At 42.3% G+C, this 65,981-nt stretch overlaps 1 protein-coding gene and 1 long non-coding RNA gene across 2 annotated transcripts; both read left to right on the top strand.

Annotated features, from left to right (window-relative positions):
• The first annotated feature begins 22,230 nt into the window (after positions 1-22,230).
• Positions 22,231-38,922, top strand: LOC127665624 (protein S100-A11-like). Its single transcript, XM_052158125.1, has 2 exons — positions 22,231-22,324; positions 38,576-38,922. The coding sequence occupies exons 1-2, from the start codon at positions 22,231-22,233 to the stop codon at positions 38,920-38,922; spliced, it is 441 nt and encodes a 146-aa protein (XP_052014085.1).
• Positions 38,923-48,210: 9,288 nt separating this feature from the next.
• On the top strand, positions 48,211-52,687 carry LOC127666086 (uncharacterized). Its single transcript, XR_007973538.1, has 4 exons — positions 48,211-48,312; positions 48,527-48,725; positions 51,724-51,784; positions 52,278-52,687. It is a non-coding gene; the product is annotated as an uncharacterized LOC127666086 (long non-coding RNA).
• The last annotated feature ends 13,294 nt before the right edge of the window (positions 52,688-65,981 follow it).

Here is a 65,981-nt window from a genome sequence, read left to right as displayed (position 1 = left end):
AGAAAAAATGTTCTAATGGTAAGCACCTGCAGAGTGACATGTGACAGATGCCCAACGTGGATGAATGAACGATGGGAGAGCAACTGAAAATCCAAGTACCCACCATTGTCCCTCTGAGTCCTTATAAGTGTTCCATAGCTGATGCCTTTACAGCCTGTCTACTTGCAGGCTTTCAGGCCGTGCAACTACATCACCTTCACTTGCTCCTGACTCACTAGGAACTGTCCATCACTAGGGGCTTTCCTATTGCCTTCCACCGACGTCCACACCACTTCGGCTCATTGCGACGTTCTATTCCGTGGATTAGTTTGGACTTTCTCATCTGCCTCCTAACTCTCCTCTTGCCCACACTCTATCTACACTTTTGTAAATCCCTAAAATTCCAACACAGTGACCTTTCTTCCTTATCTAATCGAATAACACCAGGAATACTGTATCTACATGCCTGGGTAAAACACAGACAGAAATACTGCAAGTACAGGGGAGTAATACCATTTAAAAAACTATCTGTCTATACAAGAATGAAGAATATACCATCATTTTAGGAAGTGAAATATAATATAGCCACAGGCAAGAATTAGACATTCATGATCTGACATGGTCTATGATTGGCTTTACTGCTATACCCTGGAAGGTCTGCATCTCCAGTCCATGTTTCTGACATCATGGTTTACACATTAGAATAGCAGCAGAGAACTAGAAATGGAGGAGTGTTCGCATCATCCCCACTAGACAGAGTGGCACATTATGCCTGCTTCTATGAATAATACGGGATTTTATGTTGACCATCTGCTTTCCTTCTGGGAGTCTAAAATTTTGATTTGTACCAGTCATAGCGAGATTGTCCATGACATCAACTCCCAATTGAGATACTGAACACTGAGTCTCCAAAGTGTTCCCCTCATGGATGACATTCCCCAGGTGGTCTTGGAGAGTTAAGATACAGCAGTACCACTGGAAGCTCTACTTAGCTTCTTTCAGGATTTGTGCCATGAGCCTTTTGTCTTGGTGGATCTTGCTCTATCTTTTCATTATAATAAATTTGAACTGTGAATAATACTAAATATGGAAGTCCTTCTAGAAATCTGTAGAACCCTGGGAGTGTACACATAAGGTATGTTTACACATGTTTGTATGACTTTTAATTCTTACAAGCAGGTTAATCTTATCATTTTCTCTATTATTGTGTTACTCGATAATAGTCATGGGTTTATGACTGAGTTTTAATTATGTGTATATTTGGTGAGCTACCTTAGAAAATGATTGCTTATATGAATGGCCCCATATCATAAGAAGTCCCTTACAAGAAATGTTCTGTTTATTTCCCTAAACATCTCCAGTGAGATGTTTAGCATTGGGCCTAGCATACCATAGGTCACAGGATTCATGATGCTCATTGAATTTGAAAGGAGGCAAGAGGATATACATAGAAGCGACTCAGAAATAACCTCAAAGATGTTCTTTACATCCAGATTCTTTCTAGTTTCAAACTTTCAATACCCTTGATTTCTTAGTTTATTTTAATCCTTTTCAATTTTCAACCCTCCTCCCTGCATTTGCAAGAGAAAAAGAGAAGGCAATAGGGAAGGGGAGAGGTAGATGCCCATAGATAAATGGCTACAGTTGAAATTTCCTCTCTCAGCTCAACTAGAGGCAAGCAGCTGGCCCTTTCGTTTGACATGAAGAGTATGTCTTCCTTCTCAAAGAAACCTCTGCTGGCAGCCTGACTGCTGGCAAAGACGGTCCTAAGCGTGTACTAGAGAGGGCATGAAGCAAGTGTGGAAACCTTAACAATTCACTTCTTTATTAACAATGCCATTCTGGAAGAGAGAGTAAATATACGGCTAGCTGTACGATGAGACTATGTAGAGATAAACACGGGCTAGTGTTTATTCCTCAGCTCAGGCGTTGGGTAATATAGAGCTGTGAGCTGTTAAAAGTTAGCTGGTACATACATTTAAATTCCAGCAGCAAATTTTGAGAGTTGTTAGCATGTAGCTTTTGAGGGGATCTAAGTAATTAAGGAAATATGCTGGTAGAGTCACCTAATGGGTCTAGAGGCTGGGGAGCTTGGGGTCCTGTGAATGGTAAATGCTGCCTTAACTTCTAGTCTACCATTCAAGCTGGCATCAAGCCAAAGCTCCTAAATGTCTTTTATGCTGAATCCTAGATAAACATATACTCTATAAACAGCAATGAGATGGCACCAAAACACAGGCTTCACACATGCCCATGTCTCAGTCAATCTGTGAAATATTCCCACTAGAAAAGGAGCACATTCAAGCGGTCAGGCTGGCCCTGCTCAGGTCCTAGGAATAATTTACAGACATCTAGAGCCGTAATTTAAATAGCAGCACAGTTCCTTTCTGGGCTACTGCTATGTGGGCTTCCAGCCACGGTCTTCAAATAGGTTTTAATCCTGGGGAAAAGGCAGAGCCTCTTCTCTTTGAGCGCTGCAGCCCGGCAAAAAAAGGTGAATCTATCGACTCCCGTTACAGAATGTCAGTGTCTGCTTGACATTTTCATTACTAATAGTCATTTTTCAAAGTAAATTCACACTTCAGTTGCTTCTTAGTGGTCATAAATGGTTGTCAGACCTTGCCCAGGGTTCATCTAGATATCCCTTTGAGATATTCTTATTAGCAAGTGGACAGATTTCTTCCACTTACTATAATCTATAACCTGCCTGAGCCAAATAAAAAAGGGGAGCTTCCCATGATGATTTCTTCTAGGGTTGTCCTCAGGGATCTTCCACATGGTTTTTAGCTGATTTGTGAGAAAACAAGGACTTAAAGTGATAAATCTGGATCTGGAAATCAATGCAAAATAACTGAGCACTTATTTGAATAATAGTTTGGGGAACATCGTTAGCAGAGAAAGACTGCGGATGCCCTATAGCTGAAGCAGAGCGAGCTAGAGAAAGCAGGAGAAGAATTCAAAAAGTTGCCCCAATGACTAGATTTTATTTCATGCCAGGCGATACGGAAATGGTAGGAGGTACTGAACAGTAGGAAAAAATTGTATGATTTAACTTTGGTTAAGAGCAACAAAAGAGAAGGATTGGAGTTGATTGAAGCAATGATGATGTTTGGGCCAGGGAGGGAGAGCTGAGATAGGAGGCATGGTCTTACTCCCAGGGAACTCTAAAGGCTGGACCATCAGGGTTAGCTGCCTTGTGGAAAGTGACGTAGGCATGAAGGAAAGATGCCAAGGTTGATGCCAAGGTTGTAATCATAAGAAACTGCAAGTAAGCAGCTGGCATACTTAGCCTCCTTTAGCTAAACATCTCTTCTAGTGTGCTTTTCTACATCATTGATTCTGGAGGTCGGAGACGCTGCAGACAGATAGCCTTTGCAGCCCCGGTCCATTTGAAAGCTGTGTCTACAGCATACCTCCACCAAAGTCACCTGCCATGGGGCACCCAGGAACACACAGGGACATGAAGAACTGAGTCAATTCCAAAGCGAAGGAAGAAAGAGTCTGCGTACCGATCATGCCAGTCATCAGTAAGCTTGAGTGTAAGCATCTGTTGGTCCTGCACTCGGGTCTCTACTGACCTCAGAGTCCCAGGAAGAAAGATAAGAGGAGGATCAGAAAGAGAGTGGTTTCCATTAAAATCATGCAGAGAACATAGCGGGGAAAGGAGGAGAGAATACAAACGGAATGAAGGAGGGCTGTTGAAATGCTGTTTTCTGGGAAGGATATAGCCAGTGCAATATTTATTTAGATATTTTCTTTATTTACATTTCAAATGTTATCCCTTTTCCATGTTTCTTCTCCAAAAAATCCCCTATCCCATTCCCTCTCCCTCTGCTCACCTACCCACCCACTCCCACTTCCCTGTCTTGGCATTCCCCTACACTGGGGCATCGAGCTTTCACAGGACCAAGTGCCTCTCTTTCCATTTATGTCCAACAAAATCCTCTGCTACATATGTATCTGGAGCCATGGGTTCCTCCATGTGTACTCTTTGATTGGTGGTTTTGTCCCTGGGAGCTCTGGGGGTATTGAATAGTTTGTATTGTTGTTCCTCCAATGGGGCTGCAAACCCCTTCAGCTCCCTGGGTCCTTTCTCTAGCTCCTCCATTGGGGACCCTGTGCTCAGTCCATTGGTTGGCTGAGAGAATCCACCTCTGTATTTGTTGGGCACTGGCAAAGCCTCTCAGGAGACATCTATTTCAAGGTCTTGTCAGCAAGCACTTGTTGGCATACACAATAGTGTCTGGGTTTGGTGACTATACATGGGATGGATTCCCAGGTGGGGCAGTCCCTGGATGGCCTTTCCTTAAGTCTCTGCATCCACTCTGGAAATCAGTTTGTTGGTTCCTCAGAAAATTGGACATAGTACTACCTGAAGACCCAGCTATACCACTTCTGGGCATATACCCAGAAGATGCTCCAACATGTAATAAGGACACATGCTCCAATACATTTATAGCAGCCTTATTTACAATAGCCAGAAGCTGGAAAGAACCCAGATGTCCCTCAACAGAGGAATGGATACAGAAAATGTGGTACATTTACACAATGAAGTACTACTCATCTATTAAAAACAATGAATTCATAACATTCTTAGGCAAATGGATGGAACTAGAAAATATCATCCTGAGTGAGGTAACCCAATCACAACAGAACACACATATGTACTCACTGATAAGCAGATATTAGACCAGAAGCTCAGAATACCCAAGATACAATTCACAGACTACATGAAACTCAAGAAGAAGGAAGACCAAAATGTGGATACTTAGGTCCTTAGAAAGGGGAACAAAATACCCATGGGAGGAGATACAGAGACAAAGTGTGGAGTAGCCAGTGTAAAAAAAATCACAAAAGCTACCTCCACTGGACCTGCTGGAGGCTGGTCCTGCCAATAATTGGTCACAGACAGGGAAGAAGCTTCCTCATGGCACGGTACTCCATCCCTGCTGGAGTCTTGGCTACAGAACCGTTCTTGGAGACGGGAGTCATTGTCTTGCGTTGCGGAAGCATCAGATGAGACCACTGAACTCCTATGGAGAGTTACACGCCCATGATCACCCAGACCGTCTTGGTTAAACTCAGTGAGTCACAAAACAAAAGAGACATGAGTGAGGAGAGAGGATTTGTAGGTAAAGTGGGGTGTGGATGGGGAGGGTGGGGAGAATAATTGCTGCACATTTTGTATGTATGTGAAAATGTCAAAAAATTTAAAGATTTACTTTTATTATTTTTAAATTATGTATAGGTGTGTGTTTGTATGTATATATGGGCCCATAAGTACAGGTGTCCATGGGGCCAGGGTCTCAGATTCCTCTGGAGTGGGGGTCACCTATGGTTGTGAGCTACCAGTGTGGGTGCTAGGGACTAAACAAGTCCACTGTGTGGTCTTCCCAGCCTCAAATGAATATATTTAATTAATAATTTACGTAACTTTGTGGGTCCTCCACCCCGAGTAGTACCCAGCTGCAACCTTCCCCACTGCCCAGGAAGAAGGATAGAGTTAGGAAAATTCCAAAATTATAAAGTCTCGGACAGAGCTTCTCCTGCATTGGCTGCAGGACGTTCCCTGAGCTCCAGGAAATGCTTAAGGATAGGAACTACATGCCTGCACCTAGGCTGGGGATTACAGCCAAGAAAGCCAAGGAAGCATGGACAGCAGGAGCTCTTCAGGAAAATGTGGTTTTTCAATGAGAAACAGGCTTTGTGCTCTAAGGAAAACTACAAAGAACCTAACTTGCACACTCAGGGGTCCAAACACAGTAGAGACAGCCTCCAGGTAGGGCCGGAGGAAGAAGTGGCAGGGACAAATTTAGGATGAGTGGGCTAGCAGAGAGCTACACTAAGGAGACGAATCTCAAAAAGGTTAAAATACTGAGATAAGAGGTTTCTTTTTTCTTTAAAAATTTTAACTGTGGTATTTCCCTTTGAATGAGGATTAAGTTGCAAAATGAGAGCAGCTATGCTAATCAGGATGAGATGAGCAGGAGGCTAGCATTTCGCCCTGGGTTTCTGCACACACAGTCTCTGCTGTAGTCCTGTCAGCCCCAAGACACCCTTAGGATTTATGACCTTGGTGTCAAGCATAAACGCAGCTAAGGCAACGAAGCCAGCAGGGCCCTGGTTCCTGCTAACCTCCAAAACGCTCCCACCAGCCTCAAGGGACCTGGAAATGCTTCTCGTAGAGTGTTAGTGGCTTTCTTTCTACAAATAGGAAAGGGGGATTTAAAATGCTACCCAACGCACCCGTGTGAGGGTATAAATAATGAATGGCCTCCCAAGGGCGCCAGATGGATGGTGAGAGGGTTAGGCATAGCAGGAACCAGCAAACCAGGTCTAGGCAGTTCCCGCCTCACTCTCTGATTCCTGCAGATTGCAGGCTCACCATTCAACCCACTGCTGCAGGCTTTAGCCTTTCCTGTTCCTTTAACCCATCTTTGGAGCAGTGTGTGCTGTAGATAAGAAGTAATGTAAGAAGTTGCCAACACTTGGGCCTCAACCAAGACTTGTCAAATCAAGGTCAGTGAGAGTGGAGGGAGGGGGCAACTGTAAGCTTTTACAGGGTAGCGCCCCTTAGGAACCCAGAGTTGTTAGGCTCTGCGGCTGGGCACCTCAAAACTGGGCAATTATATGTCGCAATTATATGATTCACAGACTCTCATTAGTAGGGAGATGATTGGGCCTGACTTGGGGTGTTGTTAGAATTCAATGAAATAATATATGCAGCACTGTGCTATACACACTAGTAAATGTTTAATAAATAGAGGGTCTCTTTTAAAATGATCATCATTGTTGCTATTGTACGATGACCAGCATTATGGGAAGGTCATATTGAAAGCCATCAACATCTTGCAGGCAGGACAAATTGTAACTCAAAGGTTTTGTGGTTGGGTTGGTATCCAATCCCTGCACTGGAAGCATTGCCTGATTACAGAAGATGGCTGGCTCAGACTCCATCCATGCCCCCCACTACACGGAATCTCAGCCAGGGTTACCCTTATAGATTCTAGGGAGTGCTCATTGTACTAGGTTTCTACCTCACCTCTGAAGTAATCCAGTTCCAGTCATCTGGAACTGTAGCACTCTCTCCTCCCACCTGATCCCTTCTGTTCCCATCCCTACCTGACCCCAGACTATCTGCAAAATCTATTCTATTTCCCCTTCCCGAGGAGATCCACGCATCTCTGCCTTGAGCTGTCCCTGTTACTTAGCATCTCTGGGTCTGTATTGTGTCAGGGTTAGCTCTTACTTTACAGCTAATATCCATTTACAAGTGAGTAAGTGGCCATGTTTGTCTTTCTGGGTCTGAGTTTCACCCTTAGCTCTGGAAGAGGAAGTCCAAGAAGGGAATGTCCTTTCTGAGTGGGATTCTCAGAAGCAAAAGGGGGAACTTTGAAAAGAAACAGTCAACCAAACTACTCATTATTCAGCTTTGCAAATGTGCTGCTGCTCTGGCTGCTGCTGGCACGGCACTGGAATTAAATTAGAGGAGACAGTTCATTTATAAACCACCCGTGATGGGCAGGCTCTGCATAGTCCTATAAAGCGGCTGCTGAAATGGTTAGACAAAAGCACAAGAGGACACAGGCCATAGGGGAGTTCCCAGGTCTACGGGGGGAACCCCTGTCCTTCACTAAGGGAAGGCAGAGCCTACAGCTGTGGACTTGACCTTCCTGTCTCTCTCATTGGCATGCTGTTTTTACTAAACCAGTCTTCTCTGTGATCTAGGACAGACCTACCACATACCGGCCATTATCTGTTTGGACAACAGCACACAGCACCTCTCTGACCCTCAGGAAGCTCTTTCTCAAACCTGGACCAACATTAAGACCTTTGAAGTCTGCTTCTTCAATGAGGGGCTCATTTGATGTTTGAATTAAAGTCAATAAAATGAGACCAAAGTCCTATGGCAGCCCCCACGCCCTCCGCTTAATAAGAACTCCCAAAACACTAGCCTCCAACTGGGACCAGACTTAGAGTCTCTGTTTCCGTGTCAGAGGGATCTGTCCGTGGCGACAACAGTACAGGTGGCTTCGTTCCATGAAGCTGTGAAGGAAGACTCTGCTGGGTTTCACCTGCTGGTGAAAGCCTGTGTGCATGTTCATATGTGTAGAAGTTTATCTACATGTATACTTGTGTGTGCTGAGGCCCAAGGACAACTTGGTTCCTTCAATACCAACAATCTTGGCTCTCTCTCTCTCTCTCTCTCTCTCTCTCTCTCTCTCTCTCTCTCTCTCTCTCTCTCTCTCTCTCTCTCTGTGTGTGTGTGTGTGTGTATACCTGTGCATTTGTCTGTGGAGGCCAGAGACCGATTTCAGAATTTCTCCTTTGCTCATTATGCACCTTTTGTTTTGGAACAGGATCTCTTAGAACTCATGGACTAGACTGGCTAGAGGGACTTGTCTAGCTCCCCATTCCCTGCCTTGGGGGTTATACCTGCTCATAGTCTCCTAGTCATGCTTAGTGGGTGCTGGCGATGTGAAGTCAGCTCCTCATGCGTGTATGACAAGTGCATTAACAACTGAAGCATCACCCCAGGCTCAGCTTCCTCCCTTGCTTTTGAGATGGGGTACCTCACTGTCCTGGACCACTGCATAGGCTAGGCTGGCTGTCTAGCCAGGGCCAGGAGTTACCCTGAACTCCCAAGTACTGGGGTCACAATTAGGTGACACCATACCCAGCTGTTTTCCTCATAGCGTCTAGAGGATGGAACTCAGATTCTCATGATTGCAAGGCAAACACTTTATTAACAGAGCTTTTGTCTCGGCTATATGAGAGCCTAGAACTCCTCAGTTCCCTTAGGACAGTTCAAATAATAGGAGGGAAGGTGTTTGGCATTACTTTTCTGTTGCTATGATATAATACCGTATGTCTTAATCAGGGTTTCTATTCCTGCATAAACATCATGACCAAGAAGCAAGTTGGGGAGGAAAGGATTTATTGAGCTTACACTTCCACGCTACTGTTCATCACTAAAGGAAGTCAGGAGTGGAATCCAAGCAGGTCAGGAAGCAGAAGCTGATGCAGAGGCCATGGAGAGATGTTCCTTACTGGGTTGCTTCCCCTGGCTTGCTCAGCCTGCTCTCTTATAGAACCCAAGACTACCAGCCCAGGGATGGCACCACCCACAAGGGGCCCTACTCTCTTGATCACTAATTGAGAAAATGCCCCACAGTTGGATCTCATGGAGGCACTTCCCCAACTGAAGCTCCTTTCTCTGTGATAACTCCAGCCTGTGTCAAGTTGACACACAAGGCTAGCCAGCACACCATAAGCAAGGCAACTTATAAAACACAGCTTTATTTGGAGGCTTACATTTTCTGAGGATGAATTCATGATCATTGAGATGGACAGCATGCTAGCAGACAGACATAGCGCTTGAGCAGTAGCTGAGAACTTACTTCTGGAAAGAAAAAACATTAAACAGAAAGTGGGCCAAATGGGCCTGACACCAGCTTTTGAAACCTTAAGGACTACCTCTAGTAACCTGCATTGTTCAATAAGACTTTGTCTCCCAATCCTTCACAAACAGTTCCACCAACTGGGCACTAAGCATTAACTGTTATGAACCCATGAATGCCAAATCACCAAAGACCCGGAAGCTGCTGTTATTTGAGAAGCCCATCTTATCCCTTCAACCCAACCCTGAGCACATAGGAAGGACTTCCTCTAATGACTGTTCGCTAGGCGATTACTAGGAATTAATGCAGTCAAGAAGATAATCAATAGATGGCCCACTGAGAATGGTCCATTAAAGTAGAGCTGCTCTTCGGGTGTGATAAATAGTGCGTTTAAAGTATTCAATACCATAATAAAGGTTGTAATTAAGTGAGGTAACTTGGCATCTTAATAACTACATGCTTGAAAAGATTTAAACTTCAAACTGAGGCTCGGGGTAACATTCATAATCCCTCGAATGGGTTATCTTTGTAGAGGAGAGAATATAATGTTGGCGGACTCTTCTCCTGAGAAGCTGACAGAGCAGATCTGTCCCCAGATCTTTATGATGTTCAAAGTAAGAGGTGACATTGAGTGCTGCCACTGCGTATTTTGTTCTCCGTGTTTCCTGCTAGCTTAATTAGTACTGTATTCCTGGTGGATGAAGAAGGCAGGAGCAGGAACTAGAAGAAAGGACAGGGGAATGCTGGGCAGGGACCTGGTTGCCCCAACAGCATGCAAATCACTTAGCAATATACAAAGAGCTTTGAGAGAATACAGTAGAGCTTCCCATAGCAAATCTTTTCTATTCTGCTACTTGTTATTAGAAATAGAAGGGGTTTCTACAATCATTTGTACTTCTTCCCTCCCCATCTTTGTGTAATTTACACACACACACACACACACACACACACACACACACACACACACTTAAAATCTAATGTCTTTGTTCCCTGTAGATTTTGAACAAATGCTCTTTTTCTTTCCCTAAGTGACCTTCAAATACCTGCTATGATTACAAATCTTCTGTTCAGTAATTTAAAAAAAAGACATATTCTGTTCATTTTTATTCCTTCCTGGTGGTGTAGATAAATTGCCAGGCATTAGAAAATGGATGTTGACATGGTCAAATATGCCCCTAAGACTTGGCACTGAGAGTCTAAAATTGAGCAAAAAAAAAGAAACCCCATTCATTACCACATTTCTTTGTTTGTGAGCACACTGGCTTAGATCATAACTGGTGGACAGTGTTTATAGAAAAGCCATATTTTAGTCAAACCATAGTTTAGTCTTAGGAAGCATATAAGTCCCAGAAGCATAAAGTGAGCCTGTCAAAAAACAGCTGAAGTCTTTCTCTGCCACAGGCAGTCACATTGCTAGAGTGACCTCCAACTGTGGCTATTCCTAGTTCTGTATGTTCTCAGAGCTCTCTGGTCGCGATCACAGACTTTGGAATGAAAGAAAACACAGTGGAAATCACAGGGGATGTTTCTAAGCTTAGAACTGCCATTAAGGTTTAGCTTCATGGTAGGGGAAGTGCCTTGGCTCATGTGCTGGCGAGAGCACACATGTGTTTATCAAGTCTGGCTCTCTCCTGTCTGTCAGAGACAGAGTACGGAGTGAAGATGCAGAAAGCATCAGAGCATCTTAGGAATTTCTTCCAGCTTCGCACCACCCCCTGGGTTAACCCACGAAGAAGCAGTAGTAAGGGTGGCTGGGTCTGCTACTCAAGGCAGACAAACAGCAAGTCCGCCACTTTACAGAAATGCTCAGCTCCTCCATTTTTATATAAATGAACTGGATGTCCAGCATATACAGGCTATTAGCTCTTTAGAACCATAGAAGAGAAGAGGAAGGCTATAGAAACAGCTCAGTGGGTGGAATCCATAGAGTGGAAAAAGAAGATATTCCCATGTGTGTATACAAAGGGGGGCAGGGAGAGGGAGGGGACAGGAGAGGGAGAGATCAATAAATGTGAAAAATAAAAATATTAAAAGGAGAGAGGAGTAGAAAATGCAGGGGAGAAAAAGAAAACAGACAAAAAAAAAAAAAAAAAGAAGTCATGTATGATGACACACTCCTCCACAGAGGAAGCAGGAAGATCATAAGGTGGGACTATTAACTGAGTTCCAGACCTACGTAGTGAAACCTTGTCCTTTTTTCCCTCCTCCTTAGCTAGCAACTTGCATCCTCCTCCAGTTCCCTTAGCTCCTCTCAGGCTTCTGCTCAAGTGCTCAGCCAACAGGCGTGGTGGTTATTAAAGGGACTGTGCTTGACTTTCTGGTCTGCTCTCATGTCCTAAGCTTTTGGCTAAAGCCTGAGTCCTGTGTTCTAATCTTGGGTTATATGCCAGACAGCGGATGCCATCTGTTAATTGCGTGTTTTTCCTCCCAGAATTACTCTGAGGCTTAAATATATTTTACAATGGGCTAGGCCAAAGTTTTACGTGTTCCCTGACTAGCTGATAACTTAATATCTCATTTATTCCAATCTAAGTTCTGTCATGTGGCTGGTTACCTCTGTTAGCTATCATGTGTCTGTTTTCATCAGCATTCCTGGGGGGAATCTCCTGTGCCTCACTTTTCCACAAATCCCTGCCCCCACCCCTGCTAGATGTCCAACCTTTTATTTTATTTTATTTTATTCTATATTCTTTGTTTACATTTCAAATGATTTTTCCTTTCCCGGTTCCCACCTCCCCATAAGTCCCATAAGCCCTCTTTCCTCTACCCATTCCCCAATCACCCCCCTCCCACTATTCTGTCCTGGTAATCCCCTACAATGCTGCATCAAGCCTTTCCAGGACCAGGGCCCTCTCCTTCCACCTTATTGAGAATCATTTGATATGTGAGTTGTGTCTTACGTATTCAGAGCTTCTGGGCTAATATCCACTTATCAGTGACTGCATTCCATGTGTGTTCTTTTGTGAATGAGTTACCTCACTTAGGATGATACTTTCCAGACCCAACCATTTGCTAAGAATTTCATGAATTCATTGTTTTTAATTGCTGAGTTGTATTCCATTGTGTAAATATACCACATTTTCAGTATCCATTCCTTCATTGAGAGACATCTGCTTTTTTTCCAGCTTCTGGCGATTATAAACAAGGCTGCTATGAACACAGTGGAGTATGTGTCCTTATTGCATGCCAGGGAATCCTCTGGGTATATGCCCAGGAGTGGTAGAGCAGGATCTTCCGGAATTGTCATGCCCAGTTTTCTGAGGAATCGCCAAACTGATTTCCAGAGTGGTTGTACCAGCTTGCAATCCCACCAGCAGTAGAGGAGTGTTCCTCTTTCTCCACATCCTTGCTAACACCTGCTGTATCCTGAGTTTTTAATCTTAGACATTCTGACTGGTGTGAGGTAAAAATCTCAGGGTTGTTTTGATTTGCATTTCCCTAATGACTAATGAAGTTGAACATTTCTTAAGGTGCTTCTCTGTACCCCATTTTTAATAGGGTTATTTGGCTCTCTGTAGTCTAACTTATTGAGTTCTTTGTATATATTAGATATTAGCCGTCTGTTGGATGTAGGGTTGGTGAAGATCTTTTCCCAATTTGTTGGTTGCTGTTTTGTCCTTTTGACAGTGTCCTTTGCCTTACAGAAACTTTGTGATTTTATGAGTTCCCATTTGTCAATTCTTGATCTTAGAGCATAAGCTATTGGTGTTTTGTTCAGGAAATTTTCCCCTGTACCCATGTGTTTAATGCTCTTCCCCAGTTTCTTTTCTATTAGTTTCAGTATGTCTGGTTTTATGTGGAGGTTCTTGATCCATTTGGAGTTGAGCTTAGTACAAGGAAATAAGAATGGATTGATTTGCATTCTTCTGCATGCTGACCTCCAGTTGAACCAGCACCACTTATTGAAAAGGTTATTTTTTTTTTCTACTGGATGGTTTTAGCACCTTTGTCAAAGATCAAGTGACCATAGGGTATGGGTTCATTTCTGGGTCTTCAATTCTATTCCATTGATCTACCTGCCTGTAACTGCACCAATACCATGCAGTTTTTAACACTATTGCTCTGTAGTACTGCTTGAGGTCCCGGATACTGATTCCCCCAGAAGTTCTTTTACTGTTGAGAACAGTTTTAGCTATCCTGGGTTTTTTGTTATTCCAGACGAATTTGAGAATTGCTCTTTCTAACTCTATGAAGAACTGAGTTGGGATTTTGATGGGGATTACATTGAATCTGTATATTGCTTTTGGCAAGATGGCCATTTTTACTATATTAATCCTGCCAATCCACAAACATGGAAGATTTTTCCATTTTCTGAGGTCTTGTCAAAATGATCATGCACCATGATCAAGTAGGCTTCATCCCAGGGATGCAGGGATGGTTCAATATATGGAAATCTATCAATGCAATCCACTACATAAACAAACCCAAAGGAAAAAAAAAACACATGGTTATTTCATTAGATACTGAAAAAGCATTTGACAAAATTCAGCATCCTTTCATGCTAAATGTCTTGGAAAGAACAGGAATTCAAGGCCCATACCTAAACATAGTAAAAGCAATATACAGCCAACTGGTAGCCAACACCAAACTAAATGGAGAGAAACTTGAAGCAATCCCACTAAAATCAGGGACTAGACAAGGCTGCCCCCTCTCTCCATATCTTTTCAATATAGTTCTTGAAGTTCTAGTTAGAGTAATTAGACAACATAGGAAGGTCAAAGGGATACTAATTGTAAAGGAAGAAATCAAACTATCACTATTTGCAGATGATATGATAGTATACTTAAGTGACCCAAAAAACTCCTCCACAGAACTCCTACAGTTGATAAACAACTTCAGCAAAGTGGCAGGTTATAAAATCAACTCAAGCAAATCAGTAGCCTTCCTATACCCAAAAGATAAACAGGCTGAGAAAGAAATTAGGGAAAGGACACCCTTCACAATAGCCACAAATAGTATAAAGTATCTTTGTGTGACTGTAACCAAACAAGTGAAAGATCTGTAGGAAGGAACTTCAAGTCTCTGAAGAGGGGAATCAAAGAAGACCTCAGAAAACTTGTCTTTAAAAGGGGTGAGAGGCAACTCAGACAAGGGGAAATTAAAGAAACTTGAGGAAAACCACACAAGGATATTTTGGTAATGGCTGCCTTTGTTCAATGTCTTAAAAGTTATTCTCCTGGTCATGGTTTGGACTGACCAAACTTTTTGGTGTTTTCCTAGGTAAAATTCCACACCAGGGAGCTGGATGCATGGTTCAGCGGGTGAGAGCACCTACTGCTCTTGCAGAGGATGCAGGTGTGGTTCTCAGTATCATCGTGGAGGCTCACAACCATTTGTCACCAGTTGCAGGGTATCTGAGGACCTCTTTGGGGCTTCATAGGAATATATGTGATACATATATCTACACACAGGCACTCAGATACAGGTAAAATAAAGGTAAAATAAATCTAAACAAAACAAAAAACCAAAAATTAAACACTCCACTCCAGGAAGGACTCACCCAGGGTAAAGAGACTATGATAGGATTCCAGGCACCACTAATATTCGCCTGGATGTCTTTGCAATGGCTTGGACTTGCTGAAGTTGCCCCAGGAAAGGTCCAAGGTCATACCATTCTGAACACACTCTGATCTCCTGTGGTCTCAGAATTGGAAGCTAACTGAGCAGGGTCAGGCCTGGTTAGCAGTTGGTTAGCAGAGTTGTAAAGGACCTGGATCTGGAGGTTGAGGGGAAGGTTGGCACGCCAGAGGGTAGTGGGAAAATTAGTTAAATTCATGCCTGTCCCCACCATGCAGGGACAATGAGAGGAGCATCTAAATCCTCAACAGAGCACTGGAAGCGTTCACATGCCAGGGCTACTGTAAGCTTCTGTGGCTACAGCCCAGGGTGAGGAAGACATCAGCGCTGTCTCCACGAGAGTTAGTGTCTAGCAAGGGAGAAGGCTCTTAAGTAAATACTAATATAAGTGAGATTTGTCTTCACTTGAATGACTGGACTAAATGCTATGTCATCGTCCTCTAAGAGCTTAGGCAAGCACGGGCTTCTTGGCAACCTTTCCTTTTAGAGCTTGCACTTAGTTTGGAGATGAATGTGACATACATAGAGTCAGAGGGAGTTGAAAGACCATCTGGTCCCCCTTTCCTTAGCACAGACGAGTTCACTGATACAGAGCCAGAGCCACGAGGCAACTTGCCATGATCCCCTGGCTTATGAGCCCACAGATACAACTTGAGGATGTCTACCAGACCACATACAAGATGCAAATGTGTACCCTAACACGTTCTAATTATGTAACATACATCTGTTTATTAGTGAAAATGAGAAGATGAGGGGATGGGAAGTCTGAAGTCGGGGCGTCAGCATTTGTTATTTTGGAAGGTTTTTCTGCACAGCATACGAACTTGAGCAATCCTGGGAATCCCCTTTAAACAAGAAGAAAAAACTGCATAATAATGGCCTGACTCACGAAGTGCCAGGAAGTTGTATGATATTTACACAGCGGCCCTTGTGCAATTCTGTGAAGCCTGCACCTTCCTAGGAAAACAGGTTCCTGGGTCTACAAATTGTAGACCTTAGCTTTGGCCCAGCTCTCTGTTGGATACATAGAACTCTCATCCAGGCAAAGGAGGCAGGAGAGGGACATTCATTTCATTCAAACTAGAATTAAAATGATTTAGAGGAAATGGTTTCTGGTGCCTATCCAGGGATTAACTCAAAAACTACTGACACACTTTGTGAGGACCTCCCATCTAAGAGGGACGATGTTCCTCAGAGACCAGGACCTTTTTGTGGGCTTGGTGGTTGCTTCTAACAGAAAGGTCATTGTGCTTTAGCTTGAGACTTTCCAGAGGCTGTCCAATGCCCTGGGAGATCTCTACACATGCTGCCTGCTGAGAGTTGGTAGACTTTATTTGAATATTCTATCAAAACTGTGGTTAAAGTTGGAAGATGAATTACACTGAGTGAAACTGATACTGGCAGGGACTATTTGAATATTCAGATTGTCTAACTGCAAAAAAAGTTTGTGAACTAAAACTGAATTTGGAGTACATGCAAGGTCCTACTTTCTATCCCAGTACCTGAAACCAAAACCAACCCCCAAATCTCATGACCTCAGTTTTCTTGTGGTTCTGTCCCTTCTGGCTCTGCTCACTGCGGCCTCCTGCCCTCAGAATTCACTCTATAGCAGCAGGTCCTGATCCCTCTGAAGATGCTAAAGGAAGAAGTGCAAGTGAGTGTTGGACTTTGGGTTTCTGCATCCAGTGTTATCTAGAGCCCTTTGCTGTCACTAAGGAAACTGACCCAGGAAGGCAACCTTTTCCTCATTCCCCTCCCCATCTTCTCCTAAACCAACTGATTGACGATCTATAGGTTATCATAATACATTTGGAGCAAGGTAGCTTCTTCATGAGATACTTGTGAAGATGGAAAAAAAATCAAAAATTAAAAGGTGGAATTTTTATGTTTTAACAATCATCTTGATTGCACGGAACCTGACTCCCATGACCTGTGATACAAACACCTTTTAAGGATTTGTTCCAAAATACAAACACTTTCTAACTACTCATTATGGCACCTAACTCCAAATGACAAACGTGATTTAAGACCAAAGAATACTTCCCTCAACTGTTATAAAAGAACTATTATCCAAAGGTGGCATGGAGAATTGTCCCCTCCCCCTCTTTCTGTGACGTCACCTTCTAGATATTTGCTTCTACTGGCAATGTATTCTCTTTAATAAACTTTCTTAATAAAACTTCTCTATACCTTTTCTGGGGTGGTAAGTATTTTAACCCTTTGGCCTCCAGATTGTCGCCATCATTCCTGGCATGACAATGTTCTGCTGGGCAAACCAACATTGTTCAGTGGCACCCAGCTACATTAAAGAGGGCCATGTAGCTGATCATGGACACACACACTTCAAATAGAAAAGACTTTTAAACTATAAAAAAAAAAGGATAACTTACTGGGCATCTCATCTAGGAGTCATCTCTGTATTTTATTGTCTTTGAGTCATTTTACAAATCTGTCATTTCTAGAAACTGATCACATCACAAGATTCTCTTGTCCATAATGAGAAAATCAAATATGCAATGAAAATGAACATCATCGCCCTATGGTATTCAGCTATTCATTCCAACACTCATATGCTTACATATGTCTTGCTTTGAATTCTCATTTGAACCCATTAGTCCATCTCACTAGCTTTCTCATTAATTAATGAGTTAGATAAAATCTTTGACATTTGTTCATTGGATATTCGTCTGAGTGTCATGATTTAAAATATCTAAAAATACCAGCCTTTAAACCAAAAGTAAGCCATGTCTCAGACAATACAGCTACAGATGTATTTTTACATCTGTACATGTGAATTACAGTGATTACTAGAGCGGGGTGTTAGAACAAGCTGACTGTAAAAAATGTCTAAGTTGATGGCGGAGAAGACCATAAGCTAAAATGACATCAGAAAAGGGAGTCTATGAAATATTGGATTCTGAAACACAAAAGGGGCCAATGAGGCATGGTGTCAGCGGACTGGGACTCCCATTGGGAGGATTCTTCCGTTGTCACTGCTCATGTCTTGACAACACTCCCCGGGTTCGGTATCTACAAGTCTAAACACACCAACCTATGGGACTTATGGACTTCCGTCCATCCCAGTGTGACAGGACTGTTCGTTCTTGCCTGCCCACCAGCCCAAATACCTCTTCCTTATGGGGAAATATTTTAAATTGTAATTTTTCCTTTTGAATGTTCAAATCCAAGACTGGCTGGCGTTCATGATGCAAATGAAAAAGGGTTATCTAAAAGTAATATCAGTTTTTAATTTTTAATATAAGATTGTATTAAATTGTCTTAGCGGGTGTAAAAGCCCCGCTCAAGCAATCTTTTTCCCTTCAGCCTCCCAGGGAGTTGGCACTATGCCTGACTTGGGATCCCATATGATGATTCTGAGTTTGATACCTGCCAAAATTAGAGGTCATTGGTGATTGGGGGATTATTTTAAAGAAATTTTATTATTTATTATTTGCAAACTATTTACTTATTTTCCCATAATAAAATTTAATAACATTGATAACATGAGAAAAAAATCCTCTAAAATGGACTATTTGAATAGAGCCTAAAAGTCTGTTGAGGTATACTCCACCTATGCGGGCTCCCTCAGTGATGAATTTCCTTTTCTTTTCCTTCATTCTTTGTTTCACTAAGGGGAGAAAAGGCAAGGGAATAAGGTAACAAATGATATCTGTTCAGTGTTACTGCTCTGGACCCAACGAGTCTGAGGCTGGGGCATGGGGCTCATGACCACAGGAATTAGTTTAATGAACTGTGTCCCAGGGGAATGACTGACCCTATGACCCCCACATTAAAAATCATCTCAAGTCTCCCAACCATGATGTGATTCTTTTCAGACAGTATTTAGCCGTAAAGTTGCTCTGCTCTGGCCACTGAAGGCAGAGATAACAAACCTTTTGTATATTGCAAGATGCCAACTATCAGCCCTCAGAGATAGAGACTGGGGGGGGGGGGAGTTCTTTTTCAATTAATGCAAACATTACTAAGATTAGGGGAATGGCCATTTTGACACAGACCAATATCTGAATTAAACATAAGGATTAACAAGATAGAGAATCAGGCTGATTCTCTTATGAAAAGATAAGAAAAAAAAGACTGTTTTGGAAGAAGGGACAGGATTTGAACACTGTTATGATAAATGACCTATAATAGAGACTCCAGTGGAAGTTTATGTCCTGTGCACATGTAACTCTTGTGATGTCAGGGGGACAGAACTTAAGCAGCCATCCACACTGGACAAAGGAGCCTCAAAAGATGGGAAATGTTCTTTCAACTCTGAGGATGAACCCTGAGCCCTGGATCCCTGGATCCCTATGCCACTGAGGTGAACAAAGTTTCGCTCTCTACACCTCCAATGTCCTCTCCAATTAGGAGCAGAACAATTGAGAGAAGAGGTTAATTTACTTAAGCATACAAGCTCAATGGTAGATGCTAAGTTGGCCTCATTAGAACTGGCTCCATGATTTCAAAGAGGAAGGGCTGTGTAATACAGTACAAACAATAGTCACAGCAGGAATAAGCAGCAAGAAATCATTCACGTGCAACCAATACCACTGCTCTGAAACCGGCAGCCTACCTTTAAAGGGTGTTTTCTGTCTTTCATGTGTCTTTCATGTCAAAGACATGTTTGATAGGGAGAGAAGAAGTTGATCACATGTTAGAGGATAATGAGCCTTAAAAATTATAGTGTGTGAGCCTTTTCAATGAGTTGGGCAGAAGATTATGAGTCCGCACAAGCTCCGCAGAGACTTTGCACATCAAGAACTTCTCCCTCTGACCGGTAGGATGATGGACAAAGCCATCTTTGGCAGTAGCGAAGTGTACTTCTGCATACGTGCTACATAGGGCATAGCTTTGCCCTGAACTCTTCGAAAGCATTAGCGATGGCTTGAGGATTTGGGAGTGACCAGGAACCAAGTCAAGTAGTCAAGTAGTTTCTCCTCTTTGGCTTGTGCCATGGCCTGGATGAGAGTCTTTACAACCAGTGGCATGAAGACCTATTTGGCTTACGATGGTCTTTTGTTGTGATAAACCCATTGTAAGAGTGATTCTCAACATTCTAATGCTGCAACCATTTAATACATTTCCTCTTGTTGTGGTGACTCCCTAACCACGAAATTATTTTCATTGATACTTCATAACTGTGGTTGTGGTATTGTTATGAATCGTAATGTAAATAATTTTTGGAGATAGAGGTTTGTCAAAAGGGTCCCAATCCACTGGTTAAGAGCTGCTGCATTATAAGATTTAAAAATATGAAACTTATGAATGTTAAAGACAATTTCAGCTTTAGGAACACACGTTCAAGGAAATAAAATTAAGCACAGCATCTAGGCATAAAGATGCTATGCCTAGCAAATTATAAAGGTAAAATAAATGGCTATCAGTCTAAATGCACTAAATCAGAAGTTTGAAACAGTGAAAAATCTATAGGATGTTTGCAGTGGAATGACTAAGGTTATGATTATAAGGGGATTTTGTGCTATCAAGATACATCTGTCTATAATTTTTAAGGAAAAAAACCCCAGCAAGGTAGAAAATTTTAGTGTTCAATAGAAATTCTCAGCTCTATAAAAGTGTATATATTATGCATGGAAATGGGAAATCAATGAAAAAATTATCTCTGTATGATATGATTATGGTTGAATTTGATTTCATTTCCTTTACTTTTTAATATTACAATTTTTTAAGTTTTTGTAATAAACAAGTAATTAATATAGAATCTAAAAATCAAATCTTACACGTGCATATCTATTTTTGTAAATACTGGCAGCTCACCATTCTGTGTGTGTGTGTGTGTGTGTGTGTGAGTGGGTGGGTGTGTATGTGTGTGTATGTGTGTATGTGTGTATGTGTGTGTATGTGTGTGTATGTGTGTGTATGTGTTATGTACGTGTGAGTGGGTATGGGTGTATATGTGTGTGTATGTGTATATGTGTATGTGTGTGTTTGTGTATATGTGTATGTGTGTATATGTGTGTATATGTGTGAGTGTGTATATGTGTGTGTATGTGTGAGTGTGTGTGTATTGTATGTATGTGTGTGTGCATGTATATGTGTTTGTATGTGTGTATGTATGAGTAGGTGTGGGTATGTATGTGTGCATGTGTGTGTGCATTTGTGGGTATGTATATGTGTGTGTCTATGTTTGTATGTGTGTATGTATGAGTGGGTGTGGGTATGTATGTGTGCACGTGTGTGTGTGTGCATGTGTGTGTATGTATATGTGTGTGTATGTGTGTCAAGTACGTATGTACAAGCCACTACGCCTGTGGAAACCAGAAGCTGATGTCTTTCCGTACTGCTCTCCATTCAGTTTTTTTAAGCTGAGTGTCTCATGGAACCTCACCAATTTGGCAGCGAGTTCCAGGCATCCTCCTGCCTCTGTTACCCCAGCATTAGAATTGCTAATCTCACTCTGGTTTTATTTTATTTTTTCCATGGTTTATTATTGTTTATTATCTTATTATCATTTACATGGTTTGCTCCTTTTATTCTATGAGGATGCTGGGGGATCCAAATTGCAAGCTCAGTAGTCTTATTGCTTTTCTGGTTTGAAGAATAATCATAATGTATTTGTTCTAATATTTGTATTTGCTTTCTTTGGTTTTAAGAAAGTGCACCTCACAACACAACACAACACACACACACACACACACACACACACACACACACACACACACAGAGGCACGCACATCCCTCTTGTACAGAGGCCTGAGACCAAACAGGACAACAAAGTATCTGTCCTTTTCTCTGCCACTGCTTTGCGGCCTCTCCCCTCCTCTCTCAGTCTGTCACTGTCCTCAGTATTAGTTTGCACTGAGGAGTGGATGTCTGTGCCATGAAGAGGGATGTGTGCAGAAGGGAGATGGAGGAGGGGAAGGGAGGCTGGCAGGTTTCTTGGCAGGCGCAGAGCAGTGAGCTGAGCGGCTCAGGGGGTCAGGGAAGCTGGAAAGGAGCCTGGGAGGCAGGTTGAAGTCGCATGGATAGGAGAAGACAGGCCATTTGGAGCCCCAGTCGGCTTCTCAGCGGGGAGAGCCAACATTCCAGAGAAGACTGCCTGCGAGGACGGCCCAGGGCCAAGGCGCAGGGCGCAGCCTGCTAGCCTGTGTCTCCATGCCAGCTCACAGGAGCCGTGCAAAGCTGCTCTTACTCATCGGCTGTGGGTTGAGGGGGCCATTTCCTCTCCTGTATCCTGACTTTGGGTAGCACAGAGGACACTGATTCCAGTGCCTCAGGATTTTTCTGTTATGTAAGTGAAGCCGGCTGTGTGATGAGATTCCGAGTGACAGGCGCTGTGGAGTGCTGGGGACCACGGCAGGCTGAAGTGGGCCGACATAATGGCACGCCAGCACTTTTGCCAGCAGGTATGAGGCCCAGCGTGGCAAATATTCCAGTTTTTCTGAAGAAGTTAAAAATCTGAAGGCGTTTTGAATTCTAAGGAGAAGAAAGGATTCAAAGAAGGGGGTCTTTTAGTTTTTAAAGCATTGGCTTGTTTTACTTTTTTTTCCTACTAAACTAAAACTCAGTGTATGCCAAATATAATGTGTCTGCTGGCTGAGTTTAATTTATGGACCGCTGGTTCGAGATGAAGGGAAATAAAACTATATAAGATTGCTTCCCCTGAAGTCTACTTATGGCCAAATGCTATGTCCCCTGGAAAGACACACACTTAGTGTCGGTTACTTCTATGACATTCCTGGAGACACCATAAGGAATCTATGATCAATACTATGTAATTTTCAGTTTTCTATGAACTTACAATATTGCTGAAGCAGTATTCTACTCAGGAAAGTTAGGTAATGAATCAATGTATGATTTGTTATCAAAACAACAGATCTGATCTTATATACCAAAGCCACCTCAAAGGGAAGAAAATAGGTAGATGGGGAGATGGTTTGGTTGGCAAGGCGGATGCCATGAAATCCTACATCCACATTAAAATCACAGCATGGCAGCTTGTGCCCACAGCCCAGGGCAGAGGGGGTAAGCACAAGAGAATTCCCGAAACTTCCTTGGCTAGGCAACCTAGCTGAACTATGAACTCCAAGGTCAACTACTGATTCTGTCTCAAAAGGTAAAGGTGGGAAGTGGTTGAGAAGACATGTCAACCCTGGACTCCACAAGCACAAGAACATGTGTACACATACACTGTGGCTGTACACAACACATACAAGACAAAAATAACTAAAAGGTGGGTCTCCTGTAACCTATGGAACAGGGAGGGGAGGAGGCATGTATCTGTAGCCTCGGTGCTGGGGAGACAGACACAGATGGATTTCAGGGCTTGCACCCAGGGTTTGGACAGACCCTGCCTCAATAAATAAAATAAATAAATAAATAAATAAATAAATAAATAAATAAATAAATCAGAGAGCAATAGAAGAAGACGCCCAGTGTCTGCTTCCTAATGTCAGCACATGGGTAAGTGCACTTGTGCATGCATTTTGCCTGTGTTCACATGCACAGACATGCACACGCCAACAAAGATCTACAGGCCTACAAAACCCAAGTGTAGTAAAAGCTGGGCATTGTGGAAGTACCAAGGATGCTGTTCACCTTTATATACTCAGCCCTTGGCACATAGCAAGGATGCTCAACAAAAACATTCCTTGAATAAAAGGACAAAATTAATGAGCCTGGGAAGAGAAGAAGTCAGCCTTGTGAACTAAGACAGTGAGAAATTAGGCAAATATTTTCATTATTGGCATGATGATATTCAACAGAGAGACAGTGAGTTTAAGGGTCTGAGCATTTGGTCACTAGGTGCCCATTGTTGCTAGGGAATGGGGCTGTGTAACCAGTTCTCTCTGTAACCCATATTATAGTTGACAAGCTATTTGCCATCTCTGCTGAAATGTCTGCTGAACCTCCTAATGACCAATTAAGTTTCCTTGACATTTTGATGCAGGAGAAAAGGGACCCAGACACTATGTTCATGTAGCAGCCTATCTCATAATGAGTGCACTGAGCCCCTCATCAGTGTTCTGGTTGCTTCGTGATTGGCCCATCGTCTCCCTGGGCCAGGAGCCACTCTGAGTTCCTGTGTGTGTATGTGCAGCCAACCTCCATGGATTCTGATTCATTGACCTTATCCTTCTGCAACTGTCACTGTGGACTAAGAAACTAAAAGGCTCCTTGCAGGCAGGATACACAGGTGTGTATCATAGAAGAGGGCATTGCTGTCTGGGGTATCAAGCAAGGCTCAGAAGCTAAAGGAATCAAAGCTAGAAATGTTGGTACATGCATGTAAATCTGGCACTTGGGAGATGGAAGCAGTTCGCAACCAGTCTAGGCTGCCTAGAAAATCCTGTTACGGAAGAACAAGGGCATGAGGTGTAACTCTGTGGAAACTTCCCAGACATACAAGGCTCTTCTGAATGCTCTCTCTCCCTCTCTGTCTCTCTGTCTCTCTGTCTCTCTGTCTCTCTCTCTTTCTCTCTCTCTCTCTCTCTCTCTCTCTCTCTCTCTCTGTCGCTCTCTCTGTCTCTCTCTCTCTTACACACCACACACACACACACACACACACACACACACAGAGAGAGAGAGAGAGAGAGAGAGAGAGAGAGACTCATGATAAAATCTCTTTGCTCTATCAAAAAGTTTGTTTTGAAGGAGAGTTAAAGTTTAGTTAGGTGAAACTAAATGCCACACTGAAGAACTTAGACTTTATCTGACATTCTGATAGAAGGGAAACTGAAGTTCTCTGTGAACTTAGATCATTTGATATGAAGAAAAAGTGCTCTGTTGCAATCTCATTATTGTTCAGAATTAACAAATCAATACTGAAGGACTTTGTGGGAGACAAACAGGACCCTCCCAAAAGATATGAGCTGACTGCAAATATCCTATGCTGGATCTCTAGCATTAGAGAATCCAGTGGCCCCACATTAGCAGAATAAACTAAAACATGAAGACCGTACATAGTATGAGAAATGTCTCAGTAAAATCAAACTCCTTCATTATTAAGAGCCATCTCTCTTGAGCCTGGTCATCAAAGGCTTAGGATTCTGTTGTCATTGTGGACGTTTCCAACACAGGCAATTAAAATCCCAAAGAAGCACAGGCACCCTAGGATATAAATTGTGTCCATGTGATGCCCAAACATTTAAGAATAAAAGACAACTTCTGGTCATAACTGGGTCTCCTGGTTACCGTGTCATGAAAAGCTGTGGATGATCAGTACTGACAGGTATTCATAGGGCACGTGGACCAGCTAGGGGAATTTGTATTGCCTGGAATATGCCTTGAATTGGACTTTCTCATGTTCTGTGAGCTCTAAACCCATTCTTTAAAGTAAGATATGGCCGGGCATGCTTTTAATCCGAGCACTTGGGAGGCAGAGGCAGGCAGATTTCTGAGTTCGAGGCCAGCCTGGGCTACAGAGTGAGTTCCAGGACAGTCAGGGCTACACAGAGAAACCCTGTCTCAAAAAAACAAAAGCAAAAACAAAACAAAAAACAAAACAAAAAACAAAAAAATTTCTAGTTCATGAAGTGAACAAAAATATCAAGACTCTGCCTCATGTATGAGAGTTTCTTCTGATACACTTTTGTGCGGAGGGTAGAAAAGTTTAGTTTAACAAGGAGCACAAGATTTAGTGATGACCCAAACTTCTTACAGTATTTCTTTGTCACAAGGTGTGAAATAGTAACTTCACAGTGAACATCCAGGACATCAATGTTGCTGAAACAGGGACATCATGGCCTTTGACCACTCATAGGTAATGGATGTTCCCAGACAAATCCATATCTCTAACCTAATTATGAAGAGTCATTACATACACCATCTAAACTGAAGGATGCTCTGTTAAATAACTAGCAAGTAAGGTTTTTAAAGTATTTATTTTTGAGATTATTTTTACATTTTCTGTTCCCTCCAAACCTTCCCACATACCCCTCCTTGCTCTCTTTCATGGCCTCTCTTATCATTAATTATTTTTGCATATATATATATATATATATATATATATATATAGAGAGAGAGAGAGAGAGAGAGAGAGAGAAGTTAAAGAATATATATACATGTATATTATATATGTGTAATATATATTATATATTACACATATATTATATATATATGGAATAATACATATGGAAGGTAAAGAAGACATAAAGAGGTGAAGTACTATTTATTGTAACATAGACTGAAGACTCATGGAAACTAAACGCAATGTACTGTGTATCCTAAAATGTGTCTGTATTGAGGAGAAATGCCAACAAAAGGTGTCAATTGTAAGAATTAATGAATCATAGAACATGGATGATGGTTTATTCAGGTTTGGAAACAACCGAGTCTGGGCTAAATGTACTGCAGAGCTTATTTTTATGAGATGTGTTCGAAGGGATTGTAATAACAAACAAACAGGACCTAATAAATTTGAACGGTGAACTGATAAGCCCATAAAAGTCTAAAATCTTCATCCATCCATTTCAGTGAGTTCCAGGCTAAACCACTAGTAAAAGCCAAGGTGCATTTTGTTTTAGCTCTTAGTCCTTTGTCTACACTTTCCACAGCCAATACTCCTTCCTCTCTGGAAACCTGTCATCTCTCTCCAGGCCTCAGGCTCATCAAAACAGTGTAAAAACAGATTGTCTAGACTGTCTGTCTACGGAAGGAAAACATTGCAAAGCCACAATCCCAAGTAATTATAGTGACTATTGTTATTGTTGAAACAGTGCTCCATGAGTCCCAGGCTAGCCTCGGACATGCTAGGTAGTCATAGATGTGAATCTTTTGTTGTATTCCCAACACCTCCCTAGTGGTAGAATTACAAGTGTGCACCACCGTGCCTAGTTAATGCTATGCCATTTCTAGAAATAGGACCCAGTATTTCCTGAATCCTGGGCTGCATCCCCAGGCCCCACTGTCGTAAGAGGAGTTACTGTGACACTCTTAGGTAATCTTTGTATTACACTGAGTACACGACAAAATCGAAGCACTTTTCCCTGTCCTAATTCATTGAATTTCCTTTTTGGCCTTATGAGATTAGGAGCTGTTGTTGTGCCCATTTTGTACTCAAGGAAGCCAAGGCTAGAGGAAATTCAGCATCCTGCCCCAGAGAGTCAGGGTAAAGCCAGACTTTGATCCCAGAAAGAGAGATCTAAGAACCATCTCCCAAATAGCTCTGTCCAATTAGTTCTGCCTCATTACCCTGATGATTTATTAACCATGCAGGATTTGTACACAAATATCTATCCGAGTTTTCTTCCCCATCCATAAAAAGAGAGGAGTGGGCAGAGGAGCCGGTCTGGGCTCACGAGGCCCTGGAGCCAAGGCTAGGTTTCTTCTGTCCCTCTTTGCTTTAGAAACAAACAACTCCCCTAATAGCATCAGAGGAGCCTGCCATCCCTGCTCTGTGTTTCTCAGGAGGAGAGATTGCAGCATTGAAGCCATGGCTATAAATACCAGAGTTAATGAGGGAGGACTCCTGGAGACCTAAATGTATCCATTTTACGGGTTTGTCATACATCAGGTTAATATGATTCTGACAAATAATTGTATTGAAAACCGGACAGGGACTTGAGTGTTGCTGCTCCTTTTGAATGTTACAGCAGTCTTCTGGCTAATTAAAAGGTGATGATACTGGCTTGGAGATGCAGAGCAATACTAGAACAATTTGTGACATTTAGACAAAGGAATGCGTGCGCACCCTACCTTGGCACAGACTATGTGACTGTCATTGTCTAATTTCCTTAACAAGCACAGCGACTCCTTCATATGGATGGTTGAGCAGGGAGACCTGGTGTGGATGCTAGGAAGAGCATAGAGGAGGAATTCGTCTGTGCCTTTTCTTTTGGTTTTAAATCTAACATTGGCTAGTTGCCCCACTCTCTGCATTTCTTGGTTTCCTATAGATCTTTATGTAGAGGTGAGGCCTCATGGGCTTTTCCCCATCTGCCTTGGCATGTCTATTGCTAATGTCCTTGTTCAGGACCAATTGATTTACAAGGTCAACCTTGTAAACACACATAGAAGTAACATTATACAAACTGAGCAAGATATGTGTGTGTGCATGTGTGTGTATGCACATAAATGCCTATAAGAACAATTACTGAAAAGAGGCCATGATTTTATATGTATATGTATATATATATATATACATATATATGAATATATAAATACATATATATGGGAGGATTTGAAAGGAGGAAAGGGAAAAGAGAAATGATGTAATAGTATTATAATCTCAAAAATAAAAGATACAGTTTTTAAATAGTCACATTAATTTTAAGGGCTTTCACATGGAAGGGCATATGGATTAGGTGAGTCCCTGAAACAGATTTTCAGTAGAACATGTCAAACCACGATGGTAGCTTCTTCTCTGACCCTAAGGATGACTTATTTCCTCTAGGGTTAATTACAGTGGCCTCTGAGAGGAAAGGACTTCTTACTAGTGAAGAAAAAAAAAAGCCGCTCTCAAGCTGTGACATTTGCCGTCATGTAATTGGGGTGCCCTGAAATCCTCGAGCCATAATGCAGACTGGAGAGCAGGCACTTCCGGGAAAAACTGACCTGGAAGGTGACATGCAGGTTCACGGCCTCTCTTCATACTCAAGGACATCTCCACAGCAGCACTACAGGCTGTTTGCCGCACAAGGGCATCACACAGAGGGGAAACAAGGGGTACAAAATTCAGTCCTTCCTATATTCAGAAGCCTTACGTGGGGTCAGGTCTGTGAGTTAGCAAATCTCAGCTCAAGCACAAGGTTAGACCCACAGAGGAGCCTGAGATCCTACAGAACCTTAGAGGCACGTGTTCCGGTGCTTCCCTATCTCCTTAGCAAGCATCTGCTATCACATTCTCCTACACAGCAGCGCCCCTTCTCCTGTGCAGCACAAAAGGGAAGGAGACACACCCATAGCTGCACTAATCCCTGTGTCCTTGACTCTGCTGGTGCTGCTGGTTTTCATCAGGAACTCCACTTCCTCACTGTTCTTCTCTTTTCAAACCATCATCCCTCAATAGATTTCTGGCCATTAACTACCATGAGACACTCGATCAGATATCCACACCACATCCATATTCTTGCAGCTGAATCTGAATTGTGCAAAGTGAAACTTAATGTACTATTGAGATGTTTTCTCACCAATAATTAACCCACACCCATTAAATTAAAAGTCCTGATTACAACAGAGGTTTTTCTTTTCAGTGAGGTGTGTGTGTGTGTGTGTGTGTGATGTATGTGTGTGGTATGTGGTATGGCATGTGGTGTGTGTGTGGTGTATGTATGGTATGAGTAGTTGGTGTGTATGGTGTATATATGCATGTATGTGGTGTGCGTTATGTGTGTGTGTAGTGTTTGTATGTGTAGTGTGTATGTTGTTGTGGTGTGTGTATATGTTTATGGTGTGTATGTGTATATTGTGTGTATATGTGCGGTATTTGTGGTACATGTAAATATGGTGTGTGTGTATGAAATTTAATGTATTTATTCAAGTGTTTTCTCACCAATAATCAACCTACCACCCATTAAATTAAATGCCCTGATTTCAAAAGGGATTTTTCATTTCATTGTGTGTGTGTGAGTGGTGTATAAGTGTGTGTGTGTGTGTATGCATGCTGTGTGTGTGGCATGTGTGTGCATGCTATATGTGTGTGGTATGTGGTATGCGTGTATGTGCTGTGTGTGCATGTGGTATATGTATATGTATATATGTGTGGTGTATTTGTGTGTGGTGTATGTTTATGTATGTGTGCTGTGTATGTGTAGTGTGTATAGTGTGTGGTGTGTGTGTGTATGTGGTGTGTGTGAGTGTGTGATTTGTGTATGGTGTATATGTGTATGTATGCTGTGTGTGTTTGTGTGGTATTGTGGTGTATGTGTTTGTAGTGTGTGTGTCTATGTGGTGTGTGTATCTGTGTGTGTGTTTGTGTGTATATTTGTGTGGCTGTGTGTTGGGGGGAGTCAGAGACCAACATTAAGTGTCTTCCTGAATTGCTTTCCTTCTTATTTTTTTGAGACAGTCTCTCGCCAAACCTGGTGCTCATCAAATAATTTAGATTAGCCGAACTCCAAAAGCCCTGTCTCTATACTCCAAGTGCTGAGGGGACAAGTGGGCATAATTGTGCCCCGCCTTTACATTTTATTGCTTCTTTGAGAATTGTATGCAATTTAGTTAAATCATATTCACCCCTCACTCCTCTCCCGACTCCATCCAGATCCACCCTGACAACTTCATGTTTCTTGACCTAGTTTGTGCTGCCCACATAGGCATGGATTTAGGATCATCCCCTGGAGCATTTAGAGGTTCACATCACTAAAGGAAATGGATTCTCCATCCCTCAAACTATTCATCCAGCCATAGCCTCTCAGTTAGGGCTGGGGGTTCACGGGTCCCTTTCCACCCCATGCAAACATGTTGGCTAGCTTAGTTGTGTGCAGATTGTGTGAGGGCCACCATAACTGCTTTGAGCTAGTGACAGCAGCCGTCTCTCCATGTCCAGAAGACACCTCTTCTCTGGCCCTCCCCTTCTCCTGACTGTTAGAACCTTTCTGCCCCTCTTGAGGAACGTTTCCTGAGACTCACAGGAGGGGTGACTGCCACATTTGTGGGTGATCACTCCAGTGACAGGTGCTACACTGTGGTCAGTTGTGAGTTTCTGTGGAAATCACCACCCACTGCATGAAGAAACTTGTCTAATGTGGCCTGAGAGCTGCGTTACTAGATGGGTATAGAGACAGGTACACATTTAGAGAACAGTTAATTTATCAAAAGAGTAGTAAGTAGGGGGCCTTTGAACTCCTTCAAACATTGGTTCTTGGTCAGATTTAAAGGAACAGGCATGAGACTCCTTATGTAGAGTGGGCCTTTAAACCAATCCAAAAAGCAAGTGGTGAGTCCCATAATCTTCCTGTCACTTCTTCACCCATATCTTGCCATGCTAGTCATTACTATAGTTCACAGGGTTCACAGCTGAGCAACAGTGTTGATGACTTTACTCTTAGGGTCCTACATACAGCACCTTCTGCTACTATGAAAGCCAGTCAGCCAGGGAGAGGCTTCCTGGCCAACACCAGTTTGATTTCCCATGTCTTGTGAACAATATGTGAAGTGTCTTCAACAACAGGGCCTTAACCATTCAGTTGTAGTGGGTATGCAAGAGCAGTTATGCCCAGCCTTTCATGTGGGTTTTGGGGTTCCAAACACAGGTCCTCATGGCTTGTATTACTATAGACATTTTCCAACTAAGCCATCTCCATAGTCCTAGCCTTTGCTTTAGAAAGGGCTCTGAAGCCATTCCATGTTAGGCTATTAAGATATGAGCTGTAACTTCTAGAAGCTAGAACATCACCAGGAGAAATGGCCTCAATTCTTAGAGACAGCTGTTGTTTCTTCCGTTCTAAAAGTTACTGGTGGTGAAGGAGCCTTTGCAGGTAACTTAGCCCTGCCCCAGCGACCCTCTCTCTGGTCCAGGATCATCTCACCATATCTTCTTGCTATCATTCAGTACATGCAGGAAGCCCCTGACTGCAGGAGATCAGAAAGAAAATACAGAAAACTCCCAACAGAAGCTAGGCTCCCAATCCAAGTTTTGAAGAACATGTTTTCCTTTAAAAACAAACAGACAAACTAACATACTTCTTTGCAGTATGTGTGCATGTGTGTGTGTGTATGTGTGTATGCATGCATGTGTGCATGTGTGTGTTGTATACATGTAGGTTCACATGCCATAGTATGCCTGTGGAGGTCTAAGGACAACCTGTGGATTGGTTCTCTGCTCCTACAATTGGGTTCTGGGTATATAGTTTGGCAGTAAGTGCTTTTACCCACAAAATTATCTTACCTGCCCAGAAAAATGGTTTTCTCTTTTACCCACCAATCACAAGAGAGGATAATTCCAAAGAACAAATATATGGAAGGTAGGTTATTTATTGTTCCAATTAAACCTCCTGCTTGGCTCCCCATCCAACTTTCTGTAACTTATAAAATTGGCATAGTTCTCACTCATTCTTCAAGAGCTGAGTGGTTGCATGGCTCTGGACAATGGGCAGGTGGTGCCACACAGTGGGGTCTGGATGAGCTCTTCCCTCCTTCCTGGACATAAGAAGGATTAACTCAAATTCTTTCCTATTAGCAAATGGCAACACAAATGACTGGGAAGTCACTGTGAATTTCATCCCAGAGGAAGCTATGGGTGTGCTTGCTAGAAGAGATCTGATGTCTCCCTTCTGTCAAGATTGGGTCTTCCATACTGACCACTATCCCATGCATATCCAGGCTGCTACAGGAAGTGAGCGACTGTAGATATGTAGAGGTGGGAAGGAGCGCATGCTCAGAGAGCAAGAACAAAGGTATGTGGAGAATGGTAGCCAGCGAGAGTCCTGCAAGGCAGTATTCACTTTCATCTTTGTTTTATTTTAAATACTAAAAACCAAGACAGGCTCCAATGAATTAGGACTCAAGAAAGGGAAACCAGATAAACTGGTCTAGATTTTCTAAGGTCAGAGAGCCTAAAGGCCTGGATTAGATTGGATCTATTTGAACATTAAGAGCTGCTAGACCTAGGGATTGTTCTAGAAGGAGAGAAGAAGACAAAGTAGTTTTGCACAGGCACAGACTACTGCTGTGACTTTTCTGTCAGCTCTTTGTAGAGCTAACAGGTGGCCACAGAGTGGCAATTCCTCTTCAGTGAAGCCATGCCTTGGCATCTGCAGACCCTGAAGCACAGCCTCAAACTGGATGAGGAACAAAAGATTCTAAAGGCTGCTCTGCCAGTCTGTGCCTTCCTGTGCACAGGTTCCCAGAGGCAGCAATGGCTGGCCAGTCAGGGTCATTATGGCCATAAGAGATGTGTCTTATCCTAAAGTTCAGGACTTGCAATTTCTGAAATTTAATGATAGCCTCGGGACTTACTAACATGTGAGAGCATACTTTGGAGCCAATAATTATCTGTTGGATGACCTTGAATATGAGAGACCATCTGTAACTTTCCTTGTAGAGTACACTAGAAATAGTACTGGCCTTAGAATGGCATGATCCATACTAAATTACCCTAGAAATCTGTACATTATTTTCTGAGAAACAGGTTGTGGATGATGGGCCAGGATAATCCTTCTAGAAGGAGGTGGTTTTACTTAGAAGGGATCTACATATAAAACTGCTAAGTTAGAATTTGTAAAATATGTAAGCTTTTTCCACTTACTTAAAAGTAAATTATGTAGTCGCATGTTTATGTATGTATATGTATATATGCACTGATACAAGCTTTATTCATATATGAATATATGCGCATATGTATGCAGAGATATGTATGTATGTTGCAGTTTTATATATCACATACATGCACACAGAATTTATGAGACTTTCAGGTCAAAGGCAAGGCCCACCGATGACTTTTTAGCAGGAACTCAAGACAAGGCTGTGTAGGTCAGGGTACCAGGCATACAGTTGAGAACATTATTGGGAAGCCCAGTTAATTAAGAAACTCTGATCTATATAGATCTGGGAGAAATCTACACATCCTCCCCCACAGAGTAAAACATTATCTGTACTCTGAAATTTCATCTAATCTTTGGGTAGAGGAAAAGAAGGTTTTTATCTTTACTACTTTGAAGCATCTCCAGGGAGAGACATGTCTTGAAGCTTTACTACCCTGAACATCTCCTTATGCAAACAGTTTAAATTCAGCAGTGTAAATGTTTTTGCTTAGAAGAGCTTGACTGTGAAGCAATGTAAGCTATTCATGGAGAATGGACATCCTCAAAATACCTCTACATAAAATACAAATGTCTATCTTTTAACACAGGTCCCTTTATATATACACAAACCCTCAGAAGGATTTTTATATGATTATAATGCCTCATACTGTAGCATTTTGGAGACTAGAAGAATAGACTAGGGTAGTGTGACCTTCTCTCATATTTATCCCTCTACTTCTGATGGAATATGGGAATTGGTATTCTTTTAAGGGACACTGGGGGCTCAGATGTTTAGGGCCCTGGTGGCCAGCAACATGAGGGGTGGGCTAAGGAATAACTGAGTGTTCGAAAAAGGAAAACATCAGGGGAAAAACATCTGCCTAGTTGATCTCTCAAAGGTATGAGGACACTCTCATACTTGTTCACAAGAATAGGACTCTTGATTCAGAGGAGTATTACACATGTAGCTCAAGGATGTGCTTGTTCACTCTAAAGTGCAATTGGCTGGTTGAGTTCTTTTTGACCTAGAAGAGAGGCAGGACCATTCCAAAAGGATTAAACCCAGAAGCCAAGTGTCTTAGTTAGGATTTCTATTGCTGTGAAGGGACACCATGGCCACAGAAACTCTTATAAAGGAAAACATTTAATTGGGATTGGCTTAAATTTCAGAGATTTAGTCCATTATCATTATGGTGGGAAACAAAGTGGTTCACAAACAGACATGGTGCTGGAGAGGTAGCTAGGAGTTCTACACCTGGACCAGCAGGCACAGGAAGAGAGTGAGGCACTGGGCCTGGCTTGAGCATCTAAAGCTTCACATCCCACCTCCCAGTGACATATTTCCTCCAACAAGGCCATTCCTCCAACAATGGTACTCCCTATGAGTCTATGGAGGCTAGTTTCATTCAGACTACCACACTAAGGATAGCAGCTTAGATCTGTGATCCTAGCACTCAGGAAGCTGAGACAGGAGGATCAGCCTGAGTTTCTGGCCCACCTGAGTTCCAAGACAGTCTTTGATACAAGGCAGGGGCCTGTTTCAAACAAAACAAAACAAGATAAAACTAGGTCCCGTTTTGACTTTCATCCATCTTCTTTGGATCCAAATCCCTTTGACTTATTTGTATAGTGTCGCTTTGCTAGCAGCTCTCTCCCTTGGCATTCTGGAAAGGAGACAAAAGGGTTTGCTTCTCTTTGATGTGTGAGATCTGACACCAGCAGTAAGGTCCTCAGCAGTTGTGTGGTAGAGTAGTTTCTCAGAGTCCACTTCTCTTGAATGACCCTGTCAAGACCCTCTTGTTTTCTGCTTCTGCCCCAGTCTCCTTACCTCGTCCAGGCAGGAGGTGTACTACCTCAGTATCTACTCCAGGAGGTAAGAAAGAATCAATCCTGTGAATAGACGAGGCTGCTCTTAGTTGGATGTTTAGTGTTAGTCAAAGATGAGGCAAATGGTGGTTATTTCATGGCTTCCTGATGGTTCTTCCCACTGAGGAGGTAATGTGGGACCCATTGTTCAAGTTCATTTCCTTCCACTGAGCCCATGGTGTCTATTGTACATACAGATGATCCTCAAGCATGGATCTCCAACCCCAGCTTCCCTCCAGACCCAGCCATAACAAACAGCACAATCTAACGTGTCTTCAATGAATTCACCCTTTTTTCCATGAACCTTCTCCTTCCATTTATTCTTACAGTGAAATTCCACTTCTTCCAAAACTCCAAGAGACACAGAAAATATTCCCGGGTCCTTTCTTCTCAATATCTAACTTCCAGAGTAAAGACACATTAAATTGAATTTCCATAACTGTCTCTGATCTGTTCCTGCTCCCCTCTTGGCCCTTCCAATCTCTCATCATTTCTTCCTTGCTCTTAATGAGCTCCACACAGTTTCCCTCACTTTAATTGTCTTACCCCTCCAAAATTTACAGAACCCATCAACTCCGACAGTTATTACTGAAACTCAAATGTGATTAAACTGTCTCCCCGTCCCTTCTGCTGTTCTTAGAATAAATCCCTCACCCCATGACTCACAAAACTTGTCTCATGATTCTCAGATCACCTTTATGGTTGAACCTTCAAGGGACTATGAGGTTGCTCACATCCAGGTATGTGAGCCAGAGATACTCAGTTTGATCCATCTCAAACTTTGGGGGTTTTGGGAGATACTTGTGCATCTACTTTTATTTCCCTTCCTTCTCTGACCACACCCACACTCCTAATTTGCTAATATCTCCCTATTGGCTTAAAGATTACTGTTGTCCCTTCTGTAGCCTGTGTCTGTAGACCAAGCTTCAAAGACATCCTATACTCTCCATAGGTGTGTTTTTAGTGTCTTCCATTGGCAAGAATCTCTTGTAGCATAGTGAGCCCTGAGGGCAAGACACTGCATATCGGGTGTTTAATGTGTTTTAAAAACTATTGAATATCTTCAATATTTGTTCATATTTTCTTGTTTGAAAATGAACCAAAGCAACAACAATAGCCACAAGAACAACAACATGGTTTTACTATATAACCAAGGATGTCCTCATTAAAATGTGGTCCACATTCAAGATGAAGTTGATCCTGTGCCACAGCACTCCATACCTGAATAGCTGGGTGACCGGATCTCCCAGGAGTTCTGATAAGCCTGTGAGCACAGGTAAGACCACCACTTCCACTTAAATTTCTAGTCCAAGAGGGGCCTACCCAGAGTCATCAGGACACAGGAACCAAGGAGCTCCCAGGGACAGGATTCTTCCTGTTTCTGTCTACACCCAGAATAGACTAGACCCTGTGTCAAAGCTCTCCATACCCAAATACCTCCAAGAGAAAACTGGTCTCCCAGGAATGCTGACACACAGGCTTGCAGGAGGGACAAGCCACAGTCAGAGACAGCAAGACCAGCTAACACCAGAGATATCCAGATGTTGAGAGGAAAGGGAAATAATACAAGCAACATATACCAAGGCTACTTGGCATCATCAGAACCCAGTTCTCCCACCACAGTGAGCCCTGGATACCTCAACACACCATAAAAGTAAGACTCTGATTTTAAATCATATCTTATGATGATGATAGAGGTCTTTAAGGAGGATATAAATAATTTCCTTAAGGAAATACAGGAGAGCACAGGTAAACAAGTAGAAGCTGTTAAAGAGGAAACACAATCCCTTAAAAAATACAGGAAAATATAACCAAACAGGTGAAGGAATTGAACAAAACATCCAGTACCTAAAAATGGAAATAGAAACAATAAATAAATCATAAAGGGAGTCAACCCTGGAGATAGAAAATCTAGTAAAGAGATCAGGAGTCATAGAGTAAGCCTCACCAACAGAATGCAAGAGATAGAAGAGAGAATCTCAGGTACAGAAGATGCCATAGGAAACACTGACACAACAGTCAAAGAAAAAGCAAGATGCAAAAAGCTCCTAACCCAAAACATCCAGGAAATCCAGGACAAAATAAGATCAAACTTAAGGATAATAGATATAAGCCGGGCAGTAGTGGCTCATGCCTTTAATCCCAGCACTCGGGAGGCAGAGGCAGGCGGATTTCTGATTTCAAGGCCAGCCTGGTTTACAAAGTGAGTTCCAGGATAGCCAGGGCTACACAGAGAAACCCCGTCTCGAAAAGGATAATAGGTATAGAAGATAATGAAGATTCCCAACTTAAAGGGCAAACAAATATCTTTTACAAAGTTATAGAAGAAAACTTCCCTAACCTAAAGAAAGAGATGCCCATAAACATACAAGAAGCCTACAGAGCTCCAAAGAGATTGGACCAGAAAAGAAATTCCTCCCATCACATAAGAGTCAAAACACCAAATGCACAAAACAAAGAAAGATTATAAAAGCAGAAAGAGAAAAAAGTTCAAGTAATTTATAAAGGCAGATTATCAGAATTACACCAGACTTCTTACCAGAGACTATGAAAGCTAGAAGATCCTGGGCAGATGTCATACAGACCCTTAGAGAACATAAATGCCCAGATTACTATACCCAGCAAAACCCTCAATCACCATAGATGTAAATACCATGACAAAACCAAATTTACACAATATCTTTCCACAAACCCATTCCTACAAAGGATAATAGATAGAAAATGCCAACACAAGGAGGGAAACTACACCCTTGAAAAAGCAAAAAAGTAATCTTCTTTCAACAAACGCAAAAGAAGATAACTACACAAACATAAAAATAACATAAAAAAGAACAGGAGCAACAATCACTATTGTGTAATATCTCAACATCAATGGACTCAATTCCTCAATAAAAAGACATAGACTAATAGACTGGATATGTAAATAGAACCCAGCATTTTGCTACATACAGGAAACTCACTTCAGTGTCAAAGACAGACACTACCTCAGAGTAAAGGGCTGGAAAACAATTTTCCAAGCAATTTGTCCCTAGAAACATGCTGGAGTGAGTAGCCTCTAATATTGAATAAAATCAACTTTCAACCAAAAGTTATCAAAAATGATAAGGAAGGACACTTCATACTCATCAAAGGAAAAATCTAACAAGTAGAACTCTCAATTCTGAACATCTATGCTCCAAATGCAAGGGCATCCACATTCATAAAAGAAACTTCACTAAAGCTCAAAACACATATAATACCTCAAACAATAATAGTGAGATACTTCAACAGAGACACATTGAAATTAACAGAAGTTATGGACCAAATGTATTTAACAGATATCTATCTTAAAAAATTATACCTTCTTTTCAGCACCCCATGGTACCTTTTCCAAAACTGACCATATAATCAGTCACAAAACAGGCTTCAACAGATAAAAGAAGATTAAAATAATACCATCAATCACCACAGACCAAGACTGGTCTTCAAAGCAACAAAAAGAACAGAAAGTACACATACCAATGGAAGTTGAACAAGGCCTTACTCAATGATAACTTGGTCAAGGAAGAACTAAAGAAAGTAATCAAAGACTTTTTAGAGTTTAATGAAAATGAAGGACTCCTGTCCCAGCTACCATCAGCCAAAGTCACAGCCAGACCTTGCTCCTCAACTTGGCAAAAGTGCTTACAGAGATGGAGAGATGCATCGAATCCCTGATTGCTGTTTTCCAAAAGTACAGTGGGAAGGATGGAAACAGCTGTCAACTTTCCAAAACTGAATTGTGTTCCTTTATGAACACGGAGCTGGCCACCTTCATGAAGAACCAGAAGGACCCTGGTGTCCTTGACCACATGATGAAGAAGGTGGACCTCAACAGTGATGAGCAGTTAGATTTCCAAGAGTTTCTCAACTTTATTGGTTGCATAGCTATAGCGTGCCATGAGTCCTTCCTCCAAACTTTCCAGAAGCATATATAATCCTCTCCTTTCCCTTCCAGCCACATGTCATCACCTCCTCCACCTCCTACCCCCATCCATAGTGCACTGAACCCAGCGCACCTACCACAACATTCAGCCCATGCCTACTAGTGAAAATAAAACAATTTAAAACAATGTTTAAATGTACAGAAAGAGAGAGAGAGAAACAAAGAAGGAAGGAAGGAAGGAAGGAAGGAAGGAAGGAAGGAAGGAAGGAAGGAAGGAAGGGAAAAAGGAAGGAAGAAAGAAAGTAAAGGCACAACATACCCAAACCTAAGGGACACAATGAAAGCAGTGCTACGAGGAAAACTCATAGCTCTGAGTGGCTCCAAAAAGAAATTGGAGAGAGCATACACTAGCAGCTTAACAGCACACCTGAAAGCTCTAACTTTCCTGATAGCAGGGAATAATCAAACTCAGCACAAAACAAAAAGAATCAACAAAACCAGAAGCTGGTTCTTTGAGAAAATCAACAAAATAGATAGCCAGACTAACCAAAGGCCACAGAGATAATATCCAAATTTACAAAATCAGAAATGAAAAGGGAGATATAACAAATGAAACTGAGAAAATTCAAAAAAATCATCAGATCCTACCATCTAAACAAACAAAAAACAAACAAACAAATAAACAAACAAAACCCCATCTAAACAGTCCCATAACCCCTAAAGAAATAGAAGCAGTCATTAAAAGTCTCTCAAGAAAAGAAAAAAATAGCCCAGGACCAGATTGATTTAGTGCAGAATTCTATCAGACCTTCAAAGAAGACCTAATACCAAATACTCTTCAAACTGTTCCACAAAATAGAAACAAAAGGAACACTACCCAATTCATTCTATGAAGCCACAGTTACACGGATACCAAAACCACATAAAGACACAACAAAGAAAAAGAACTTCATATCAATTTTTCTTATGAATATCGATGCAAAAATACTCTATAAAATTTTTACAAACAAAATCCAAGAACACATCAAAACAATCACTCACCACAATCAAATAGGCTTCATCCCAGGGATACAGGGATGGTTCAATGTACAGAAATCCATCAATGTAATTCACTACATAAACAAACTCAAAGAAAAAACACATAATCAGTTCATTAGAAGTTGAAAAAGCATTTGACAAAATTCAACATCCCTTCATGTTGAAACTCTTGGAAAGATCAGGAATTCAAGGCCCATACCTAAACATAGTAAAAAAACAACATACAGCAAACCAATAGCCAACATCAAACTAAATGGAGAGAAACTTGAAGCTATCCCACTAAAATCACCGACTAGACAAGGCTTCCCCCTCTCTCCTTATCTTGAAGTCCTAGCTAGAGCAATTAAACAACAAAAGGAGGTCAAAGGGATACAAATTGGAAAGGAAGAAGTCAAACTATCACTATTTGCAGATGATATGATAGTATACTAAGTGACCCCAAAAATTTCACCAGAGAACTCCTGTAGCTGTTAAATAACTTCAGCGAAGTGGCCAGATATAAAATTAACTCAAACAAATCAGTAGCCTTCCTATAATCAAAGAATAAACAGGCTGAGAAAGCAATTAGGGGTATTCTAAAGAGATGCTGGTCTTCTGTCTGTATTGGAATCCTGAAGAAGTAGCTTCCAAGACCAATGAAGGAGTGCCTCAGCAGCAGGATACTTGAACTTACCATTGACAATGAGGGCAAACATGCAAAAAAGGAAAACATCCTTCTACATCCTTTCGTGGGTGTTGCCACGAGAAGTTGTTGCCAAGACATACATACAGTGGGTCTTCACGTCTCAAATAGGGAAATTAAGAAAATCCCTTGGGGCATGTCCAAATGCTTGGGTTTGGCTGATTACAGGTGTAGTCAGGTTGACAATCAAGATTATATGTCGCATGATGATTCTGGAGATTGAATTTTCATCCTTGTGTTTGCAAACACTTCCACCATTCAGAATGGCTAAGATCAAAAACTCAGGTTACAGCTGATGCTGGCAAGAATGTGGAGAAAGAAAGCCTGACAAATACAGAGGTAGATGCTCGAAGCCAACCATTGGGCTGAGCACAGGGTCCCTGATGGAAAAATTGGAGAAAGGACTGAAGGAGCTGAAAGGGTTTGTAGCCCCATGGGCATAGCAACAATGTCAATAGGCCAGACCCCCTGGAGCTCCTGGGGACTGAACCACCAACCAAAAGTACACATGGGGGGACCCATGGCTCTGGCCCATATTGGCAGAAGATGGCCTTGTTGGACATCAGTGGGAGGAATGGCCCTTGGTTCTAAGGGTGCTTGTTGCCCAGGTGTAGGGGAATGCCAGAGAGGGAAGATGGGCGTGGGTAAGGGAGCACCCTCATAGACTTAGGGGGAGGGAGGATGGGATGGGGGGTTCTGAAGGGGAGGCCTGGAAAGAGGAAAACATTTGAAATGTAAATAAAGAAAATATCCAATAAAGATAGAAAAAACTAATGAAGTGTCATCCACCTACTTCAACTTCCTAAATAGCTGAAATTACAGATGTGTGTTACTGTGCCCACCTAATTTTTTTTAATCTTAAAATTGATATATCTGTCTCATATAAAGTTCAGACCCAGTAATAAGAGACATTATATAGCCTACTGGACTTGAAATCAAGAATCCACTTCTAAATGGTGTGAATGTGTCTTCAGTTCTACATCTGTGCACGGATGTAATAACCAAGATGCCTTTGTCCAGTGTACTCTACATGGGGAGTGCAAGCCTCATCTCTGCCCACTAGTTGTGTGACCCTGGGGCAAATTATTTAACATCTCTGTAGCTCAGATTATAGAACGAAAGCAAGGAAACACTAAAGTTTACATGATGGTAAATTAAAATCTGCCACATAGGGCTTTGAGAGGTTAAATGAGATGAGACATATCAAGTGCTTAAAAGAGACTATATAGTCATTGATTAATAGTATTAACTAATTAATAATATTTTATTAATGGTGAGGGTGCTACAAAGGAGTATATATTAAAGACATTGGTTCTTCATAGCTATTATAACCATTATTAATATTTCTTGCCATGGCATTCCTCAGAAAATTTTATATTGAAGGCGTAAATGTCTTGTATTTTAGCTAATCATGTGATCAGAGAAGGTGTGTATTAGCGTATGAAGGTCTAAGTTTTCCAACTGTGGCTTCAGGGTACAGTGATTTCATGATTTTATTTAATAGTTTTTTTTTTCATTTGGGGCAACCCTTTACCTCATCATAGACAATCACTGCTGTTCACCACTGCAGTCAAAGGTTTTGTTGAATTTACCACATAATGTTCTGCCGTGAGTAGAAGGATACCTCGCCCTACTCTCCAACCCCATAGCTTTGAGTCTTTAGACTTCTTTGGGCATTCCCTACGTTGGTGAGCCTTGGAGTCATCTTGTCGCGACCCTGATTCTCTCTGGAAAACTCTTCCCTAGGACTACATTGTGGCGTGCAGGCACCATAGTCGTTTGCCTGAAGGGGCTGAGTTCTCATCAGTAAATATTTCATGTACCTGATTACTCCACAGTGAGCAACAGTGTGAAAACATAATCTTGGAGATGGCTACAGGTAGGCAGTAGGGGGGCATATTTTCATCTTTCCAGAAGGGGAAATGATTTATAACTGTCAGGAATCTGATAAGAACTTGACAAGTATATGAAATTGGTTATATAAATTATAAAACATAAGTCATGATTCTATTTGCTTTGTGACACGAAAAACTGAGCAATTTTTCATGAAGATATAAACTAAATACAAATGGCTACAATATCCAAGCGGCTCTCCGCAGCCCCTCCCTGAAAGCATCGTGTGTTCCCTGTGCTGATGGATGGGTGCAGAGTTGGACTCAGAGGAGGCAAGGTTGGGGGTGGAACCAAAGGTCCAGAGAGATGCTGTGTAGAAACATCAAAGAGAAACTTCCCCTGTGTCCTAGATGGTTTGAAGCTGCTTCTGCTTGGAGTGCTTCTAGAGAAGCTTCTAGAGAAGAGAGAAAAATATCTCTGTAAGCCTTTTAAGCCAGAGAAGGGGCTGAAAACTGATTGTGGGTCTTCTCAAATGGGCAGCCCACAAGTTAATCAGCACAAAAGCTGAGGTGGTAACGCCACATGACCAAAGGTTCTAGGATACGGGTTACTTTTAAGTGATAAAACTGCTTGAAATCATTAAATTCCCTTCTGGATAATTTGATCACTGTCGCCTTATAGTTCCCTGTCCATTGAAGAAGCACAGGCAGATGCCGGCACTAAGTTCTTCAGTTCTTATCTGTATCGATAAGGAACAGTCATCTCCATTTGCCTTAAGAGCCCTTGTTTCTCCACTGTGTTTTGTGTATAACCTGCTATTTTTCAGATTTTCTACCTCTGTTCATCTCTACCACCCTTTCTTTCAGGGTCAGAAGAGCCAGCCCGTTCATCTCTGTCTCTGTACATTTTTCAGCCTAGAACACATTTTACTGAACCTGACTGAGCCTCCATCCTGACAGTTTTGCCAATGAAGTGAGTCAGGTGTTTCACCAAGCCGTCAGACTAGGAGCGGTCTGTGCCTTTCACTAGACCTTGAAGGCAGACACTTTCCCACCCGTGTCTCCCCCTACAGTAAGCCCTTCTGGACCAGCCAACAGAACAGCATTTGCAGGCAGTCTCTAGCAGCCTTCCCTATAGCTCTCTCTCTCTCTCTATGACTTCGTTTCTTGTCCTTTGCATTTTGCATGTAAGCGATTATCATTAACATTTATTACTGACCAAAGGCCACCAACTTGGAGATGCTGATACTGCCCTGGTCCCCTGTGGTTCGTAGTGAGCCACAGATCAGCATCTCCTGCATCATTCAGGAGCTTGTTAGAAAGGTTGTATCCAGGCCAAGAGCCGCTGGATCAGAATGCGCTTGTTAACAAGAGAGTTTAGAATGCTCCCACACACGTGTGTACTGAGGCACTGCCATCTAGTCTGGTATGTCCCTCAAAGTCCCCTTCTGCCCTCCATGCTCTATTCCAAAGGACAGTGACTCCTAGTGGTTTCCATGTGGCGACCATTTTCCTGCAACTCAAACCTAGGCATACGGCCAAACCAAATGTGAATTCACTTAGTGGGAATCATGGGACAGAATATTGGACACTGAGTTTTGTCATTACTATATTTAACTCCTATTTCATAACCATTTTTCTTTCTCTGAGAAGGGTAGAGAATTATTTTAAAATGGTCCACTGCTCCATCCAATTTTATCTTAGTTATGGAGGCTATGTCATTGAGATTTGAAAAAATGTTTCTGTTAGAATGTTTCTCTTCCTTTTTAAAAAGAGATTTGTTTACTTTTTCATTTTATATATGGGTACTTTATCTGCATGTACATATGTGCACCACATGTATGCAAGAGCCTGTGAAGGCCAGAAGAGCTTTAAATCCTCTGAAACTGGAATTACAGATAGTTGTGAACCACCATGTATGCACTGGGAAACCCCTAGCCTTGGCTACTGGGCTATCTTTCCAGATTCCCAAACATTGCTTTTTCAGGGCAAAGGGTTCCATCGCAGGTAAACTTTGGAGATCTGCCCCCCCCCTTCTTCCTCTGCCTTTTTAGATTAATTTCTGCTCTGATAGGGCCAGGCCATGCAACATCCCAGCCTTAGCCCCAGTGTCTGTTGCAGTCCCTCCTCTGACAGTACACCCCCATCTCCATCCCCCCATCCCCCACCCCCGCTGCACCTTTTACCTGCATATGGTGGATACTAGAGCATCTGTAGGAACCAATTCTGAACATGACCTGAACTAAATACTTGCTAGAAAGTACCATCCTCTTCAGACCCGATTTGATTAGATGTAGAGCTGGCGGCTGCTGCTAAAGCCTCAACTTCTGGTTCCTGGCCGCTGCTTACCAGACGCGATTCCATGGAGAGCCAGTTTGGAAATCGCAGTGCCTCCTGAACTGTGACCTCTGACCTCTGGATATTTGTGTGGAGAATGTTTCAGGTCATATTTGTCCCTGATGCTTTTCTATTCTTCCAATGTTCTCTTCTAGAATTCATATGAACCGCCTGTGTGAATCTCTCAGCAAGGGAGACCACCATGAAGGGTCCTTGATGGAGAGCTATCTACCACATGGGCGTCATGGGAATTACTCTCAAGTGGAATCAATGAAAATTCTCACTGTGGATTTTAGAGGGACTCAGTGGGGATTGGTCATTAGAAATACCATTCAGACAGGCTCAGGTTGAGTAACTGAGGAACATGCTGGGTATCTATTAAGTAGGAGAAAAAGTTGTAGTACTGGGGATTTGTGAACTTTCATGGGGGGGGGTCTTAGTGCTTTCAAGAATTTTTCAAGTGTGTGTGTTTGAATGTGTATGTTTGTGTAGTTTTTTGTCTATGTGGGTTTCGTGTGTGTGTGTGTGTGTGTGTGTGTGTATTTGTGTGCATGTGTATTTGGGGTATGTGTGTGTTTGGGGTGTGTGTGTGTGTGTGTTTGGGTGTATGTGTTTGGGGTATGTGTGTTTGGTGTGTGTGTTCAGTATATATGTGTGTGTGTGTTTGATGTGTGTATGTGTTTGTGTATGTATGTTTGAGGTGTGTGTTTGTGTGTGTGTATTTGGGGTGTGTGTCTGTGTGTGTTTGTGTGTGTGTATGTTTGAGGTGTGTGTGTTTATGTGTGTATTTGGGGGGTGTATGTGTGTTTGAGTGTATGTGTATTTAAATGTATGTGTGTTTGGGGTGTGTGTATGTGTGTTTGGGATGTGTGTGTATGTTTGTGCATGTGTATGTTTGAGGTGTGTGTGTTTGTGTGTGTGTATTTGTGGTTTGTGTCTGAAGTGTGTTTGTGTGTGTATATTTGAGGTGTGTGTCTGTGTGTGTTTGGTGTGTGTGTTTGAGTGTGTGTGTTTGGGATGTGTGATATCCATATATCTACATCTATATTGACTCTACATACCTACCTCCACACCTGCATATTTAAGTATGCTGGATTAGGACGAACGAACACTTGGCCAGTACACTGACTTCCACTGTATCAGCAGAGAGGACATCTGCCCACACCTCTTTGCCTCTGTTTCTCTTTTGTCATCCTGACTGCTAAGCTCCTGGGACAGGTGACTTGTTTTATATTTCCAGCATTGTTTTATTAGAATTTATTTTAAAACTTTCAAGGTTGCAAACATGGAAGCAAAGAAGGCTAACCCACAGGGTTGTTCAATAAATTCAATAAATGTTTAGGCCTGAAAAGCCTAAAACATTTATTCCGTGGCCCTTTATGGAAATTGTTAAAGACAGCTGCCTCACATCCTCCGGCAGAAAGGTCCCAGGGACACAGAACCATCCTGAAGGCCGTTAAGTGGCAGAAGATAAGAGAACTCCAACCGGTTTGACTTCTGTGAACCCTCTGAATACCTCGGGCAGTACATTTTTTCCCCTAAGAAAAGGTAGGTTATAGTTACAGAGCAGGAGTGGCAGTTAGGCAAGCCAAGAAGGACCCTGCACGAAACAGATGCCAGGGCCGGAGGGGCAGCTCAGTGGGTCAGTGCTTGACATGAAAGGATGAAGGTCTGAGTTCGGACCTCCAGCACTCACACAAGACACCGAGTGTGGTGGTGTGTGGTGGTGATTGCAGCCCCTGAGAAGGCACAGGGAGTGTGGAGCTGAGGCGGATCCCAAAGGCTGACTGCACCATCCAGGTTCACGGCACCATCCTGTCTCAGAAACTAAGGCAGAGTAACAAGGATAACAGTTGAGGGCCTGTGGCCACCACACATCCCTGCACGGCGAGCACATAGGCACACACACGTCAGTGCACGGCGAGCACATAGGCACACACGTCAATGCACATTCATTAGCACCGTCAGCACCAGCACTACACACACAAAGAAAAAAAAAGCATAAATGTCACTTTAAAGAAATATGGTCAGTAGAAAACAGACAAAGTGGCCTGAGGCTGGTCAGGAGAAACCCAGAACTAACCTGCAGGAGCCTTGCCCGTCAGCTTCCCTGTCAGCAGAAAAAAAAGGGGAGCACACAGATAATCAACCACAGACTGTAGGGAGGACGCGGCACCCCCACCTCCTGCTAACTTCCTGCAAAGACACACCCCGCGCCCCTTAACTAAACCAGGAAGCAGAGGGAGAGTCCGAGCGGTCATTCTCAGGCATGGATCATGGTGGGAAGTGTTGAGAGTGGATCAGATGTAAATGTTGGCAAGACAGAAAGAAGGCCCAGGGAGCCGGGCTAGTTCCTCAGGGTGGCTTCACTGTCCAGGGAGCTGAATGTGGTTTAATGCTCTGTTGTCAGCATCTTTGTGAGTGTGTGTGTGTGTGTATGTGTGTGTGTCTGTGTGTCTGTGTGTGTGTGTCTGTGTGTATCTGTGTGTCTGTATCTGTATGTATGTCTGTGTGTGTCTGTGTGACTGTGTGTGTCTGTGTGTATCTGTGTGTCTGTATCTGTATGTATGTCTGTGTGTATCTGTGTGACTGTGTGTGTCTGTATCTGTGTGTCTGTGTGTATGACTGTGTGTGTACCTGTGTGTGTCTCTGTGATTGTGTGTGTGTCTGTGTGTATTTGTGTGTCTGTGTGTCTGTGTGTGTGTCTGTGTGTATCTGTGTGTCTGTTTGTGTCTGTGTGTATGTCTGTGTATATCTGTATGTCTGTGTATATGTCTGTGTGTATATCTATGTGTGTGACTGTGTGTATCTGTGTGTCTGTGTGTATGTCTGTGTGTGTGTCTGTGTGTATCTGTGTGTCTGTGTGTTTGTATTAAACCACAGTCAGCTCCCGGGACACAGATACAGTATGTGTACCTGTGTGTCTGTGTGTCTGTGTCTGTGTGTGTATGTGTGTCTGTGTGTATCTATGTGTCTGTGTGTGTGTCTGTCTGTATGTGTCTGTGTGTGTGTGTCTGTGTGTGTACACATGCATGAACATGCGTATCAGAATTTTTAATAAGATGTGGAGAAAGGTTCCAAGTTTTTCTGTTTAACTTGGCCCTGCAATTTATGTACCATTCCTAATTTTATTCTTCAAACTGCATTCCGCCAATAAGTCTATCAGTTTTGATATTCACTCTTCTCATGTGTAAAACGAGTTTAATAGTATTTTCCTCTCAGGGTTGAGGAGCACATGACATTCATGTGCTAAAAGCTGGCTTTTCAAAGACATCTTCCTTCCTTGCCCTGACACCACCCCCTTCCTGTGCTCCTTCTCTTTTAGGAGATGACTTCTGGCAGCCATCAGAGGGAATAAAATCAGTAGCCAAGTGACCCGGCTGAGCAGGACATGGGCAGATTATAAGGGAAGTTTCACAGGGGAGGAGTGCCAATCGGTCACTGGCTTGAGACTGTGAGGAAGGAACTGACATCTCACATGGCTCCCTTGTTTGATTTATTAGGCACATGCAGTCCATAAATGTCCAAATGCTTGTCCAAGGCCATCAGGTCGGTGAGTGTCAGAACGCTCCTTCGGTGCAGGAGCTCTGGGGGGAACTCCGTGGACTCAGACAGCCTTCCCAGGTTCTCACCTTGAGCATGGGTAGATAACAAATGCAAGGCTTGGAAATCATTACCAGTCTCTTATAGCATGACCTGTTCCTTTTCAATTTGCTTTTCTTTCTCTGTTCCTTTTTTCGATCCTTTCATTCTTTCTTCTTCTGCAGGTCGAATGCCAACAGTCAGAATTGTGTTCCCTTAGTAGGACATACTAGCATCAGGCTGCTGTGGGCTTTAAGCTGGAGGGGCTAAAGCCATTGCCTGTGGCTGAGGTGCCCTAATCGAGCACCTAAGAGACTGCGGATGGAGATTTCATTTTCTCCACATAATGACAATAGTTTGAAAAGCTCAGCATTCTGTGCTAAGGTGAAATAATTCCATTCTTGTTGACCAAAGATTTTCTGCCTGCATATATACCTAAAAGCTTTCTGTAATGCTCACTGGGATACTCTTTTTTTTTAAAAAAAAATTTAGATGCAAAATTGTCTTATAAATGATAGCACGGTTTAATGCTTTAATCCAGTGAGGACGGTCTGTTTCTCTTGGCAACACAGAGGCCCCAAGATGAACAAGGGTCAGCTGGGCCGTTTGAAGAGAAGCCTTGGAAATCGGTTAAACAGAGCTGGGAATTCTCTGATGAGTGTTTAGTAAAGAGACTACAGTTTGAAGTGAATAGGAATGGTTTTGTTCACAGGCTCTGCCTTACTGTTGGATTCAAAGAGTGTTCAGCCCCAGAAAAGAACATCAATGTCTTTTTTGAAAATTAAACACACAAGTACTTGCACACACACACACTCTCTCTCTCTCTCTCTCTCTCTCTCTCTCTCTCTCACACACACACACACACACACACACACACACACACACACACACAACTACCATATCCTTTTCTGCCTACCTCTGAGCACTGCTTAACGGTGGAAACATTCCTAATGCTAGAAAATATGTACTTTGATCTAAAGTGAGTGCTTTATAGGAATAAAGATGTCACATTGTCTGTTATTGGTGAAATGAATTACCAGGGACTTGGCTTCAGAAAGCTAACAAAAAGACCCCAGATGACTTTACTGAGTGAGGTCTCCAAGTGTGGGAGGGGGTTGGAAGGCAGGGGTCCTGGAGGAGGTCTCCTGTTAGCTTTGTCACCAGCCAATTCCTGTGACCTCAGGGGAGACACTTAAGCTCTTTGTACTTTTGAAAACTCTGGGATAATGCTTGCTCCCCACTTAACCTCAAAGGGATATGTGAAGATTAGCCAATTAAAGTTTGTCAGTGCCTGGAAATCGGTGGAGGAAGGCATCTGTATAAACATAAAACATTTCTGCCTTGCCCTCTCTCTCCCGCTCTGTCTCCTTCTCCCTCTCCTCTGTTCCTCTTCCAAAGGGTGGTTTTCCCAGAAGACTTGGTGAGGTCTCCTTGTGATTTCTCTTCTGATGTCTATTGTAAAAAATGGCTGGGTATTCTCTCTTATTAAATGATTTGTTTGAAATAACTCCTTTCTACACCACAAGAGGTAGTTTTCCAAATCAAACATCCTATGCTGTCAATGAGGCACACCAGGCATGTTTTCCTTTGTGTTCACAGTTAACATCTTGTAAAATGGAGAAACCCATTGTAACAGCATAGTAAGTATAATTCAGAAATATTTGCCTATTAGGGACTCAAAGCTAATGAGGTTTTAAGATAAAAATCAATTCAGAGACCTTGTTATAATCCTTAAAGGAATTCCCCTTTTAACCAACACTACAATGGTATTTATAGTTAATAAACATTGTCTCTAGGCTGATCATAACCACCTGTAAAATACATATTGAATAATCCCCTCATCTGATAGCATTATTCTAGTTGAGAAATTTGAGATTTGGAGATGTTAATTGATTTTCTCAGCCTAATTTAGCTAATGAGTGGTAAAAACAGGACTAACTCCACAGTTCTTGGTTCCAAGAGAGTGAATTTCCCAGTGTACCTTAGTGCTGTCTATACCTGGGACCCAAATGGTGTTCAAGTCCGACTCCTGTGGCCTTGGTGTCCGGGCCCTCACTTCACAGGCCATCTGGATTTGGACAACATAGTTAATCTTATTCATGATCCCCCCTTGGCAAGTCTATTGCAGAGTGCTCTCTAAGAAGGTCACACTGGCAGTCTGTCTTGTTCTATCTCTGCTTTCTGGCCTTTATGATGTAAGCCGCTCACTCTACCTTGATGGACTGACCTCTCAGAAAACATAGTCTAAAATAATTCCTTCCTTTAAGTTGTTTCTCTCAGGTATCCGTCACAGTTTTGATAAAACTAATATACAGCACCACCCTCTGACCTAGAAGAAGGGAGAGGGGTTAAAGGTTAGTTACCAGTAAATGGGTAATTGATTTGTACCAGGAAGTGTTGGAAAGCCCAAAAAGACCAACCTGGAGCAGACTCCATTGTTATTGCATTAGGTTCTCTTTATTTATAAGTTCCATCCTGTGTTTACTCAACGCTGACCCATAGGACGGTTTGGTGTAGCAGCCCTGAACTCTAATCGGGACAAGGTTTTACAGCAAATTGCAAGCAAGGGGTGGAGATCATTAGCCTGGCAAGCATCTAACTGGGGGATCATCTATTGTGGCCTTTAACATAATCGGCTGGTGTGGGAGCCAAGCCAAAAAGTTAACTTCTGCTTTTCTCCTGATTGGTGGCTGTTAGGAAGAGACGCGTCAGGGGTAGCCTTGCAACCTGGAGGTGCAGATTTGTTGGGGAGTAACCTGGAAACTGGTGCTAGGTACAAGCCTGTTAGTTACCTAAAGTTTAACCTTAGGCCAAGTTCTTTAAGATGGAATCTGAGCCCAAAAGATCAGGTCTCACACTCTATTGTGCCTGTGTAATGAGGCCTCTATCTGAACACAAAGGACAGAGTTCGCCAGAGATCTGGGTGACTGATCATGTTTAAGTTTCTGTGTGATGAGGTGCTAAGAGAATTAGAACCTCTGGACCCACCTCAGGTGTCTCTTATTTCTTCCATCTATACCTCGCTGTTTACCTATATCCATTCTAATAAACTGATAAAAACAAGAGGTTTCCCAGGTTTGGTGAGCTGCTCTAAACCCAAAGAGCCAACTATGGGAATGCCTACTTATGATCTGTGCCACAAGTTATGAACCTGGGAATTGAAGTTAGCCTCTGTACCCAGAGCGACTGGGCTGTCACACTGATTGAGCTGGCATTCTCCTACACTGATTTGGCATTCTCCTATGCATGCAGTCATTTACTTGGGTTGAGATCAATGTAGTATATATTTATGATCTGTCCAAAAGCTGGGATAACTCTTGCTTCTCTAAAATAGAACGGCTACACTTTTCATTTCTGACAACTATGTGTGCATGTCTCCTAGGCAAGAAGTAACAAGAATTTCAGATACATTGAAATGGACTATGAAGTCGAAAGGATGAAAGGTACCTGGTCATTTCAGGAGTAACCATATTATAACCACTACAGTTACTGTTATCACCACAATTATCATCATCATCACCACCACTACCACCATCATAAGAAAAGTAAAACATAGAATCTTACAAAGAAGTGAACTTGCATTTCTTTAATATTTATTGCTCTGTGTTTGTATGTGAGTTCTTACCACCAATATGCGTAGGCCCTTGGAGATAAGAAGAGGGCATTAGATCCTCTGGAACTGGAATTACAGGCAGTTGTGAGCAACCTGGTGTCGATGTTGGGAACTGAACTCAGATCCTCTAGAAGAACAAGTGTTCTTAATCACTGTGCCATCTCTCCAGCAACACGATGCATTTTAAATAGGATAGGGGAAAAATGGAGCAGAGACTGAGGGAAAGGCAGTCCAGTGACTGGCCCAGCTTGAGATCCATCCCATGGTGGGGGGGGGGGGCACCAAGGCCTGACACTATTACTAATCCTATGTTGTGCTTCCAGACAGGAGCCTAGCTTGGCTGCCCTCTGAGAGGCCCCACCAGCAGCTGACTGAGACAGACACAGATACTTGAACCCAACCATTGGACTGAAATCAGGAAACCCTATAGTCGAAGGTTCCTATAGGGGAAGGATTGAAGAAGCTGAAGGGAAGAGCGACCCCATAGGAAGACCGCACTCTCAACTAGCGCAGACCGAAGAGAACTCCCAGAGACTGAGCCACCAACTAGGCAACATACACTAGCTGGTCTGAGGCCCCAGCACACAGATAGCAGAGGATTGCCTGGTCTGGCCTCAGTGGGAGAAGATGCACCTAATCTTCAAGAGACCTGAGGCCCTAGGGAAGGAGGAGGCCTGGTGGGGTGGGAAGAGCACCCCGTCAGAGGCAAGGGCGAGAAGGAATGGGATGAGAAACTGTGGGAGGGGGAGAAGGAGGGGGCAATGTTGGAACATAAATGAAATGACTTTTTAAAAAATCAATTTAAAAATAGGACAGGAAATTTAGTAGCAGGAAGTAGTTGTTTGGGGGTGCCTTGGCATTGCATTTATGGTAAAGGACAACGAATTTGCCAGCTGCTGGTGGTCCACGCCTTTAATCCTAGCACTCAGTAGGCAGAGGCAAGCGGATCTCTGTGAGTTTGAAGCCAGCCTGGTCTACAGAGTAAACGCCAGGACAATCAGGACTACACAAAGAAACCCTGTCTTAAAAAAAAAAGTTTAATAACCTCTCAACCACCAAGAAGCACAGTACAGGTAGGCCTCTTTAGGTACTACTTAGTATGTTATATACTTGGTAATCGCGTTCCTTATTGCTGTGCTCAAAATATACTTTGAAGGCCTAGGAAGATCTCTCAAAGTGTTCACTGAGCCTGTATCCCTATACCTTATTTTAAAAGTCATGTAAATCTAATGTCTATAATCCCAGTGCTGGGGCAGCAGAGAGGGGATGATCCCAGGGACTCAATCACAAGTTTGTCTAGCCTAATGTGTAAGCTGCATCCCTGTGAGACCCAAAATAAGTAAAAAAAATAAATGAAAAGGCGGAGAGTGGTTGAGGAAAATGGGGGATATTGACTGCTGATCTCGTTTGGGAAAGTCTAGTGTGAGTATCTTACGTGTTTATCGCCAGGAGCTGGATGTAGGTTAGGAAGAGCTGGAGAAGAAGTAAAGGAACGCTCTGAGGTATGAGGCCTCTCCCTCCTCTCCTTCCTGTTACTGACATCATTATCTCTTCTACCTCTAGTTTCAGAATCTTTCCACATCCCTTTTAAGTTGGGCTTCCTCACAACACAGCAAGGATGTTCCAAAAGCAACCACGCCCCAGAAGGCTGCTTGGAAGTCATGTATGTTTTTGTAGCTTCATCTGAAATAAAATTAAAAATAAGTAAGCAAGACTATGAAATCTGTACGTTTCAGGATTGCAAAATCCTAATTAGCTCCAAAATAAACATAAAATTCCTACACTTGATCTTAGCCAAAAGCCCGAGAAGCGATGAAATTCCTTGTTCTCCACTTTGATGATTTTAAATTTAGACAAGGCATTTCAGACAAAGCCCTGGATGCAAAGACTATAGCCTCATTCATGTGAGCAAGAGTATGCTGGGAAAGCCAGACTGAAGGCAAGAGGAGCAAGCTGAAGGAGGCGCTGGTGTCTGTCTGTCATGGTGTCTGCTTCTCTCTGGTCTGTGTGGCCTCTTCTGCCCCTCCCCTCTCTCCTCTCCACCCCTTCCCCATTCCTCACCATCTCTGTGTCCTTTCCAGACCACTCCCACTGACTCCATTCTTCTTCTGTCTGACAACCTGAGTTGACATCCTGGCCTTCCTCTGCCTCAGCATCTATGTGAAGACATTTCGACATCAGTCTTTGCTTTGCCTTATTCTTTACGAATTTGCTGATTTAAATTCCCAGGAAAGAAAGAGTTTTTTGGATTAAAAAAAAAGTCTGTGTTTAGGTAACAAGCCTCTTTTAAAATTATTTACTGCTATTTAACCATCATTCTTTTTTTTTTATTTTCTAGATTCTTTGTTTACATTCCAAATGATTTCCCCTTTCCTGGTTCCCCCCACATCATAAGTTCCATAAGCCCTCTTCCCTCTGCCCGTCCCCCCTCCCACTTTTCTGCCTGGTATTCCCCTACAATGTTGCATCAAGCCTTTCCAGGACCAGGGTCCTCTCCTTCCTTCTTGAGAATGATTTAATATGTGAGTTGTGCCTTGGGTATACAGAGCCTCTGGGCTAATATCCACTTATCAGTGACTGCATTCCATGTGTGTTCTTTTGTGAATGAGTTATCTCACTTAGGATGATATTTTCCAGCAAACAAATAGACAATCAACAACAAACTCAGGCCCCAGCAATTCAAGCCCAAAAGAAAAGGCAGGTCGGCAAGACGGGACATTCACCTGCACCTTGTGGTGTAAATGCCAACCTTTCCTAAAGGATCAATTAAAATCAGAACAGTGATAGCATGGTAGGAGATGGGATCCTCTAAGAAGAAAATGGAATATTATATTTAAATACACGTTCAAACATATCCACAAATCCATCTTTCTCCAAATCAATATGTCAACATCTTTGGTAATTCCTCTAGCAGACTACTCTTTCCAGGTGGATGCCTTATTTCTATAATGCTTCTTTCAACCCTTGTTATTATTCAGCCACAAGCTGGCCACCTCAGGACCTCCAGGAGTGGAGCCTGAACCAACTTTGAAACAATTAGGCATCCTAATGAAAGTGGTGCTGTTTTCTATCTTAGCACTGTATTGTTGTGGGTTTTTTTTTCTCTGTGTCTTTTTAAAAGTGGGAAGGCCCAGGAACTATTCTTTGCTCAATAATAAAGGCTTAAGAATATATCTGTTTCTTTGTGCAGTACCTACTGCCATCTGTAATGGAAAAAATCGCACCATAAACGCCCCATAGGCTTCTGACGCCTACTCATTGTCTCCCACCGGGTCACATTTTTCAATAATTTCTATTTTTTAGCATATTCTCCACTGCCACCAAGTTATTAACTAATTTTTTTAAACTTAGAATGAAAAGAAAAAAAAAGGTCCAAATAAGCAAATAGATAAACATGACTGACGTTCCAGGAGCCTTCTGTACCTAATCGGATGCCGGGAGGCTCGACAATGGCTTTCTAACACAGCCGCAGCGGGCACATCTGGAATGTTGGTGTAACTCGCAATTTTAAGATTCTTTAGATTTTTGAGAGAGGGTCCCACTTTGGAAATGACCCCCCCCTCAACTCAGCAGGTAAGTCAGACCAGCCTCTAACTTGTACTTTCTTCTGCCTTAGCCACCTGACCTCTGGGATTTACAGGTATGTACCATTCATTATACCGGCTCTGATGGAAATGTTCTAATTCAAGATTTTAAGGAATCTGAGATGAACTTTCTCTTGTCTTTAAGATGCCAGCAAATACCAATTACGAGCGAGATTTAATTTCCCTTTGGGTGTATGACACAACAATTATCTCTGTGATTTAAAAAAAAAATCCCAACACAGAGCTCTCTGGGTTCATACCAGATAAAGCCCTCAGGAAAAGTTGCCACGGTTGGCATCACGCCCTGACATTCATGCATGATTCAGCACCTCTAGACGACGGTTTGGGGCAATCTGTTTTTCCACCCAAGCCAGACTCTCATCTTGCTGGAAGCTGCAGGGATCAGAATCCCAGCTCTCACAGATGGCTGCTTCCTGTGCCACCCATCACCTAGAGACATCCAGAGGCTGCTGCGGCTGGTGCTTCGACTCCTTCCAGAGGCGCTGGAAATGGGAAGGATTCAGGTGATTGATGCCTGCTTTCTTGCTGATAGTGCCTCTGTTTATATGTGGGATCAGACTGAGAATTCCTGGGTCAACCACCCAGAGAGTGTATCAAAAAATAATCAATCCCGTTTGACTGTCTTAACGTTTTGGCTATTTTAGTTGTTAAGGCAACCAGATCTGATGAAGTGTTCCCTCATCAATTTGATGTTCTGCAATTGTCTGTCATGATTCTGGAGTTGCGGGGAGGGAGGGGGTGGGGGAGGTAAAAAAAAAATCAACTGTCAAAATAGTCAATCCAAAACAGTCAATTCTGTCACGAATTTCTCCCTGACACCAGAGATCAACGCTTCTTCCTCCCACTACTTTTTTTTCCCACCTCCTCTCTTTGGATGTATCCTTCCCACAAGCAGCTTCTCTGTGGTCCTGATGTTGGTAAGCAGGGCAGAGCTGAGGTATGTTAGGTTTACCATGGCTTACATTTTCCTGAAAGGGTTCCCCTTCCTTTGTTTTGATGCTGATTTTGTTTTTCCTAGTGAGAAGCCCTAAAAACTGTTTTCTTGTAGATACAGAATATGTTTGGATTAAAGGGGGGATTTTAAAAGGCATGACCTTCATTTTCTCTTTCAAGATGCATTTTGCTTTGAGGGCGCATGGTTCCACAGCCAGGGAGAGGCCGCTGGCTTACACAATCCCTTCCTGTCCCTGAGTCTGCTCCAACATCCTTGGAACAGAAGGGCTCTGAATCTGGCCTTGGTGTGAGATGTGGCAGGCTTTCCAAGCTGAGAAATGCGTTCGTAATTACTTTTTATTGCTTTCTCCATTGACTATCCAGATTCACCAGAACTGAGTTGTAGTCCGCCACTCAGTGACCCCCACCTCTGCCTGACTGCTAATTTAACCCTGGCTCTCTTTCTCCAGAAACATTTGACCTTGTGCAAGAATTTGGCATGGCCGGCTCTCCTCACTCCCTAGGAAGAGCAGCAATGGTCTGAGATCATTAGCATGGGCAGACAGCACTGCGGACTGCCGCCCGCCCCGCCCGCGTAGGGCTCCAGCTGGTACAACAGTAGCCCCCTTTTCTGGGCAAAAGGGCAATGGCCCACTGTTTGCCAGGAGACCTTGTCCAACATTTTGCTTCAAGATGGTGCTGTCAGCAATGTGGACTGAGCCAATTAGCTCCTTCAGTTGATGAAATGTATAGAAAAAAAAATATAGACTCAGTGGATCATCCTTAGTTTATAAACCCAAGCCTGTATTTCAAACACTTTGGCTGATTTTTTTTTCCCCAATGAAGAAGGATACACTGTGTTAATTAAGAATCTGGAAAGGGTCACTAGGAAACTAGGAGTTCCTTAACCCACTTAAGAGAACAATCTTTGCAATCATTTAAGACGCCCATGTCTTCCTTCCGTTCATAAGCTGATTACATGCCACTTTTATCTCTCCATTAATTAAGCAGCCAAGGAAAAATACTGGATAGGATTTCATAATGGAAATATTGTCATACAAGTTCTTAAAAATAGAACTGCTTCAGGTCTTCAGAAAGGAATCCATAGTTTTGTGTTTTTCTTTCACTCAGCTCCCTGAATGATTTGGGTTTTACATAAGCCTGTGTCTACACATACCTAGAGGCTATATATAGGCTGTGTCTTTATAAAATGCATTTGTTGATAGGAATTTGATGCACATCTAGAAATGCATTAGGTTGAGATGGTAACATAAACAGTGGCCTGAAACCTTAGCCCCAGGCATATACAATGCATTCAATGCAACCCAGTACACAAAAGGATATATATACATATATGTATACATGTGTGTATGTATACATGTACATATGCATACATACATATATATGATGGTAGATAATCCTTTCCATTACTCTCTTTATTGGAAAAGAGAAAAACTTTGTATGAGGTAGCAACTGTATAAGCTGAAGGCCCAAGGCCTCCAGTTGAGTTACTTTGTGCGGGAGTGACAATGTATCAGCAAGAAGACACTTAAGGAAGGAGGGGTTTGTCGAGGCTCATCGTTCCAGTGACTTTTCGGGCCAATTTGTAGGACTGCGTAGAGATGAGCTCTACTGCCTGCGGCGGCAGGAGCATGGAGCAGGGCTGCTTGACCCTTGACAGATCAAGAAGCAGAAAGAAGAGGCCTGAATCAAGCACAGGGAGAACACTCAACAGCCCACCGCGTAAAGGTCTGCAAACCATTCAAAACAGTACTGTCAGGTGAGAACGAGCGCTCAAAACGTGTGCCTGGGGGCGGGGCGGGGCGGGGGGATATGTCCACTGCAAAGGATAGATAGCATGCCCCAAGTGTAGAGGACACAGATCTGGAGCTGGGATTCCTCTCCCCCACCCACATTTGTTCTTATTATATATGAATGAGAAACCGGAACTACTTTTCTAGTAGTGAGATCCCCCTCCCCCGCCATACTTTGGAGGACTTCCTCCTTAGCAAAGATGTTCAGTACTAAAGCATATGGCTATAACCAAGACAGTAGGCCTGGGGCGAGCGCGTGCCTTACCGTTAGCATTGATGTAATTGTTCTTCAGATTTGGAGAAAACCATTTCATCTCGCTGAATCCTTTCTACTGTCTGATAACTGAGGATGACAAGGCGGTCTTACCAGTTACTGCAGCATCCAAGCGGAACTATGCAACCCCAGCGTTCCCTAAAATACCTCAAAACTGCGAGGTATTTCACTCTTCACCTTTAACTCCACGGTACCTCACGGTTTACCAATGAGATCTCTTTCAGCCTATGCTTCCCTGACTTAGCAAAATAATGATAATTGGTGGTTATGTTAAGGGCTCTGAGATTCCCCCCCACAGGCTCAGTACCATTGCAGAGAAAGCTACATTTTTGTTTGTTTGGGTTTTTTTTTCCACAGAATTAATGTTATGCGTAACTGATTATATTCTGCTTCTTCAAAGATCTGTGAACCTTGGGTTGGGTAAAAGCAAAATATCCAGTTAACAAAAGCCATATTTTCCAGGTTATTAAGCATAAAGGAAGATTTGAGGAAGTATTTTACCTAAACTACCAACTTGAGCTCAGAAGATTTTCATAAATGCCCTCTAGGCCTTCTTTCTATTTTAAACTTTGATAATAAGTACAAAAGGAGACTAAGAATTGTTAATATGTAGAAAACTGAAATTCATATATGATAGTTCTCAGGGAAAGAAGAATTGTAAATGGGTCTTAAAATTAATGATTACAATATGCTTTTATTTTTTAGGTGTAGCTATGAGCAATACCAAATACATAGGAAATCATAAAATTGACTTTAAAACTGTTATCAGGCTTTCAATGCTGTGATAGAATATATGATACAAACAAATTAAGAGAGAGACTTGGTTTGGTTTGGTCTGCGATTTCTGAGACTTTTGCCTATGACTGCAGAAGTCTGACATAGTGAAATCGCTTGCATCATGGTGACCAGGAGGCAGAGAGAGAGAGAGAGAGAGAGAGAGAGAGAGAGGACCCTGTGCTGTTTGGCTTTCTCCTTTCCCCCTTTATCTCATCTGGCCCCAGGCTGTAGTTCATATTCAGGACAAGTTTTCCTCCTAGTTAATCTTCCCTAGAGACGTTCTCCCGGATGCAGCCAATATGTACTACACTGGTCTCCCTGGTGCTTCTCGGTACAGTCAAGCTGACAGTCGCAATTTGCTGTCACAAATAACGTCCACGTAGACTTTAAAATGCCTTTGCATTTCGTTGTATTTTCTTGTGTGTATGTGTGTGCGCTTTTTAAGAAAAAGATAAAGTCAAATTTCTATGTCCAATCTCTATTCCCTGCATCCTTAAACCACCCTCCCCACAGGGTAGCTGTCACTATAAAGTTGACCCTAATCCTTAAGACAGTGTTAGACACGCATGAGAACGTATAGGATAATTAGGTGAGGTTTTAAGTTTTGGCCAAGGGATAGCATGTCACATGTATTCCGCTCACCTTATCTGCTCCAACCAACATTTTGCTTTCCAAAAAGTAATTAGCACACAGTTTATTCAATTTATTCTTTATCCTTATGGGAATCGAGGATTTCCTAAATGAGAGGAAAACCACATGTTCTAGTTTGGAAGATACTGCCAAATCACTTCCAAACCGACTGCATTGAATCATCTGCCTAGCAGCATGTACATTTTCATATGATAACAGCCATGGTCTTGCCTTTGTGATATGCCGGCTGTTTCTAATCTAGGCCCATTTTTACATAATGATTTGTAAGTAATAAATATTATATATATAATACCATGATAGTTATATGCATAGAAAATGTTTCCCCCAGTATTTAGGTTGTAGGTTTGATTAGCTCATGTATGATGGACTTCTTTGGTTTGAATGTGGTTGATTTTCCTTTCTTGGTTTTCCTTTCTAGACAGCCATGGCTTTAGAGCCAGAATGTAAGTTCTAATGGCCTCCCCGGGCCTCCGTCTTTTATGAAGGCTGTAATGATTAATGCAAATAGACTTTCCATGAGAATCATCTGAGTTAGTATAACTTATGTACCCAGAGCATCACAAAATATATACGATAGCACAATAAATATTGGGTTAACATTCTTATTATGATGCTCCTCTCCTTTACAGCTTTCCTGTCTATGAAAGAAATATTTCTTTTCTCTCATATAAAAATATTCTCTAAAACATCCTACGGCACATTTCAAATGTGGGCTCCTGCATGGATACAACGAGAATTATTTCTAAGCATGGTATGTGCAGGAAGTATATTTTTCTCTCACATGGACTGCCACGTTTAGCAGCATCCATTAATAGCGTATGCTTGCCACTCCATGTGCCTCTGTCATTGACTCAGTGGCTTCCATGGTCTGTTTGTCAACACCTCGTGACCTTTTTATGACAATGGCTTTTTAAAGGCATCTACAGATATGATAATTAAAAGTCTAAAAATATTGTTTCTATACAGGCCCATATGGGATTTATTTCTAAGTGTGCTGTGTGTAGAAGAACTATTTTTTCCCTCACACAGATAGCCATTTTAGCAGTATTTATTGGAATCTAGCTTTCCTTCGCAATATATGCGTCTCTGTCATGACTTTGGTCAACTCTAGTCCAGGGCCTTGTCATTACTACATTGCTTCCCTGTCAATGGCTTTCAATTGCCCCTACAGATGTACTGATTGGAGTCCTCCCTTGTTGCTATTTGTTCTTCGGAATTATTTTTATCTTTCCATTTAGAATCAGGTTGTTACATTTGGTGGAAAATCCTGTTAGTTCATTCTAGACTTTAGAAAAGTTTGGTATGGTGCCTGGAGTTCAACCCTGAAAGTTTTATTTCCACCAGATGTTGAGCAATATGTTATGCAATAAGAATTCTGGGATGAGATTGGAAGATCCAGGTTAAAATACCAATATGCTCTGCCTTAGACAAGGCTTTAGCTTTCCCATCCGTAGAGTAGGCGAGGCCATGACTTTTACAGTAAGACATCCAGAGACATAGTCCATAGATCTCTGAGAGAGATGCCTCCTCATCTGCCCTTTGTGGAGGTTCACTGTAATTAAAAATTAGACTCTGGATCTCTGAGAAAGAAAGTCAGAAGTCTGTTTAACAAGGGGCTTAAGGGACCCAGATGTTTGGTGTAATGGCTAACTGAATGTGTCACCTTGCCGCTGGAAACTTGCTGACAGCACCCAGATATTTGGTCAAATGTTTTGGCAAATAGCTCTTTGATGGAAATTTTTTTTTAAACGATGAACTTTTGTCATTATACTTTTAAAGACTTGCTTCCATTGTCTTTAAATTACACCTGTGTGTGTGTGTATGTGCCCATGTGTGCCCATGTGTGCCCACGTGTGCCAGACTGAAAGTGCTTGCAGAATCCAGAAGAAGGTGGCAGATTCTCTGGTGGTGGAGTTACAAGTAGACATAAAACACCCAACCTGGGAGCTAGCAACTGAACTCAGGTCCTCTTGCAAGAGCAATGCAGTCTCTGAACTGCTGGGCCAACTCTCCAGCCTCGAAAGATGAACTTTTAAATATGTCAACTTCAAGAGAAGTAGATTCATCTCCATAATGTGGGTGATTTCAGCCAATTAGTGAAAACTTGACATAAGAGAAAGAGCAACATCTCAGGGGTAAAAGGAATTCTGCCAGCATTTGGAACTAAGCCTCAGGTTGGCTCAGGTCTCCAGTCCACAATGCAGATTTTGGAGTTGTCATTCTCCAGAACCATTCAGGCCAATTCCAATTCATTAATGTAAATGTCTTGATAGATGATAAGTAAAATACAGGTAGATTAATAGAGAGATAGAGATGTTTACACACATCCTGATAATTCTACTTCTCTAGAGAATCTTGTCTAATCTAGGAGGCAATGTCTGCATGTTCACTGTCCGTTATTCCCGGCAACATTCTGTCATGTATGACTTAACCAGATGTACCCATATGTAAAAAAGGGATGTCTATAGCTTAGTTCACAAAATGTCAACCTTGAAATGTTTTTCTTTCTTTCTTTCTTTCTTTTTCTTTTTTGGTTTTTTGGATTTGGTTTTTGTCGAGACAGGGTTTTTCCGTGTAGTCCTGGCTGTCCTGGAACTCACTCTGTAGACCAGGCTGGCCTCGAACTCAGAAATCCACCTGCCTCTGCCTCCCAGAGTGCTGGGATTACAGGCGTGCACCACCACCGCCCAGCCTTGAAATGTTTTTCTACTTAGAAAAACATATGATAAAGAAAACTGTTTTTTAATTGAGTGAGAGAGTTAAGGAGAGCAGAAGTCTTCACAATGAATTCACTTAAGTTTTCATTTTAAATAAGGATTTCACCTGGTAATTTGTTTGTAAATTTCTATATATTTGACAGCACAGGTGTTGGCAGGAGACGGAAATGTTAGTGCTAAATACCCATTAAAGCTGAATCAGAAATGAAAAAATTATCTCTGAAATAAAAATGTCAGAATAACATAAGCTTCCTTTAGCTAAGTATTTAATTACCTATATAATTTTTAAGATTTTTTTTTTTATAAAATAGGGCCAGAACCACAAGTATGGATATAAGCCCTGTTTTCTCATTGACTTGGTCCCTAAAATGATATACATCATTCCCTGCATCTCTCTCCTACCTTCTCTTAGAGAGGGTGAGGGAGAGGGTGAGGGAGAAGAAGGTGAGGGAGAGGGTGAGGGAAAGGGAGAGGGAGAGGGAGAAAAAGGCAAAGAGAACAAGAGATTAGTTTCAAAAGACTATTTCATCCCTGAAAATTCTCTTATACCATTATAAGGGCTGAGAAACCCCATCATGCACTATCTGCAAGCAAGAGTATCAAAGACTTGAGTCTGATGGTGGAAAGGAGGTATGGGGTGCTGATATACACCCAAGATCTTCTGCTGTCCCCCAAACAGAAGATTAATTAACCCAAGAAGAGTGAGGGACTTTGTCCTCCCTCTGCCATTTAGATCCATTCTGGCCCCCGTAGGCTGTAGGGTGCAGAGTGGTGCATGTGGCCTGGTTTTAGTCCATCTACTGATTCAAAGGTTGATTTCTTCTGGAAATACTCCCACAGACACATCCAAAAACATTGTTTTACAGGGTGTCTGTGCATCCAATATCCCAATCAAGTAGACATGGGAAATTAGCAAACACATTCATATCTGAGGAAGAAGACTGAATATACATGACTCAGATTTCATGAGCAAACAACTATTCAGGATGGGAGAAGTCGGCACAGGAGGAGGGTGGTTCCAGCATAGGATGAAAGTCTATCAGGAGAGCATCTTGAGTCATGCCCATGCATGTGTATTTCCACACTGCAACCCAGTATCCACCACGCCTCAGGGTATTTGTTTTCAAGTGTACAACTTGACTATCATCAGTGGGATTTTGCCCACTTGGACTCAATAACGGATCATGCCTTAGCCAGTGACTGATAGACCTGAAAAGGGAATAGGGAACATCTCTCTAATCAACAGATCTATTTCCGCCCTGTGTGAAGCACAAAACACACAAAACCAAGACTGCTTGTAACAACCAGGAGAATTGGCACAGGGAAAGCTAATCTTCTCACGTGAAGTATAAGCTTGAACACACAGCCGCTTACAACCTTTTATCTTGACTGAAAAGTCTTTGGTGTTTTCAAATGGCTTTGGGATGTCTGAGGCTGAACCTGAACCATCTGAGAAATTTCGCAGCTCGAGTGGTGCCGACTCTCCTTTGAGGTTGAGGAGTCTGTACTAAGACCTTGGGGGAGGCACAGGAAATGTGGCATGCATATTTATCAGGAAGAAAACACTGGAAGAGCTTGAAGAACTTCTGTTCCTGGCTGTCTACAGACAAAAGAAATATTTATGGACATTGGTGTTATCATTAGCAATTATATTTTGAGCTTGTGATATTTTAAATTTAATTTTCTTCACTTTTATACAAATATACATTATATGTTGAATATATTTCTCCCCATGCTTTTTCATACCCCTTTCCCCACTTTTTAGTCCATTTTTCCCTCTAAACAATTTTAATTCTACTTCCCTGTGATATATACATACATTATTTTATGATTGCATATAAAATCTAGGGCTCCGCAAATTACTATATTTGTCTCTCTAATAGGATTGTTTCTAGGTTTACTTTTTTTTTTTTTGAAAATGCTATAACTTTGTATTGTAATGGTGCCTCACTTTCCGATATCTTTATTTTGTATATATGTGTTGTGCATGATGCAGACATACATGCACATGTGGATGTGTGCAGATGTGTGTGTTTGGAGACCATAAGTTTCATATGTCTTGCTCAATCACTTTCCACTTTATTTATGAGTCAGGGTCTCTCAGTGAACTCAGAGCTGGCGTCTGTGATTAGTCTAGTTACTATGTTTGACATAGGCATCCCTTTTCTCTGTCTCCCAAGAGATGGGTAGTCAGCCAGTATGCCTGGATGTGGGAATTCTCACGGGGGTTGGAGTTCTCAACTCCAGTTCAGTTCCCATGCTTTTGGGAAAGTATTTAATCTGAAGCATCTCCTCAACACTTTCTTCCAGTATCTAGACCGGAAATTTCAGATATGTGGCTCCCTACCCCCTACCTTACTTCTGCATCCTTTTAGGGACCCCATGGGGGAAAAAACTTAGTCTTGAATTTTTCAGACTCTGCTCTTGGCTTCCCAACCCAGGCAGCTTGTTTCTGAAATGCATATGCTATCATTAAAATAGCCCCCATTCTCCCAGAGTGCCTCCCATAAAAGCATTTTTAATTCTTTAACCAAAATGTAGTTCAGCCTTTATTCCACAAAGCCAATTTGTTTGTGTTTCCAGGCTCAATCACTATCTATTTGTAAAACCTATTTAGAACCAGAGTCACATAGCCAGAAATGATCATGTTCTAATTTCCTTATTAGAAACTTCTTGCAGCTGGCAGCCTGATTGCACTGGTCCGCATTCCAGCACCATGTTCTTTATTGCCTTTCTACTCCCCCCCCCACACACACCTCTTCCTCCAAACATGCGAATGTCAACTCAAAGAGAAACAAATCCTGACACTCTTGCCCAGGTGGAAGGGAAAGAAGAGACTGCCACCTTTATACCTGTCACAGAGAGAACAAAATTGGACTGTCCATAATACAGGCAGGGAAAGACAGTGATGTTCACAAAACACACAATGACAACAAAGATGTCTTAGAATTCAGATAAAAATTACTGATTCCAAAGGACTTGAAGCAATGATGTTTTCTAGATACTGAATCAGAAAGAAACAGAAAGCCAATGCAGGATACAAGAAAACTTATTTCACCACCATTTTCTGGAGCAGTTTTCTTTATAGCATAGGGAAGCCAGTCTTTATGACATAATAAAATATGTCTTTTCAAGATAATTTAAGCATTCTCTGATGGTGCAGGGTCTTGAAGTATTTCAGTGTCTGCATCAGTTGAAGTCTTATCCTTCCAGGCTAGTGCAAATGATTTTTTATGAAGCTTCTCCCAGAGTTGCA

This window comes from Apodemus sylvaticus, chromosome 15 (genome assembly GCF_947179515.1).
Source record: "Apodemus sylvaticus chromosome 15, mApoSyl1.1, whole genome shotgun sequence".
Taxonomy (NCBI): domain Eukaryota; kingdom Metazoa; phylum Chordata; class Mammalia; order Rodentia; family Muridae; genus Apodemus; species Apodemus sylvaticus.
The sequence above is the reverse complement of the archived record's forward strand: the minus strand, read 5'-3'. Positions and strand labels throughout refer to the sequence as shown.

Coding starts and splice junctions, on each gene's coding strand:
- LOC127665624 (XM_052158125.1), top strand. CDS start 22,231: ATGAGATTCCGAGTGACAGGCGCTGTGGAGTGCTGGGGACCACGGCAG. Junction 22,325..38,575: donor GCCAGCACTTTTGCCAGCAG/GTATGAGGCCCA, acceptor CTCCTGTCCCAG/CTACCATCAGCCAAAGTCAC.